This window comes from Myotis lucifugus, unplaced genomic scaffold, assembly GCF_000147115.1.
Source record: "Myotis lucifugus unplaced genomic scaffold, Myoluc2.0 scaffold_292, whole genome shotgun sequence".
Classification (NCBI taxonomy): domain Eukaryota; kingdom Metazoa; phylum Chordata; class Mammalia; order Chiroptera; family Vespertilionidae; genus Myotis; species Myotis lucifugus.
This window is the reverse complement of record NW_005871340.1, coordinates 1334537-1404851: the sequence shown is the minus strand read 5'-3', so window position 1 is coordinate 1404851 and position 70315 is coordinate 1334537. Positions and strand designations below refer to the sequence as shown.

Genomic DNA, 70315 nt, shown 5'->3' with positions numbered 1-70315 from the left:
ATTTATACCATATGTGTAAAGGAGTATGAATTTTATTTATTTTTAAATGTTTTTATTGATTTGAGAGAGAGAGAGGAAGGGAGAAGGATAGAGAAATAGAAACATAGAAGAGAGAGAAACATTGATCAGCTGCCTCCTGGGTATGTGCCCTGACCGAGAATTGAACTGGGGACCTCTTGGTTCATGGGTTGATGCTCAACCACTGAGCAACACTAGCCAGGCAAGGAGTATGAGTTTTAAATATGGTCCTTGGTGAGTCCTTTCAATTTGGAAATAAATTTTCTTCATGGGGAACTTTTCTTTCATAATTTCTTCTCATGTCTCTTAGGAATGTTTTCAGGTGCAAGTAGCAGAAACTGATAAAGAATGACTTGAATAAGTGGCTGCTTATTTTTCTCATTTAACAAGAAGGCTCTGGGTAGGCAGAGTTGCTGGCTTTGGTCCAGTTGTTCAACGCTAGAGGCTGCATTGACATCTTCTTCAATTTTCTTGGCCTCTGCCTTGTGGTCATAGGATGGCTACTGTAGCCCCTGGTGCTATGCGCATACTCAAGGTACAGAGGATGAAGAAAAAAAGCATTGTACTAATTGCATATGCATCTATATTAGAAAAAATGATCTTTCTGGATACTGATGTCATGGGCTGGAACCATGTCACACAGCACAGGAAACTGGTAAGACGTGTATTTCACGTGCCAAGCCTCCATAGTGGAGTCTGGGAAGGGAGGAGGAGGTTGGGAATGGGGTTGAGTTAGTCAGCCCACGGCATTTGCCACATTTCTTCATCTCAGATCTGGCCTCCACATGTCTTATCTTTCTCTTCTGGTTTCCACCTCTTTGTGTTTCTGCTCTCTACTGTGAGATATTTCTCTCACTTTATCTTCCGGACTCAATCCTCAGCACTGACCTCTATTGCATTGTTATATTTGAAACTCATACTTTCTAGTTTGCAAGAATCTTTTGCATTTCTCCAATTACATCTTCTTCAGCGTTCCCATAACCTTTTCCACAAAATTTGTGCACTGGTAGGGTCCCTAGTGGCTGCCGGCCACCAGCTGGGGCCTCCCTCCCTTCCCCCGCAGGCCCCACCCCCTGGTTGAACTCCTGGAAGACCTCCTGGTAGAGGGGACAATTTACATACTATGCTTTTATTATATAGGATCCCCTTCTGTCTTTCCTGCTAGTTCTACTTCGTGTGTTCAACAAGCAATTACCTTCTACCTGATCCCCAAAGAAAGACGTGCCTTCTCTCCCACCACTGTCCTCCTGCTCTAGCTCAGGAGAGTGGACCCCACACCTGCCCTTGCCCTGGGAGATGCAGGGCTCTCTGTGGCCTCTGATGCCCCCCGCCCCGGGCCCCCAAGACTTCCTGGTTATGTGACACAGACAGTGAGTGAACTGGCAGGGGGAGGGGTAAGGGATGTGTAATGCTCAGTCAAAAAAACTTTAGGATTTACCTGAGTCAATTTTATAAAAGTCCTGCTATAGTTGAATATCTGGGCATTGTGCAAACAAGCGTTGGGAATCCAGGTGTGACTTATCTGTTTGATAAAACAGGTCTAGAATTCTATTAGTGATTTCAAACAGTGGGTTATGACTAGTGTTAAAACAAAGGGGATAGTATAGAAAATGTGAGAGTGTATCACATGGTAAAGCGAGTTTATTTCATGCACTTTTGCTCAGTGTGTGTTTTGTGTGCTTATCAGGCTAGACTGTGAACTACATTTCTGGGTAATATTAAAAAAATGTCTGAGCAATGCTGCATAAGAAGATGTTCGGGGGCAGCTGATTGGCTTCAGAAGAGAGTAAAACTAGAGGAGGATTCGATTTTACTAAAAAAAAAAATACCTACCATGGCTCCCTCCATCCCCAGCTGACTTTAATGACCAGGTACCCCTAGAATGAATCACCAAAAGGTAGCCTACCCTCACAGGGGTCTTCCCCTAGCCCCCCTACTCGACCCTCAGAAGCCCAGGCCGGCCTGGTTTCTCGGCAGCCAGGTGGAACCCTCGGGGCTGTTTCCCTGACGGTGAGAAGCATTGCTCTGTGTGGGGAGTGCGTGGAGAGGGAAGGAGGGAAGCCTGAGGAGGCAGAGTAGGAAGTGGAAGGAGACCCTGGCTCTGGCCCCTGCTCAGACCCTAAAGGGCTGCCTGACGGGACACAGGCTCGGGGACCAAGCCTCTCCCTGGCTTGATTCCCACGAAGCTGTGCTGATGGCCCAGGGGAGAGAAAGAGCAGTGCAGCCGGCACATGCTGGGAACAGAAAGTGATATTTTGCTAAGGGAAGGCCTTTTGTTCTTTCTGAGCAGGGCGGGGAGGGACTGGGTATGTCAGACAGAAAGTAGGTGCTGAAGCTGGGCCGGGCTGCTCAGCAAACAGGAAAGAGGAAGTTGAAATGCCTGAGGGAAAATACGGGAAGTGGGAGAAAGGAGTCAGAAAGTCTCAGAGAAGAGAACTGACCGTCCCGGTGACCCTACAGTTTCCTCCCAGGGCCTGGGTCGCTGGACTTCTGGAGGAGAAGGGCAGAACTCTGCAGCCTGAGACGGGCTACAAGCAGTCAGCCCTCGTGGCCAAAGGCAGCTGACTTGTGTTTAATGAGCAGCTACATGTGCCCAGCACCCGCCCAGACACCATGCTGGTGAGACGGTCTTTGCCTCATGCGCTGACAACCTAGTGGAGAAGGGCCCACATTGAAGTAAATGTAGGAGTGGGAAGGGCTTTAACGTGTGGGTGGAAGTGCTTTGTGAACTGTAAACGGTGACGTCCACCCCTAAGGGCTGCTGGGGGTCCCACAGCAACCAGCACATGGCAGGACTCGGCCTGCAAACTTCCTGGCGTAGACCAGCGGGTGGATGGGGGTTTCTGAGTGCTCCAAGTCCTCCCTCCCTTCCTCATAGCTATAGGACCAAGTCCAGACCCACCTCTGTGCTCCCCACCCCCATTCCGGGCACCCTGGGATGGCCTGGACCCTGAGGGAGCCTGAGGCGCCCCTCCTCCCCCAGCAGCACAGCCCCTGAAGCAGCTGCACTCCCTCCTGAGGGAAGCCGGGTGCCCGCCACTGCCCAGCACCCCGTCAGCCCATGTTCCAGCTGCTTTCCCGGAGTTCCCGGCTGGGCCCCAACAAGGCCGGCCCCGCTGGCACCCGCTCCATGACCCTTCCTTGGTCACGGGTCTGTGAGGCCAGCCTGGGGTCCCCCTGGGGAGAGGAGGTGGGATGGCACTTTCTCAGCCTGTCGGCCTCGGCATTGCCCACTTAATCCGAGAGCGGCTGCAGGGTGTGCAAAGATGAGCACAGGAATTTGTAGAACTATAAATGGCTAGTCGATATGTAAAAGTACACTCCACCTCACTAATAATCCTCAGGGAAAGGCAAAGTAAAATAAGAGAACAATTTTCCTTTATCAAACTTTTTATTGCACAATACGGTACACATGTAGAAAAGGGCATGGAATCTATAATAATGAAAGAGTAATATGCTAATTAGACCAGACGTCCTTCCGGACGACCTTCCGGATGAAGCCGGGGCTGTGAGGACCCAGGCAGCTGCCAAGGCTTGTCTCAGGCCAAGGCAAGCTGCCCGCCGTGGCTGCGAGGGCCAAGCCCCTTGCATGAATTTCGTGCATCGGGCCTCTAGTATAAGCATAAACCATGAGCAATGTGTCCATTCACCAGGCCTGGTCATATGCTACCTAAAAGTCCTCCCAGCACTGGCACTCCGTGAACCACCACTGTCAGTGCTGGTTTCCTGCTGCTGCCTCAGTGGCCCGGGGAAAACACCCTAACCCAGCGGTCGCCAACCTTTCGGACCTCAGGGACCCCCAGTTGGCGACCGCTGCCCTAACCTTTCTTTTCTCATTCATGATGGGGGACATAAACACCTCCCCAACCGCATGGGTAGGTGGCTGCAAAAAGTTTTGATGGAGAAAGTCAGCAGAGGACAAATGTCTTAGGAGGTGGGTGGAGGCACAGGGCCAGCGCCTGGGCCGAGAGGAGAGGGAAGCAGTTCTGTGGTCTCCGCGGTGTTGCCCACGCCCTGTCCAGTGGTTCTGGTCCATCCCCTGTTGGACTGGACAGAGGTGTGTCAGCTGTTGGCCGATGGGACTCACAGTTATTTAGTTTCTGCTTTGTTCTAGGGACAGTGCTTGATCATTTCATTCGGTTACCTTGAAGGTCCCATGTCACAGATGCACAGGTGTCCTGAGAGGGTCACTAGTGTTCCCAGGGTCCTCATGCAGGGCTGGCCTCATGTGGTAGGGCTGGCACGTGGCCTGTGCCCCCTGCACCCCTATCCTGACGGAATCAAATGTTTCACAACCCAGTGCTGCTTCAGGGAGCCCGGCTCTCCTGCACCATGTCCCACCGGTCCCACTTCTGTCCCACGGCACCCCCTGCTCCCCATGCCCGCCTTCAGACCGCTGAGGATACTGGTCCCATCCCGAGTCCTCCCCCCACTGCTCTCACCTCCCTCAGAGGGCACCGCCTGAGGCTCTCTCACCACTGGCTGCTGCCCTGCACATCTGGGAGATGGCGGGAAGGCTGGAAATAAGTAGGGTGACCGGCTTGTCCTGGTTTTGTAGGGGACTTTGCTAGTTTCAGCAGCAAATGTCCTGCATCTCAGCAAACCCCCAGCTCCAGGCAAACTGTTATGGTTTCTAGGAACTGTTCCAGTTTTAAAACTGGACGTACCATGTGCCACAAACCACAAACCACCGTCAGCTCTGGGCAAACAGGACGGCTGACCATCCCAGGAGAAGGGACAGAGAAAGGAAGCGTCTTGCCAGGGCATCTGCTTCTCTCCTGGGGATGCAGAAGGCGAGAGAGGGAGGAAGAGGCCCACGCACCGCGGGGTCCCAGGGTGGGACCGTGGTGAGGAGTCCCTCCCAGTCGCCCCGGGAGCCACGTGTGCGGCCAGGGCGTGGCTGGTGCCCGTGGGTCTGGAGCCGAGACTCCCATCTGCAGTCACTCAGGGTTCCTGGGAGAGCTGAAGGTCATGTGCTGAGCGGGCCAGGCCTCATGCCATCCTCAGGGACATGTGGCCACAGGACCTGCCACTTGATGAGGAAGGAAAAGCTCCCAAAGGCGGTGGAGACATCAAGGCTGGGAAACCAGGTTGCACAGAAGACGACTAGCCACCTGCTGGTGTCTCACTAAGAAGAAGCTCTCCCCCCTTCTTCTCTGAACAGAGCCCGTCTTCATACATATCCGACCTCACCCCCCACGTGGAGGGGCGGTACACTTGGGGGGAAATCTATGATCGTATTGAACTTGCCCCATTCCTCCTCCCCTCCCCAATCATATCAGGAAGTAGGCCTTCTGGTTCCCACAGTCCCTCCTCACCTGGATCCCAGCGCCCCAATACTGAATGACCCCTCGGCTGCCCCTAACGCATGCATCCATCTATCCCCCGAAGGCAATGTGCTTTCAGAGCCTGTCCCCTTCCAAAAAGGCTCACGGGCTCAGCAGACAGAAGCCTCTTGGGCTCTGACCTCACTCCCAGCCCTGGGACCAGCCTGGACAGATTATTCCCTGTAGGACTCCCCCCACTCGCCAGATTCGGGACCTCCCAGCTTGGTGCTCTGGGCTCTGACGGGGGGTGGGGGGTGGGGGGGGCACTTTCCCCAGGACTCTGCAGGTGTCTCCTTCTGAAGATCAGCAGCAGCTTCTCCTGTGACACTGCTCCTGCTCCTGTGCCCCAGCCCATCCCTGGGGATGGAGGCCGAGAAAGCCTTGCTGGTCTCAGAACTAGAAGAACCTGATTTAGGCCCCACCCGGTCCCCAAACAGGCAGAGTCTCAGTGTATGAAGATCAGTTCCCTCAATACTCAATGCCTCCCCACATAACTTTTTTTTAAGTTATCTTTATTGTTGAAAGTAGTATAGGTGTCTCCCCTTCCCCCCATTAACCCCCCCACCCCACCCCAGTGACCCCCCACCTCACTTTCAGTGGCTGCACAGGGCTCCATGGCCCGGCTGTGCTATTGGTGATAGTTCCTGTGACCTCTCAGTTAGGTTATTCACATTTGTCTTCCCCAACCCCCTACCACACACCCACAGCTGCCCCTAAGGACGTCTGCTCTAGACAGCTGGTCAGGGGCAGCCTGGCACACGGGCAGCAGGAAGGCGGGCCTGGCTGACCTCTGTGGGAGGAAACATTTACACAGCTGGTCCAGGATCAGGTCTCAAGAAGAACAGGGTGGGGAGGGGCAGAGCACAGTGGGCGTCTAGGTGACTTGGTCCTGTTTGTCTGGAAGGAGGCAGGAAGTCCCCGGGGGGTTTGAAGGCCCCAGAAACAGTCCTGGGGATTGGGGGCTGCAAGGAGGGGGTGTCCGGCAGCCAAGGGTAAGAGAAAGATTACGGGATGCAAAGAGAGGGGTCTAGGGCAGTCGGCCTTCGTGGGGGCAGTGATGGGGAGCAGGGGAGAGAGGGCCGGAAAGAGCAGCCTTGCAGAGGCAGCTCTTCAGCATGAAAAACCTCTGGAGTGACCCAGGCTGCTCTGAGTCATGAGCGTTTGGCTTTCCTTGGGGGCTCTTTCCCAGAATCCCTTGGACCCCCTCCCCCCACGCGTTCACCCCCTGCAGAGCCCTAGGCGGTATGATCACAGACCGATCTGGTTATCTGACAATCACAGCAGAGAAAGTTCGGTAATTTTGCAAAGTCAGACACAAAACAGAAAAAAATCTCTGTTGCTTTTTATTCTCCTCTTAAGTACACGGCATGTAACTTTAGGTCACTTTCCTGTCCAAAAAATTAGAAGCCAGTCCCATGGGCAGCATTTCCAAAGGGACATCCGAGGGATGCTGCGCTGTGAGATGACAGCCGCCGTGCCTGGGAAACAGAGCGTACGGTTAAATATAGTTTCTAAGGGCTGAGTGTCCTTTCCTTCTGGAGACACCCCCCTCCATTCCCATGTGAAGGGCTCCGAGGAAGTCCCACAGCATTCCCAGACTCCATAGATCCCTTTTCTACAAAACACTTAAAATCTCAGGGAGCTACTACCACGCAGTACCCCACAGCAACCCCAGCTGTCGCTGAAGCCACAGCTGCAGGAAAGTAGAAGGCACATGGTTTGCTGGGTCACAAAGCACTTGAAGTTCCTGACTGAGAAAAGTCAGTCACTTCTCTGAACTGCAGTTTCCTCATCTGTAAAGTGGGATTCGCCACATCAAACTCCACGGTTGTGAGGAATTAAGAGGTGATTATGTGAAAGCCCACAGCTCGGTGCCTGATGCCAACTGAATAACCAGTAGAGAATAAACGGACATCGCTGAGCGTTAGAATGGGATGGGAAGGAGACGTGGTCTGAAATCAGCCAGGGGGTGGCACTGAAGGAGTCCAGGAAAACCCGAAGGACAGCTAAAGTCTCTTCTTAAGATAAATTATAGTGCAGTACTGCCCTGGCCGAGTAGCTCAGCTGGTTAGAGCATTTGTCCCAACACACCAGGGTTGTGGGTTCAATCCCTGGTCAGGGCACACACAATTATCAATCAATGAAGGCATAAATAAGTGGAACAACAAATCACTCATTCATTCATTCATTCATTCTCTCTCTCTCTCTCTCTCTCTCTCTCTCTCAAAATCAATTAGAAAAATAAAAGTACAGTACTTTGGGCGAAGAATCGGAGGAAGATGAAAAAGAAGGGAGTAAGTATTTGAGTTGGTGGGTTTTATTTGTTTTCTGACTCTAAGACTGACCGGTTAGCTTTCGCTATATAACAAACCACTCCAGAATTTCGTGCCTTAAAACAACAATGACATATTAGTTCATGATTCTAGGTGGGTGCTTGTGGGCTGGGCTCAGCCAGTCATGCCTGGACTCATTCGAGTAGACAGAGTCAGCTGTGGGGGTGAGGGCTGGATGGTCTAAGGTGGTTTCACTCACAGGTCTGCTAGTTGGTGGCTGTCAGCCAGGAACCTCGGTCCCACCACTGGAGGTCTCTCCAGCAGACTGGCTCACATTTGTTCTCAGGGCAGCAGCATTTCAAGAGGGCGCACAGCGGGAGCCGGAAGGCCTCTTGATTCTTAGGCCTGGGACTCAGACTCGCTGCCCTCACATTGCAGTGGTGAAAGCAAGCCCAACAGCCAGCCTGGTTTCAAGAGGTGGGGAGGCAGAGTCCGCCTCTTGTTATTAGGAAAAGAAACAATGGGCCAAAGTGCAGTCACGTTGGCTGAACCACATCACCAGCTAAAACGTGGGAACTAACCCAGTGGTTCTCAGCCTTCTGGCCCTTTAAATACAGGTCCTCATGTTGTGACCCAACCATAAAATTATTTTCGTTGCTACTTCATCACTGTAATGTTGCTACTGTTATGAATCGTAATGTAAATATCTGATATGCAGGATGGTCTTAGGCGACCCCTGTGAAAGGGTCGTTCGACCGCCAAAGGGGTCGCGACCCACAGGTTGAGAACCGCTGGTAACCTAACTGGAGAGTCGACCGCTCCCAGGAGTGGAATTTTAAACCAATCGGCCTGGAATTCCCTGATGCTCACCAGTGAGGTAATCTGATGGGAAGCTGTCCTTGCCCGAAGTCATCTACTCTTTTAACGTAGTCCCAGCCTCTTTTTGCACAACTTTCATTTTGTACAATTCCTCGATTCCTCATGAATCGCTTAATAAAGCCAATTCATGAATCACTTAATAAAGCCAATTAGATCTTCAAATTTACTCCATTGAATTTTGTTCTTTAACAATGGAGATGCGGCAATGAATTCCTGGCCATTTAAAATCTCCAACATAGAGGCTACCTCTTGCATATTTGGCCAGAGAGGCCGTTTGGTGGGTGGGGAAGAATTCCACCTACGCACTCCCTCCCATGGAATGGTTGCCTACACCTGCCTGCGAGTGCTCACTCCTGGGGTATCTGTACTTTCCTCCTCTGTTTCTTCCCCTTCCTTTCTCTCCTCCATCCACTTCAATCAGATTTTGTTTCCACTGCATCATTGAAAGTCTCCAATGACCAGCATCTTGCAAAGCTGACGGTCAATTCTCTGTTCTGCTCCCACTTGACCTCCCAGGACATAACTGCAGCCTCGGTGTATTGAGGCGAGTTCCCAGGACACTAAGTCCTATGACGCATCTCTTTTAGCTTCTTGAAGCCGTTTCTTCTCCAGACATTCCTGTCACCTCTCCGGCCTCATCCTCCTTCTACCTCAGCAGCTGGACCTTGTCGGTTTCTGTTGCCAGCCCCCCATTCTCTCGTGTTGGAGCACCCCAGGGTCTGTTCGTATTGTCTTCTCTTCTCTTGCTACATTTTCTCCCTCGATGATCGAACATCGTAGGCCCATGGTTTAAACTGATCTGATGACTCTCGAATTTATGTTGTCTAACCTAACCCTCACCTCTGAGTTCCCTGGTCAACTCGAGTTGGACTTTGAAAAGATATCTCAAAAAATGAAATGGCCAAAGTAATTGTTGACCCAGTCTCCTTCCATGCCCTCTCTTTCTGATCTTCCTCGCCGTTGGAAAGGAAGCAACATCTAGCGAGTTCTGCAAGGCAAGAACACTTGGATCATCCTGGATTTCTCTCCCCCTCACATTCCATACCCACTCTGCAGTAAGCCCTGCTGGCTCTATCTCCAAGCTACAGCCCCAGTGCACCTCTTGTCACCATTTCCAGTGCTGTGTCCCTAGTCCAAGCCACAGCCTTCAGCTCTGGGATGCTGCAATGGCTTCCCCACCAGCTTTCCTCCCCTCAGCCCCAGCCCCAGCCCCAGCCCCCTCTTGTCCATCCTCCATGCAGCAGCCTCCTGAAGCATAAATCAGATTCTGTATCAGGTCCTGGCTTAAAACCTCCCAGTGACTCTCACTGAAACTGGAAATACATACATCTATACCGTTTATCAAAGCTACGAGGCTTCTGCCCCTGTCTCTGACCTCGCCCCCTTCTACTCTCCCTTGATCCCTTGCATGAGCCCCAGGGACCTTGCCAAGTTTTTTTTCCTCTCTCATGGCCTTTCCACTGCTGTTTCTTTCACTTGGAAGCTCTTCTCCCAGATCTTTAGCACATGTCACTACATGCAATTACCCTTTTCATGTATGTTTTTTTAAAAATTGATTTTGGAGAGGGAGGGAGAAAGAGAGGGAGGGAGAGAGATAGATAGAGAGACATGGATGTGAAAGAGATACATCGATCAGTTGCCTCCCATATGTGCCCCCACTGGGAATTGAACCCGAAACCCAGATATGTGCCCTGACTGGAAATCGAACCCAGGACCTTCCGGTGCACAGGATGACGGTCCAACCACCTGAGCCACACTGGCCAGGGCATGTGTTTGTTTGACACATGTTGCATGTTCCCACAACCCCGCACTCCCGAACAGAAGAGAACAGAAGCTCTTGTCTATCTTGTTTATAGCTGTGCCCAGAGCCTGGAGCAGGGCCTGACATAGGCTAAGCTCAGTATCATTTGTTGACTGACTTGACTGTGAGGACCATAGCCAAGACTGTTAGAGCTAGAAGAGAAACAGTCCAACCTCATGGCTTCACACATGGGGAAACAGAGGCACAGATAGAGTCACTTGTCCAGCGGCACGAATGCAAACGTGCAAGCCAAGAAGCCAAGTTGGTCATACCCAACCCTGAGGTTCTTTTCCATACACAGTCGTAGCTACTAAAAGGGAGGGCTATTTCACCCTGCAAGCTGCCTGCCAAGTTATCATGGAAGCAGATCTCAGAACAAATTCTGTTGCCCATACAAATATTGATGAAACAAACATTTATTAGCAAGTAGCCACAAAACCAGTTCATATAATCTGTTCTGTAAGGTCAGTGAGGGCCCAGCTCTGGGTCCTTTTAGGTGCTCGACCACCTTGTAATAAAGGGCCACTCAAGGAAAATACAGCAGTGTAGAGGCAGGATTCAGTTAGACCAGTGGTCAGCAAACTGCAGCTCTCGAGCCACATGCAGCTCTTTGGCCCCTTGAGTGTGGCTCTTCCACAAAATACCACGTGCGGGCGCGCATGTACAGTGCGATTGAAACTTCGTGGCCCATGCGCAGAAGTCGGTATTTTGTGGAAGAGCCACACTTAAGGGGCCAAAGAGCCACATGTGGCTCGTGAGCCACAGTTTGCCGACCACTGAGTTAGACTGATGGTTACATCAGGCAGCCAGAATACCGTGGGACATGGGATCCCCAAGGGTTCAACTCGGTGCATCATCCCTAAGTGATTTTTTTCTTTTCAAAATGTTTTTATTGATTTTTTAGAGAGAGAGAGAGAGAAACATTAATCGGCTACCTCCTGCAGGCCCCCTATTGGAGAGGAGCCCACAACCAGGGCATGTGCCCTAACCCGGAATCAAATGGGTGACCTTTTGGTGTATGGAATGCAGCTCAACCAACGGAGCCACACCCGTTAGGGCTGAGATTCGTTTACTCTGAACAAGGACTTAGTGGTGACCCCAAACCATTTTAGCCAATCTACACAGCTCGAATACTACTAATTTCCCCAAAGGGGAGCTCATTTCTAATACCTGCTATGCCAGTTCATAATCCATGAATATCACGGATACACTCATTGTGGCATTCTCTATGCTAATCAGGAAAGGTTGGGGGTGGGGTGAGGGTGGATGTAGACACGGAGAACTGTAGAGGCGGCTGAACTGATTGTGTGTGACCTGTATGTTTCTTTAACTCCCAGGTTAATTTACTTTGAGTTGGAAATGTGAAATCAGATGTGGTGGAAGTATTTACACTATGGAAATTGGCAACAGGGTCCTCCCCCATGGAGTGACAGTTATGACACATTTATCAGCATACTGCTGGATAGGCTGTGACCTCTGGTGTGTGACCTTCTGATACATTGCTGGCTGACCACCTCCCCCTCATGACTACCTCTACACCAGGGATGCTCAGTCCTGGCTGCACTTTAGAAAGTGCCGGGACTTTAAAAGAACAGCGATTTCCAGGCACCGCTAGGTGGAGATTCTGGTTTGACTGGGATGGGGTTCGGAGATCAAGACGCATTTAGAGCTCACCAGGTGATTCTAATCTGCAGCCAGGGTCCCACTCACACCTGCATGTCACACTCTCTATGCCATGTATTCTAAGTGTCACAGAAAGTTAATGGCAAAACCAGGATCGGCAGCAGACCTGCTGACCCCCAGCCCAGAGCTCCTAGCAAAAGGAGGAAAAAGTTGAACATAGGTTGTCACTTCTGAGGTTTCAGTGTCTGCAAAATGGCTGAGGGGCAGCTCTCAGCACTTGGGGTTCAGGTTGGGGGTGGGGAGGGACGATGAAGGAGCTCAGGAGCCCAGGGAAGGCTGTGTCAGCCCCAAAGAGCTCCAGGCTCCCTCTGCAGGGGTGTCTCAGCTTCGTTTTCCAGGGCATCTTACAGGGCTCAGATGTGTGCGCATGTGTGTGTGTGTGTGTGTGTGTGTGTGTGTAGGCTAGGAGGCTAATCCCCAGGGAGAGGGAGACAGATTAATCCCTCAGGGGACAAGGTCTGAACTAGCACTCCAGGGGGTAGAGACCAAAGCCTCAAAGAGTGGGTGAAGGAAGCTACTAGCATAGAGAATACCATAATAAGTGTATCAGTAATATTCATGGCTTATTAATTAGCAAAGAAGGACAAGGAGTTAACTTTTTTCCTCCTCAAAGAACAGAAAGTGTGGTGGGCAGTTAGACAGACATGAGCAGAGCAAGGACCAGGTACAGAAGGTCGCCAGGGTGGAAAGCCCTGGGTGCCTAGCAAAGGACAAAGGTAGGGTGGGGCCTTGTCCCCAGGGTGACATTTCCTCTCTAGCATATCACTGGTCATGCCATTTGGACCTCCTGACTTTTCCTTCCTAGAGATGACATCTAGGTCTCAGTTGTACTTCAGCTCCAAACCCAGAAAAGCTGCAAAACCAGACAAGCGAGGCCAAAGCTGACCTCAGGACCAGCTGCATTGGATAATGACCTCGTGCCCTGGCTCCGACCAATCAATCAGTGGAGATCTAGATTCTAGACCAGTGATGGCGAACCTATGACACGCATGTCAGAGGTGACACGCGAACTCATTTTTTTGGTTGATTTTTCTTTGCTAAATGGCATTTAAATATATAAAACAAATATCAAAAATATAAGTCTTTGTTTTACTATGGTTGCAAATATAAAAAATTTCTATATGTGACACGGCACCAGAGTTAAGTTAGGGTTTTTCAAAATGCTGACACTCCGAGCTCAAAAGGTTCACCATCACTGTGCTAGACCTTGAAGAGACACACCTGAAAAGCTGCTGAATATTCTGTTCAGATATTCCCCCTGGGACTACCCCTAACATCTCCACCCTCAAAACCCTTAGGAGGAGGACCAGTGCGTCTCCCTCCTGGAGCACACCCTGCCGTTCCCTTTCCCTTTCCCCGAGGTGCATCACGTTTATCGTCCTCATGTCTAAGCTCCCAGGGCCCTCCCTTTGCCTCTATAACAGTGGTTCTCAACCTTGGCTGCACATTAGAATCACCTGGGAATCTTTTTAAAATCCTGATTTCTGGGCCTCATCCTCCGGAAATTCTATTTCTTTGTTACTAATGTTGTGGCCCCACCCCATAACAAAGAAACAATTTCTGGAGGATGAGGCCCAGAAATCAGGATTTTAAAAAGATTCCCAGGTGATTCTCATGTGCAGCCAAGGTTGAGAACCACTGCTCTATAACGTTTCCTCAGCTCATTTCTTCTACGAATTACTTCCACCTGAGTGATTTTTCTAAATGGAATGTTCTCTTATAGTTTGAGTCTTGGCTCTGAATTCTTTCCCAGCCAGAACTCAAGTACTGAGGTTACTGAACCCAGGTCTGGTCTGACCCCACGGGTCTAACACCTGGTACCGTTACGACCGCCGCCAGCAAAAGGACCACTCTGAACACCGTGGTCAGATGCGTTCTTGGACCTTGGTTATCCATCTGAAGGTGACCTGCAGCAGCCCCTGGTTCCACGTCTCTACCCAAGGGGCCCTTACAGAGCCGGCTCCTTTGCACCAAGAAACTTGAGTTCCCTTTCACCCTTCGGGGCAGGGGAGGGCTCCCTTCCCACCCCCAGCCTTACGTTCGTTCTTCCTTCAGGGCAGAGCCCTGGGCGTTGGGCTGGCCAAGTGTCAGTCTCCCTCTGGGAGTCTGTGTGTGCAGGAGGCTCGGAGTCCACAACAAGGGACCAGGACAAGGGTGCCATTCCTGCAGTCGCCACCAGGGACCCGCCCAGCACTGCCTTGCATGTGACCTCTGGGCCACACATTTAATGACAAAAGCAACAAACACAGATGGACTCCCAGGCTGACCGGGCCTGGGAAGCAAGGAAACAGCAGTGAGCCAAGCTGGGGCCATCTAGCTGTGGGAGAGTCCCACCGTCAGGTCTGGCTCCAGGCAGAGGAAGGCCGGGTGGGAGGAGGCTGGGTCAGACCTGGGCTGAGTGTGCAGGGAAGGGGGCCGCTAAGCTGGCCTGAGGATGGGCATGGAGGAGGGCTTCCGGGGGAGCAGGGTTGGGATCTCACCTGACCACAGAGAAGGGGATTCCCAGAGACTGGTTGGGGAGAAGGGGTCCGTTAGAAAAGGAAACTCAGGGTCCCGGCTCCATGGGGGGCCCTTTAGCCCCACCCTGGTCTGCTGCACCTTCCTAAACCCGGCTCTCCGCCCTCCTCAGGCTGAGCAACTCCACTTCCTTATTACACTTCACGTCTTGCCCGTTTTAGCACTTGAGCGGTTAGGTTCTGCCCTATTCCCATAGTCTTCCCTCTTGACAATGGTGGAAAGTGTGCATTTTCCTATGTACCCGGATTGGGCACGCTCTCTCTCTCCCTACAGCTTCTCTGTACACATCCTCTCACGCCCCACGAGTACAGCCGTTTCCAGAGTTGCACGCGACCTCCTTGGCAAAAACCTCGCCCCCTCCCCTCCCTTCCCTTAGTCTGGGTCTCCGGCTGCAGCCCCGCCCTCATCCCGCCCCCTCCCAGAGGCCGGGCCGGTGCCTCGAGCCCATTGGCCGCTGGGGCTGGCTGGTCCCGGGCCGGGCTGTGATTGCGGCTCGCTGGTGTCAGTCCCCGAGCGGAGCGAGCGCCGGGGGCGGGGAGGGGCGGGGCGGGCCGCCCGGCTGGCAGCCGCAGGTGGGGCTGCTCGCTGCCAGGGACCGAGCCGGGAGCCCCGCGCCCCGCGCCCCGCGCCCCGCGCGCCCAGGATGCCCCGCGGGGACTCGGAGCAGGTGCGCTACTGCGCGCGCCTCTCCTACCTCTGGCTCAAGTTTTCGCTCGTCATTTACTCCACAGTGTTCTGGGTGAGTGACCCCAGTAGGGCCCGGGGATGGAGGTGGGGGCACCCTCCCTCGACCGCCCCCACGCCGAGCCCGGGGTTGCGTCCAGACGTGGCTGCTCCTCGCCCCCCTCTCCCTGGAAACGGGGAGATTCTGGCTCAGCCTGCATTTCAGCCCCCTGGTCGGGATCCTTAGAGTCGCTTGGCTACGACGAAGGAGCACCTCCTAGCTCACCTGTGCGCACTTGACCAGCCGTTTGGTCCTCCGCGTCCCTGCGGGTAGGCCTGGCTCCCGCGTGCGCCTCGACCACCCCCACCCCGCCTGCGGGGCGTTACTGAGTTTCCCTCCCCATCAGCCTGTGCAGGAGGCTTTGTGGCCCTGGACTCCCGGCCAGGTCCCCACTATTTACTTGCTGATGCCCCTGAGCAAGATGCTTCCCCGCTGCTCTTGGTTCCCTCCGAGTGGAAGGAGGATGTGCCAGGAGGATGTGCGTGCCTTGCCCGCCGCCGCCGGTTGGGAGGGTTCCACCAGACGACATCTGGGAGGTCTCCGGCCACTCTTAGGAGCTTAGTAACAATTTCCACGCCCACTGAGCTTCCCTCCCCTTCTGCTGTCTTGATGGGGGCAGGATGGTAGTCCTTGGACATGAACCAGGCTTCGAATCCTGTTGATACCACTTTCGAGCTGAGTGATTTTGGGGAAGTTCCTTCAACTCGTTACCGCACTTGTAAATGGAGACTAATTATATTCAACGTTTAGGATGGTTGTGGAGCTTCAATGAAGTAGGCCGAGCACAGTGCTTACTTAGCACAGGGACCAGGGAAGAGCTCAAGGAGTGCAAGTCCTTTTTTTAATTGTGGGCAAGGAAACTGGGCCCTCCTGGTAAACTGTCCCCAAGAGACTGGGTTTCTTTATGGAGAGTTCGGACGAGGCTGGCCCCCACGTGGAAATGAAGACATCTGTCCACAGTCCGATTCCAGGCCTGCAAGTGTAGACGAGGCCCTTGCCTCCCGTGTGCCCCAGGGCAGACTTTCCCAGAAAGGGGAGAGGAAGTCACTGACACCCATCGCCCCCAAACTCATGCGCACGCCTGTCTCCCCCTCGGCCTCTCCCTGGCTCTATTCTACCGGCAGGAACTGTCAGATCTGCCACCAGGCCTGGCTTTCCCTGTGGCCCCTCTGCAGATGTGACCTGGCCTAGTGGTCAAGAGACCCATATTCCACTCTTGTTCTGCCCCTGACTCACTGGGAGGTCTTAGCCAGTCACGTTCTGTTGGGAGCCTCAGAGCTGTTAAGCGACTTGCCCATCTAGAAAACTAGGTGAGCCCAGCTCCCAATCCAAGTCTCAAACACTACGTAATGTGGGAGAGGGAGGAGCAGTATGTTTGGGGGCCAGAGGATGAGCACAGACATGTGGGTGGGAACCCCAGGGAGGCAGCAGGGTGAACGTGGGATTGAGACGGGGGTGATTTGGCTTCTCATTCAATGTTGCATCAGAGTCAAGTAGAGAGCTTTAAAAACACTACCGATGCCTGGGCATGGGTATTTATTTTAACTTACCGTATTTAAGCTCTCCAGGTAATGTTAGTGTGGACTCAGGGTTGAAAACTGCTGGGCTAGATGGTCTCACAGGCCCCTCGATTCTGATTCTGGGATGCTTTGCCTGCCCCTTGCTTGTCTGGCCTCAGGAGCTCTTCTCTCAGAAGGTCCGAGTTGAAAGAGGGAAGGCTAAAATTGGTGGGAAATAGGGAAGGCCAGGAGTCAGAAGGTGGGGGTTCCGTTTCTGGCCTCACCCCTTCTCTCCATATGTAATCACCAACCAGCCTCTTAACCTCCTTCTGCCTCCATTTTCCCATCTGTAAACTGGATGACTGATATTGTGCTCCACACCGCCTTGGGCTGTTTTTAGGATCAGTGATGTGAGGACAGAGTGACATGTGGGCAAGCCAAGTGCTGTACAAAAGAAAGTTATACCATTAAACTAAGCTTGCCCAGGCTGGTGGAGCATCATCTCATGGGTTGATTCCTGGTGAGGGCACATACCTAGGTTGCAGGTTCAAATCCTGGTCTGGGCGTATTTAGAAGGCAACCGATCAATGTCTCTCTCTCACATTGATGTTTCTCTCTCTCCCCTTTCTAAAATCAATAATAAAAACAAACTAATCTTGAATTGTAAGGCCTTGTTCTGCCATTGTCTCCTGTAGCCCAGAGAGAAGACCACCTTATGGCCCTGGCTTTGCTTCTTCTCTGGGGTCAGGGTGGGTCTCAGAACTCGGAATCCTTCCTCGCCAGCCAACTGAGCTCACCTTACCAAGTCCTTGACTTCCCATCCCTGGAATTATTTCTGCTTAAAAATCTCCCCACCCATGCCAAGGACTCAGCCACCTGCCAACTCTGCCCGGGCAGCTCCAGGGGCCGGAGTTTGACTGCAGGGCGGGAGCCCAGTGTGAGTAAGTAATTTGTTCGAGACTGGGTTTGCTGTTAATTGCACATCATTACAGGAAAGCCCATTATGCCTGGTTCCATCCCTCGGGAGGAGGAGTGGTGCCAAGGGTTATTTGCTTTATAAGCCCAAAGTGCTAACACTTTCATCTCAGCCTTTAGGTCTGGAAGGAGCCATAATGTTTACCATAACCATGCACCTTCTATAAGACTTGGCTTTAAAACTTATTATCAAGTAAAGGCATTGTACAACATTTATAAGTACAAAAGAGTAGTTATCAGTGACAAATCTCCCTCCTACCCCTATCCCCTGACCTGCACTGTCCAGAGGGGACAGCTATTATCAGCTTCTTGTGATTCTTTCCTTAGCTAATATTCTACCATAGGATGCCCTAGACCAGCCGTGGGCAAACTATGGCCCACGGGCCGGATCCGGCCCGTTTGAAATGAATAAAACTAAAAAAAAAAAGACCGTACCCTTTTATGTAATGATGTTTACTTTGAATTTATATTAGTTCACACAAACACTCCATCCATGCTTTTGTTCCGGCCCTCCGGTCCAGTTTAAGAACCCATTGTGGCCCTTGAGTCAAAAAGTTTGCCCACCCCTGCCCTAGACACATACATGCGCATATACTATATTCTCGGTTTTCCACAAGCACACAGTTCTGCCCCTTACCTCTTTATTTACATTTAAATCCATGTAAAATCTGAAGCTCGGCTAAGGGTTGCCTCATTCTGTTTGAGGGCCACATAGAATTCACTGTAGGCGATGCCAAAACTTATTCATTCGGTCTCCAGCTGGGGAACTCCGGTTGTTTCCGATTCCTAGTTTCTGTAAACTGAGCTGCAGTGAGCATCTTCAAATGTCGGTGGGTTAATTTCCAGACATTTGCTTTGCACATATCTGTGCATGTCTGTGGGTTAATTTCCAGAAGTGGAATTGCTGGGTTAAAGGTTATGTGAATGTATAATATACGTACAGAAAAGCACCAATCATAAGTGTATGCAGCCCTACCTGCTTTGGCTCAGTGGATAGAGCGTCGGCCTGTGGACTGAAGAGTCCCAGGTTTGATTCCGGTCAAGGGCACCTGCCCGGGTTGCGGGCTGGATCCCCAGTGTGGGGTGTGCAGGAGGCAGCTCATCAATGATTCTCATCATTGATGTTTCTATCTCTCTCTTCCTCTCTGAAATCAATAAAAATATATTTAAAAAAATAAGTATATGCAGCTTGATGGATTTTTACAAAGTGAACACACCTGTATAATGAGCTCCCAGGACAACCAGCAGAATGGAGAGCAGAAGCCAGAGCACACCTTGTTCCCACTTCTGATCCCTACCCTCCCTTCCAGTGGTAATCACCACTGGAATGTCCAATAGCATTGGACAGCTTGGCCTGGTTTTGTATGTGCTTACAAGGTTGACAAGTGTTAGCTTGCTCCACATAGAGGTTTTACCAGCTGTAACGTTCTTTGCTGTAAACGGACTCACTTTTTAAACTTAAGTTTGTTTTTAAATGAAGGGTTTATACACTACTACCAATGGAAAAATAATATTCCCTCATCAAATATAGTAGGTAACGGTTACAGTAAGTACAGTGCAAGGAAACCAACGTTATTAAATCCTAGCTAGATATTATGGGTGCGGTAGGCTGTGAACCTGAGGCCTGCCCTCTTTGTTCAAAAAGCAGTTTGGCAAGACAAGCTGGCACCAAAGCTGAGATTTGCTCCTTTATGCTATGGGGAGGATCGGAAGGGAAGTGAGCAATGAGAACTTTTCTGTCCATGAGTCAATATGAGTCCAACCTTGAACCACTTACAGTGATCTCCTGCCACTCTTGGAGGGCCCTCTCGCTTTCATAGGGGGACCTTAGGGCCCAGGGAGGACATATTTCATAGTCGCTCAGCGAAGTTGGCATGAACCCCCGGGTGTCCACCCCCCCAGTTCATTGCTCCTTCTGGTAGGTTGCTGAGGGTTCTCCATGAGCAATGACCTCACCCAGAGGCGCTTGGAACCAACTCTTCCCATCATGCAGGGTGAATCATTCTGACACATGTGCCCTCAGCCCATTGGGGACACACCTCTATTTTTAGCACTCACCGCAGGGTAGTCCAGAGATCCGTTTACATGACTGTTTCTCCTTGCTGGACTGTGGGCTCCTGGAGGTCAGGGTGTGGCTCATTCATATCTTCTTCCAAATGCTGGTCTCGGGGCTGGGCACCCAGTAGGTGCTCAGAGAAGGCCTGTTGCATGGAGGTGGTCGAGTCCAAATCTGTGTCTTTTAAGTAAGGATTTGAATGGCGGTGCCTGGATTTAGAGGCCGAGCAGGGTGTGTAGCCAGCAGTGGTTAGATGTTGCTGAGGTCTTGAATTTGCGAAGTGGGCAGGGCTGATCATGGAGGAACTGTCACTCTGGGAACATTAGTAGTAATATTAGTAGTAATATTAGGAAGAAAAGAACTTAGGGGGGTGAGTGGGAAGGAAGTGGATGTGGGTAAGTAGTGAAGGTAATGTGTCAGAGGCGATATTAACTTTGCTTTGCTTTGTCTAAGTATGGACCCTGTTATCATAGCTTGGCCTGTGTTTTCTTATATATTCCTATAGTTTAACAAATGGGGAAGAGTGCGGACTCTGGACCAGGCTGCCTGGGTTCAAATCCCAATTCTGGTCCTTACAGGTTGAGTGACTTAGGCAGTAGCTTCCATGTGCCTCACTTGCCCTATTTGTAAAATTGAGTGATATTAAAATTACCTGAGAGTTGCTGCGATCATTACATGGATTAATAAGTAAGAAATGCTAAGAACCATGCCTGGCACATGAGAAACACTGTATCAGCTCCTTGAGGGCTAGCCTTTCTTCTCCTACTTTCCTCTTCATTTCAGGTGCTCAGGAGCCATAGACTGAGAATGAGAAGGGCCCTTAAAGGCACCTCTAGTGTGACCTTTAAAATTTTTTAAAAAATATATTGATTTCAGAGAGAAAGGGAGAGGGCGAGATAGAAACATCAATGATGACAGAGAATCATTGACTGGCTGCTTCCTGCATGCCCCACATGGGGATCAAGCCCACAACCTGGGCATGTGCCCCAATGGGGAATCGAACTGTGACCTCCTAGTTCAGTGGTCGGCAAACTGCGGCTCGAGAGCCACATGTGGCTCTTGGGCCCCTTGAGTGTGGCCACGAAGTTTCAATCGCACTGTACGTGCGCGCCCGCACGTGGTATTTTGTGGAAGAGCCACACTCAAGGGGCTGCAGTTTGCTGACCACTGTCCTAGTTCATAGGTTGACACTCAGCCACGCCAGCCAGGTGTGACCTTTTTCTTTTATTGAGGAGAAAACAGAGGCCTGGAAAGAGGAAGTGAGTTGCTTGAGACCCTACAGCAAGTTAGTGACAGACCAAGACCAGGGGCCAGGTTGTCTGACTCCAGTTTCTTCTCTGGGTCCCCATGGCCTTTCCCAGCCACCTGCTTCTGCTGAAAGAAGTGGTCCTCTCTGGGCTCAGGGCTCAGGGGGTAAGAGGACAGCACTCTGGGAGGAGCCAGGGACTTGGACGCCACTTAAGTCCTAAATGAAGCCAAGCGGAAAAGAAAGTAGATTCAGTTTCCAGCAGGTATTTCTAACTTTTGAAAAGAGCTTTATTGTTTTTGTGAAAATACGTGCACATAGTTCTAAGAAATTTCAAGCAATTCACGTAAGTACATTGGGAGGGAACCACTGCTACATGTTGGCAAACACCCATGGGGACATCTCCTTGTACGTATATGTGCGTATTTTATTTCCTTAAATTAAAAAAAAAAAGTGTACTTGATTCGTTAGGCAGGTCTATTTTCCTCTTGTTCTAGGCAAGCATTTCAAAGAGAAACGAGTAAAACCCAAGCAGAAAGGAGGCAGCCTTTGTACTGGAGGAGTGGTCCCCATGCCTGATGGGCTGTCAGAGAAGATCTGGAAGCAAAGGGCCTGGGCTTGGGCCTCCGGCAGAGAGGCCACCCCCACCCTCAGCCCGGCTACGAGGCCTTTACAATCCAGAGGACCAGAAGCAGGCCTGGGAGGGGTTTGGAGAATGTTCCAAGGAACTCATCTCCCAGATGAGCAAAGCGAGCCCGAGAAAGTCCCTTTGCTCCCAGCCTAGGCTTCGTTGCGTGACCCCTCACAGAAGGAAGGGATTGTTAAGTTGTGGGGCTGGCTTGGGACCTTGCTGCCTTTGTTTGTTTGTTCCTGAGAAGCTGGAGTTACGACCTGCCTCCTTCCTCCCCCTGCTGCCCTGTGCCTCTTCTCTCTGTGACTCACAGTGCCAACCTGGGGTGGGGCTCAGTAAACAGATAAGGAGCTGATAATGAAATTTCTGTACCAGCTGGCTCCACGTGCAGGGAGCGGTGTCTTCTGGGTAAGCCCAGGACACGGGATTGAAAAGAGAAACCTTTCCCAGAATGAACCTTTGGATCTGAGTGGGTTTGAATCAACATCTTAGTGGAAGGGAGGAGAGTCCAGTCTTGACCTGCCGTTCTTTTCAGGGTGGGGACGATTTGTTTGCATATTCAGTTAAGTTCTTTCTTCCTTTCTTTCTCTTTAAAAAATTTTATTTTTATTTTTTGATTGGGCGGGCGTCAACTTGTTCCACTCATTCATGCACTCATTGGTTGATTCTTCTTTTTTTTTTTTTCAGAGAGTAAGGGAGAGGGAGAGAGAGATAGAAACATCAATGATGAGAATCATTGATTGGCTGCCTCCTGCACACCCGCCACTGGGGAATCAAGCCCGCAAACCTGGGCATGTGCCCTGACCGGGAATCCAACTGTGACGTCCTGGTTCATCGGTCAAAGCTCAACCACTGAGCCATACCGGCCGGGTGTTTGGTTGATTCTTGTATATGCCCTGACCAGGGATTAAACCCATAACCTTCTTCTTCTTCTTTTTTTTTTGTTGTTGTTAATCCTCACCGAGGATATTTTTTGCATTGATTTTTAGAGAGAGAGGAAGGGAGGGGGAGAGACAGAGAGAGAGAAGCATCAATGTGAGAGAGACATATCAATTGGTTGCCTCCTGCATGTGCCCCGACCAAGGCCAGGGATCCAGCCTGCAACCGAGGTGTGTGCCCTTGATCAGAATTGAACCCGGGACCCTTCAGTCTGTAAACCCACAGCCTTGGTGTATCAGGATGACACTAACCAACTGAGCTACCCAGCCAGGGCCACACATGCTTTCTTGACGTCTACGTGTGTGCCAGGCACTGTGATAATTATTGGGAAACAAACAAGAAAGGCTCAGTTCAGACCTTGGAAGGCACACAAACCAGTAAAGAAACAAGCTCGGGATAGGTGCTAGAGAGGAAGTTAGGGAGAAGCGGGAAGAGGTGGGAGCTCCTGCTTTAGGTGGGTGGTCAAGGGAAGCCTTCAGGAGGAGCTGAGGCTCAAGGGGTGAGAAGGAGCCAGCCATAAAAAGGCCTGTGCAGAGCATCTCAGAGGGAGTGGTGGGGTGTGGACCAGGTCTGACTGGCTGTGGGACCATGGACAAGTCACAGACAACGCCCTGTGCCTCAGTTTCCTTGTCTGTCCCTCCCACAGGGGCCAGGCTTGGATGGGGAGATGCCTCCAGGGCCCTCTTAGCAGAGTCTTGTGTGGTCAGCATCAGCGCAGATGCTGGGAGGCTCTGCGTCCCTGAGCAGGAGCCCGGAGCTCACTGGCTGTGGTGAGGGGGTTGGGGGGGGTGGCGTGGCATGGGGGGCATGGAATGGGAAGAGCCACCATCTTGTACTAGTCCTGCCACTTTGCTTCATCTCATTGGATCCTCAGAACAGCCCTGTGAGCTGGGTAGACAGGGGCTGAGGAGACGAAGGCCTTGAGGGGCTGTGACTGGCACAACCAACCATTTGCATCCATTCCTGTGCCTGTTGTGTTTAATTTTTTGAAAGGGGGCTTTCCCACCAATGAGGGTGCTTGCATCTTGGCCTGCAGGGAAGTAAATATTTGCCCAGAGGGTGGAAGGAAAACAGCCTTGGCCTGGTCAGGGCTCAGAGCCCGCCCCCTTCCTGCAGGAGACCCCTCCCAGGATGCAGCGTGTGGCCTTGGACCAGTCACACAGCCTCCCAGGCTGTTTCCGGTCCTAGGGACGGGCTGTGCTGGGTGCAGTGTCGGGGGACTGCGGAGGTGCTTGGGGTCTGGCGGTTGGTCCTGTACACCCATTGTGTGCCGGGTGCTGTGGGCCCTGAGGGGGCTTGGCAGTGGGTGGAGGCTAGCCCCTGTCCCGCCCTGTCACAGGTTGGGGTGAAGTCTCCTGGCCTGAGTGGAGTGGGTGGGGCTTCCAGGGCTGGCATCAAATTCTGAGACCTTAGGGAGTGACCCACTGCTAGCCCAGTGGGCCTTGCCTGTGACTCGGAGCCTCCCTCCCTGGGGGATTTGATGAATACAGACGTCGGGGCCCCATTCTCAGACTCCATGGGGCTAGAGCCATGGTTGGCAAACTGCGGCTCACAAGCCACATGCGGTTCTTTGGCCCCTTGGCACCTCTAGTATTTTGGTACCCAAAATACCACATGCAAGCGTGCACATACAGTGCGATTGAAACTTCGTGGCCCATGCGCAGAAGTCGGTATTTTGTGGAAGAGCCACACTCAAGGGGCCAAAGAGCCGCATGTGGCTCTCGAGCTGTGCTTTGCCGAGCCACAGTTTGCCGACCACTGGGCTAGAGTGAGGCCTGGGCACCCATCATGTTTAAACTTCCCCTGGTGATTCTAATGTGCAGCTGGAGTGGAAACCACACCTCACAGCTGTGTCTGTGAGGGAATTCTGAGGGGATTGGCCTGGCTCCCAAGACGACGTTCTCTCCAGTTGAGTCCTGTACCCAGCCTTGCCGACGACGTGGACAGTCTCTGTGGGCTGGGAATGTGGTGTACACGTTGGGAAGGCGCACCACCGAGGGAGTGGCCCAGAAAGTGAGAGAGCATGCTGGCCAGGGCAGGAGGAGGTGTGTGGGGGGTGGGGGTGGAGGTGGAGGGGAGGAGTTGGTGGAGCCCAGTCTGGGTGAGGAAGGGCTGGTGGAGGTGTGTGGAGACCACCAGCCTGGGGATGTGGGAGGCTGGGCTCCTTCAGGGGACCAGGATGTATTTCGGGGGGTCTGTGGCTCTAGAATTGTGTTTTCCTTTCGGTTATGTTTACAGCATCCTTTTACCTGGTCTGAGGTTAACTTTGAAACCTGGAGAAGTCTCCATAGAACAGGTTGGAGTTCCTGAGCCAGGGAGTCACACACTGGGAGGTGAGCTGAGAGGAGTTTCCTCCCTTTGACTGTCTCCAGCTGGAGGACGGCTGAGGCACAGGCACCATGTTGGGAAGCTGGGTGTGATCTGGAGGAGCGGGGCCCGCAGTTCTGGCCGCCCTGGGAGAGGATGCAGGTGCGGGGAAGCAGTGCCAGGGAGGTGGCCTGAACTTGCTTGGGGTCATGTGGTGAGCTGGTGACCATCAGTGGAAGAATGGAGGCTTCTGACTCTGACCAGTGAGCTCTGTAGTGGGTTGAGTAGGCTCCGCTCCATCCCCCGCCCCCCCCCCCAAAAGCGCCAGATATGTTTATGTCCCTGAATCTGAATGTGACCTTATTTGGAAAAAGGGTCTTATAATTAGGTTCAGGATCCTGAGCTGAAACCATCCTGGATGGCCTAAATATGCCTTAAATCCAATGACAAGTGTCCTTATAAGAGAAAGGCAGGGGGAGCTTTGAGACAGGTAGGAGGCACAGACACTGGACGGCTATGTGAGCCGGAGGCAGGTAAAGGACCGCTTTCGAGCCTCCAGCAGCTGGGAGAGGCACGGCTCTTCCCTCAGAGCCTCTGGAGGCAGAGCAGCCCTGTGACGACACCTGGGCCTCCAGAACTGTGAGAGAATACCTCTCTGTTGTCTTACGGCACCCAGTTTGTGGTCATTGGTTACGACAGTCCCAGGAAACGAATGCAAGCCCTTTTTGCGTCATTTGGAAGGGGTCCAATTCAGGGCCCTGCAAATCCCTTTCCCTTCTGTGGGCTGCGCTGAAGACTCAGGTGGAGACCGGTTGTGGCTGGGGGAGTGGGGAGGTTGGCAGGAAGGGGGAGACTTATAGCCCTGCCCCACCAGAGGCCCCGCCCCCTCCTAACTCTGCAGGCCCTGGCAGGCCAAAGGCTGTGTGTGCTCTGCAACCTGTTTCTTATGGGCTCCCCCTCCAAAAGGAAAGCCCGATAGAAAGAGGCTAAAACTCAGGAAGGGGATGCAAGTTAGCTCTCAGGAAGGACTTCCTGGTCTGAAAGTAGTTAAATCAAAACGGCCTGCCCAGTGGGCTGTAGAACACCTGGGGTTCCCTTGCAGCCTTTCAGAGCAGGAGTGTCACCCATCACTCGGGCAGTTAGGATGCGGCTTGGGATTCCAGTTGGGTAGAACTTCGAAGGGCCTTGGAGGCCATCTGGTGCAGCCCCTTCCTTTCCTAGGGGAGGGAGCTGAGACCAGATCACGTGCAGCAAGTGCCTGTGGCCAGTGGGACAACCTCAGAGGGGACCGTGGGCCCTGTGCAGTGATTGTACTCCAGGATCCTTCTCTACAGCTGGAGGCGGGTGCCCCCATTCTAACAGGCCTGCTGCTGGGCCTGGGGACAAGGGCCTGACATGAGGTTTATCACAGACCGGCCTTCTCTGCAGGGCCAGAAAGATCCCAGGCAGCGGGAGCCCGGTTCATGCCCCTGGTTTGGTTCTGCTCAGCCTCTGATCTGGGACATCTGTTTTTCTGGCCCTGTGAGCCAAGGGGACGGGTGAGCCAGCCCGGTCGCTGTCCTTTGAGAAGCTGGCACCCCGAGTCCTAGCAGCAGGCTCAGGACAGCTGCAGACGTCCTGTGACCGGGGCGGGCCAGCCCGCAGCTCCCAGGGGGCTCTGGCGGGGACTTAGTCAGCACTGGACAGTTGGGCGCGGTGCTCATGCTCTGAGCAGAAATGAGATGGGACGGGAGTTGTTCAGGAGCCACAGCCCCTGAGACGGGAGAGGGGCCTGTTGGTTTCTGTCTTCCTTCTCCACTGCGGTCTCCTCTGGAGCGGCCTCCCTTAGAATTAAAGTTGCCCCTTTGCAGTTAGAAAGCGCCCCCCGCCCCGTCCTCTGTCTAGCCTGATGGTACCTTCCACTTCTGTTGATTAGATTAGGTCAGGACCATATTTATTTTGGTTAAAAAAAAAAAAAGTCGTCTGATTTAAAGAAAAATAGTGGCACCTCTTGGTCAGGTGTAGGCACTTTGTGTCTGCTGATTTTAAAGAAAGAATGGGATTCTCGTGTGTTACAGCACCTTTCCGTTTACAAAGAGGTTTCCCCATCTCTTGCAGGAGCTATCATTCCTGTTCAACAGCAGAGGCCCTGACACTCAGGAGGGAGTGGTCTGTCCCTCCGAGTCACAGCTCCTCAGGGAGGGAGCGCCTCACAGCCCAGCCTCAGGGAGAGGTGATGGCAGCCTCACCTCCTTGGACGGACGGATGGACGTTCAGCACCAGGGCTTCCTCATGATGCTGATCTGTGGTGTTTGTCTTCTCTTGTCCTAATTTTCTTAAAGGGGAGGAGGGGATTGAAGATGACCAGCACTCTCTCTCTCCTTCCTCCAAGCCTCCCCACATCAGGGAGGATCGAGTCCTAAAGCCGTTGGGTCCTGTATTCTGTAGGCTCAGCTGGATGTATAACAGGTAGGATCCTGCCAGGGGCTGTATTTAGCCCCAGCTCGCAGGGAAACATCTGGTTGGGGCATTAGTTTCAGGCCTGAGGAGGCTTCCTGTCCTGGGCCACTGGTGAGCCTGCCCCTGCTGTGGCCACTGAGACGTCCCTGGCCAAAGGGAGACACAGACCTGTAAACAGACACCTCGTGGAAGAGATGGAATTTGGACCTTGTTTGTTTTCGCAATGTTTCTACTGTAAAAAACATTAAAACAGGAACGGTGACAGAATGACACAGCGAACACCCATATGCCCAGCAGCCTGAACCGGTAATTTTGACATCTGGCCATGTCAGAGGAAGCTGCAGAGATTGTGACAAGTCACCCAAATATCCCAGCATGCACCTCCAAAAGAAGCGCTTGGATACAACCACAGCACCATTATCACGCCTAAAAAAATACCAAGACCACATTAAAACTTCTCCAGTTGTCCCTACAATGTTTCCCATAATGCACTGAAAAAAATCAGGACCCGGGGCCACGGCTCATGTATTGCAATGGATCTCATTTTAACAAAAAACGGGAGAGGTGATTCTGGAATCCTGGGGAAGACGGTGTGTTACTTGTCTGCATTTGCCTGACCCACCAAGACCTACTGGGGTTTTGCTCTCTCCTGACTTAGGGAAATTCAGAAAGTGAGCAGGGAAAGGCTTGCTGGGCTGGGAAGGCAGTGTGGAGCGGTGGGGCCCCCTGCCAGAGCCCTCCTCCTGTTGGAAGGAGAGCTGCTTGGTGGCTGGATGCCAGACCGGGACTCCCTGAGTGCCCACCCTTATTCATCAGCTGCACAGGGGCCCTGTGCCAGGTGCTGGGAGTGAGGCTCTAAAGAGCTGGAAGACCCAGGGCCGGTACCCACCGCCTGCTTGGGAGACCCACCGGGCCCTGGTGGAGCCTCTTGGTCCCTTGGTTCCCATGCTTGGGACATAGTTGGGATGGGGCCTGGAGAGGCCTCTTCTCTTTTGCAAGATGGAGAGTACGAAGTCAGTGGTTCCTCTTCAAGCTGGGATAGTGGAAATGAAACTTCTTTTTAAAAAAATTTTAAACCCACAGAGAAGTCGAAAGAAGAGTTCAAAGAACACCTGTGTGCCCTTGAGTTACCAACTGTTAACATCTTGTCTTAATCTTTCAATACATATACTTCTTTTTTGCCAACCAGCTGAAAGGAAGCTGCAGCCACTGCGATCTCACCCTCAGATACCTCAGCATTCAGGGCTTTCTCCCACACGCCACCTTGTCCTGAAAAATAACCACCGTGAAATAAAGCATCATCTATGCCAGCGGCTCTCAACCTGGGGGTCGCGACCCCTTTGGGGGTCGAACGACCCTTTCACAGGGGTCGCCTAAGACCATCGGAAAACACATATATAATTACATATTGTTTTTGTGATTAATCACTATGCTTTAATTATGTTCCATTTGTAACAATGAAATTGGGGGTCACCACAACATGAGGAACTGTATTAAAGGGTCGTGGCATTAGGAAGGTTGAGAACCGCTGATCTATGCAGATCATATCCAAAGTTCCTCAGTTGTTTTCCAAATGTCCTTTGTGGGCTATGTTACCCAATTCAGGGCGCATTCAAGGTTCGCACGTTGCTGTGGTTGTGCCGAGTCTCCTTAACCTCCCCCAGTGTAGAAGATCTTTGCTGTTTGGTTCCCTTGCAGCCTCCGGGTCTGTTGATCTGCAGAACATTAGCATTGTGGGTTTGCGTCCCAGTTTCCTTTGGGTTCAGGCCACACATTTCCTGCAGGAGCGCTGCACATGGGACGCGGCAGGAGGTGCAGAATGCCACCTTAGGAGACACGTGATGTCTGGCCACCCCGCCGCTGGCCATGCCAAGCTGGACTGCCAGCCCTCTGCATTGTAAATGTGCATTTCCCCACGATAACACACGAGTAAGCCGTGGGGTGACATCGGGGCTGTGTGAATACTCAGTTGGGTGAAAGAACGTTTGAAAGCCAATCTGAGCATGTGACTCCCCTGCTTACATTATTTCAGTGATTTCCCTGTTTCAAGTTTAACATATATTGAGTCTGCCCAATTCTCACCACCTCCATGCGCCTGCCCTCGTCCAGGCCTGCATCACCTGGAATCTGGTTACTGCAGTAGATTCCTGATTGCTCTCCCTCTGGCCTTCATGCCCCCTCTGTTGGCAGCATAGCAGCCAGAGTAACTCATTTAAAAGTCGAAGTCAGACCAGATCAATGCTCCGCAAACTTGTAGTGCCTCCCACCCACTCAGAGCAAAAGTCAGAGTCCTCACAGTGGCTTCAAGGGCGCCATCTGACCTGGCGTGCCCCGCCCCTGCCCTCTCGCCTTATCTGCACTCACCCCTGTCATGCTGCAGCAGCTACTCCTTGAACTCACGGACATGTTCCAAAGTCTTGGTAGTTGCTTGGACGTTCGTCCACATGTCCATGTAGATGACAGAGACCCCTTCCCTACTTCAGGTCTTTGCGATTTAAAATGGCAGCCCCCTCCCCCAGCCTCCCTGGCTTCCTTTCCTGTTCTGCTGTTTTGTTTTTCTTTAGAGCACGTGTAACCAGGACATACTACGTGTTTTTCTTATTTGTCTCTCCCCAATTAGAATGTGAGTTCCACCAGAGCTGGGGCTCTGTGTTTGCTGCTCTATCTGTGCTCCGCTCCCCATTCCTAAAGCAGCTGCTCTCAAAGTATCTTCCAGGGATCCTCGGTGGGTGGGTGATCCGGGAAGGCCAAACCATTTTCTTTCTTAATCATTTTCAATTACAGTCGACATACATCATTATATTAGTTTCAGGTGTACACCCCAGTGACCAGACATTACATAAATTAATACGTGATCACACCAATAAATAAAACCATATTCGTAGTAATAACATGTTTTCCCCCTCTCACTTGCTGTATAAATGGTTTGTTTTAGCCTGAGAGATCAGGCCTTGGGGGTCTGCCTTCTGTGAGCTTCCCCGGCCTCCACCTACCTACCTGCCCTTGGCGCCAGCGATGCTGAGCTGCTGTCTCTGAAGCACTTTCGTGGGCACCTGAAACTCTTGTCCACATCAGAAATTCTTACCTGTCAAATGCATGCATTACATGGGCTCAGTTCAAACACTGCCTCCTCCAGGAAGCCTCCGTGATCTCACTGGTCTTGCCCAGGATTTAGCATTTCCTCCTCTGCACGTTCAGTCCCCTCAACCCCCGTGTTTCCCCATTTCTGCTGCATTTGTTGGCGAGTAGGTGTTCTTAGTAGAATGAGCTCCTCGAGGGCAGGAACTTGGTATCTTTTTACTCCCAGATGTCGTGTATATTTCCTTCCACGTCCTGCGTGGATCAGGGTTTGGGATCTGAAAAGAGGAGCCGCACACAAATTAGAGAAAAATGACACGAGATAATTTTGAAATATTGGGGGACCAGGCGGGCAAGTCCAGAAGGACTTCCACTGATGCTCAGGCCGCTCCAATCTTTTATTTGATCTGGGGTAGCCCTAGGTTAAGGAGGTTTCAATGACACACGGATTAGCTCATCAGTAGACCATTTCCAGAAATAGGCAGAATATCTAATCAACAATAATCAACAAGGATTTACATAAGTATCTAAGGAATTAAGTGAACTAAGGTGGGGATGATGCTTCAGCTACCATTACCTAAATTAACTGGGTGATTTCTAGATTAACTGGGTGGTTCACAGCCCTGACCTTTGTTAGGGCTTCAAAGGTTACTAACTTTTGGGTGTCTCTGTCTATACTCAGCTAGTGAAGACAATAAATGGACTCTGGCACCAGTGACTGTCTGGTACCTGACAGGCATTTAATAGATGTATGTTGGATCAGTGAGTGCTGCCTTGGAATTCAGAATAGGGACTCCCCCTCCCCTGAATTATCCTTGGACCAAAGTGCCTCTAAAGGGGAAATGGCTTGTGGCGTCTGATTTGAGTCTTGAAATGTTAGTGTTACATCCGTCCTACCTCTTTCCTGGGGAAGGGGAAGTCACGTTTACTGAGCAACTGCTTGGTGCCAGGAACTTCCGTATGGCATCTTGCTTTAGGGGCATTGTGGTTCATTAGGCCACTGTGAACTGGCATAGGCCCTAACCACTTCCCATATGGCTTTGTCAGGAGAGTGTGGTCTGGGAGCGGAGCCATCAAAATTCCTATGAACTTCTGGGACTAGTGTATGTACATAATGTGAAGTCCTGTAGGTCAAAGATGGTATGTGTGTTGCTGGGTTCTGCCACCATGCCCTGCATGCAGTAGGTAATACACACCCGGAATTACCTGTCAGTGGGCATAGTTAATACTATAAATATCAGTACCAGTGAGGGCTTCCCATTGTTGATTTCATAGGCGATCAGGAGTGAAGAGAGATCCCTGTAGCTGGGGTGACCCAGGAAGGCTGCCAGGGGGAGGAGGGCTTAGAGCTGAGCTTTGGAGGATGGTCATTAGTCCCTTTTGGCTTTATTCCCAAAAAACTGTTGTTCTCCTTTCCACTGCTGCTGTGGCCGGCAGTGTTGAGGGCGTGTACCTCCTCTGAGGTTGGGCTGGGAAGGGCATCTCGGTCCCCTGTAGGGCCTTTCTCATGCAGAAGTGTGACCTTCCTGGACTTGGTGGGAAAGCTTGGAGAACTCAGGAGAGGAGAAGACATCAGGCCCAAGTCGAACGGGAGCTAGTGACGGAGCTGGGATTACAGTCCCAGGCTCCCATGCCCCAGGTCAGTGCTCCTTCCAATGTATGATGCTGCGGCCTTTCTTCTTTGCCCTTTGACCTCTGTGGAGTCATGAGCGTTTGTAGTGGGTCAGTTTACATTCTTTAAGGCTCTGCAATGCCAGGCACTGACATGTGTGATCTGATCACCTCCTCTGCCTTCCAATCCTAGTTTAGGGGCAGAGGAAGGGTTTAGTTCAGATGTGGGATTTTGGGCAAAGGGGAAAAAAATGAATCAAGGGAATTTGGTTCATTTTCCTTAGATATAAGAGTAGACCTAACATTAAAAAGAAGCAGCATGAGACAGTAAGCCCTGTTATTGCCAACATTATATAGAGACCGGCCTTCATTCATATGCGCCCAACTCAGGCAGGTGTGCCCTGACTGTGAGGCCTCACTGCCTTCTGCACTCATGGCTGGAATTTCCCTTATCTCTTCCTCCCCTTCCCCCATGCCTGGTCCTCCACCGCCTGCTCCCTTCTGGTGGCTCCCTCCTTTGTTGTGGCTTCTCCTCTCAGCAGCCCAGATGGTGAGGGAGAAGTAAGATCATGGGGAATCCCCTCTTCATCCCCCTTCTCTGAAGTTGCTCTTGTCCTCACTTGGGGTCTCATTGGGCAACTCCTATGCTATCTCTGGGAAAGACCCCAGGCCAGGGGAAGACGGGGGGATGTGCCTGGCTCACTTCCTGGTGGGTACTAACCGGCTGCTGGGACCTGAACCGAAAGCCGTTGTCTAGGACAAAGCTCCTTGTCACCTCTGTGAGCCTGTGTCTCTTTAAAGGGTCTGAAAAAGGGGTCATCTTACCCACTCTGGCCAATGGCTTGCAGCCCTGAGCAGTGGAGCCTCAGCCAACTGGGCCAGGAAGACAAAGAGGGGTGACCAGCAGTGGTTCGGCACAGGATGTACCCCTGAGTGAACCCCAGCAGGAAGCAGCTCCACCCCAACCCCGCATAGCTCTTCATCTCTAGTCTCCTGCCCATATCCCAGAACCCCAGTCTGCATTCATCATTCCTAGCCTCTCCGCTCCAACCCTAGGCCTCGGGTGCTGCTCTCAGTGGCCTGAGCAGGAAGTCCCCACTCCCAGAGCCTGGGTCCTGGCTGCATTCCGGGGAGCACTGGCTTCGGCTCTGATTGGCCTCTGGCTAATGAGTCAGCCTGGCCTGGGGCTGAGATCTGGGAAGATAATCACCCTGGTGCCAGGAGAGCACAGCCCTGGGAGGCAGGTCTGACTCTTGGTTCAGACCCATGGAAGGTGGGGAGAGAGAAGGGTCCAGGGAGGGAGAGGAAAGGGAACCAGAGGGAGGAGTGTTGGGTCGAGGTGATCTGCTCTTGACTCCCCTTTTCCCATGGCTGCTTCCAGGGTTTCTAGATGAACCACGTGTCACTCTTATCCTTAAACCTTGGGAGGCTCCACTGTGGAATGGGGTCACCAGAGTTTCCTCTTCGGGCTCATAGGCGTGTGGAGCAAATACTTGCTCAGATTCATTTCTCCAACAGATACCAGACCGGTCCCCACGCTGAGGGCGGGTCCAGTGTATAAAGTCTGACTCCGGGCACCCTTCAGGCCCAGCTCCAATGGGCCTTCCCTGATTTCCCAGGAGAAAGGGACTGCTCTGTTTCAGAGTCCTTATGAGGCATGTGTTACACTACCTCCCATCTGCCTGCCCCAAACTCCCCAGGGAGTATCTGGGCCTGGGCAGCTCTGCCCCTCGGCTTCCGTGTTTGTGGTGGTTCTCAGTTAGAGCCCGCTTGGTCCTGGCCCGGGAGATTAGCTGGGCTCGCAAAGCTCCGGCTTACGGTAGGCCTTTCTCAGCCTGGAATGTGCTGTGTGTGGGGGGAGTCTTTTTAGTTTTTATTTTGCCATAGGAATGTGAAACATCATAGGGTGAGAACGTGACAAGAGAGGCCTCTAAGAAACTTCACCACATAGAGAACAGACAACACGTGGGAGTCTTTTAAATCAAGTTGCTGTCACCGTTGGTGACAGGAGGGTAGCCACCAGACTGGTGTGCCCGCTCTGCTTCTGAGAGAGATTTGTTTTCAGAGCCGTGTTTTCCACCCTGGGCCTCGCTGGAGGGCCTGGCCTGGAAATACTTCCCAAAGTCTCTCCCCAGCGCTGCCTGTCAGCCATGCAGAAGCCTGGAGGAAGTGGAGACAGCACTTTCATTAGAGAAAGCATAACAAAGAAGACATAAGTGAAGAAGGAATACACTATGCTCATGGGTAGGAAGCCCTGACTCAGTTCTACCCAAAGGGATCTGTGGATTTGGGCGGCTCTAGTCACACCTCAGCAGGGTTTTTTTTTTCATGGAACTTGATAAGTTGATTCTAAAATGTATAAGGAAGAGTCAAGGTCCACGAATATCCAGTCACTTCTGAAGAAGACAGGAAGGAGGGACTTGACCTGCTAGGTGCTAAGATGTGTTCTAAAGCTATAGTCACTACAATGGGGAGGTTTGTTGAGGGGTAGATTGACTGATGGAAGAGGCAGGGAGCTAGAAGCTGACCTAGGCATATATGGAACCCTAGTGTATGACAGTGGGTCATGGCAGGTCTGTGGGGGCTGGAGGACTGGTTAATAAATGGTACTCATTACATAACAAACCAGAGCAGGCTGTGTGGGAGAACGCCGTGGATCAAGGATGGCAATTAACCGAGTCCTCTGCACTTGATCTCCAGTTTTTAAAAAGAAGTCCAGGGTCAAGGCCGAGCTGACAGCAAAGCCCAGTGACGAAGACCAGGGACCGGCTTCTTTGTTGGCAGGAGGAGGCAGCTTCTGTTGCTTCCTCAAGGCCTGGCTTTATTTGGGGCTGAAAGAAGGCCTGTTCCTCAAGCACAGGCTGCCTGGAGGTCGGAAGGGGCCCGGTCAGTGGCACCCGGGCTCAGGGGCCCCAAAGCTTAGAATACTGCCCTGCAGTCCTGGAGGTGGGTCTGGCCCCTGTATCAGTTTGGGTTGGGGGCACTGCCAGGGCCTCTGGATCTGGTCTGTCCTGCTTTCCTTAGTGGGCGGGGGGTGGGACAACAGGAACTGCACCTTCTTGGAGAAAGTGGGAGGAGAGATGGTTTTCTCCTGAATGAAGCCAGTGAATACTATTGAACCTCCTCTAGCTAGTGGCAGGGTGATTAGGACACAGGATTTTTTACTAAGAGTGGTCTCTCTACTTTCAGAAAGCAACAGTGTAAGAGTGGTAAGAGACAGCGTCAATGAGAAACACTTTAGATCTGTGCTGTCCAATACGATGGCCATTAGCTGCATGTGGTCAAATTAAAATAAAATAGAATTTAAACATTTAGTTCCTTAGACACACAAGCCACATTTCAAGAGCTTGTTAGTCACCTGTGGCTAGTGGCTACCGCACTGAATGTTACCAACATCATAGAATATTCCGTTGGCACCTTTATGTTTTGCAAAGACCTTTCAGATCACTTCTCTCCCAGTTCTTTGCAAAAGGTTGGTCTGGAAGTCCTAGTGGCAGGACAGACAGATAGGTTTTTGTCATGAATCCTGATGACTCGACTCCTCCTATGATCCACAGAGCCTGGTCTATAAAATGAGACTCATCGTTTCTAGGATGTGCGGGAGTGTGAAGGTTAAGGGAGCTGATACAGGTCTAGCACTTTGGGGGATGCTGTACAGCACTTTATAGATGGCAGCAGGTCTTACTGTCCCACAGGTGAAAAATGATGTTCAAAGAGGGGGGGTGACATGGCCCAGGACACTGCACTAATAAACAGAGTCCAGGATTGCCAACTCCCATCTTTAATCTCGCCTCTCCTGCTCCTTCCAGCCCTGATCTGGACGGAGGAGAAGCTGGTACAGAGTGTGCTGAGTAGGAGGGTGGGCCTGGGACAGAAGGGCTGAAGGATGCAAAGTCTAGGGTTTGTCAGCTGGGTGCAGGGACAAATAAGCTTCATCTTATTTAAAATCTTTCTCAGGCCTTGGAGTTTAGCTTTCCCCCACATCTTCAAGCTAGAAACTCAGAAAAGTGCTTGGTTTGGGCCCAACACGGAACCCTGGAGGCTCGAGTGCCCCCTGAGATAGTTTTAGAATGAACCCCTGCTTGGGGCCTTCCAGGAATCACTGGCTCCTCCAGGAAGCCCACCCTGATTTTCTGACAATTCCTTTCTTCCTCTCATTTTGTTCAAATTCCCAGAGTCCCCTGTCTCTCCATAGTAGGAACTGCAGCTTGCTTCCCACAGACCAAGAGGTCTTCACCTTCTTTGTGCCAGGAACATTTCCCTTAGAGCAGCGGTTCTCAACCTGTGGGTCTCGACCCCTTTGGTAGTCGAATGACCCTTTCACAGGGGTCGCCTAAGACCATCCTGCATATCAGATATTTACATTACGATTCATAACAGTAGCAACATTACAGTTATGAAGTAGCAACAAAAATAATTTTATGGTTGGGTCACTTGAGGAACTGTATTTAAAGGGCCAGAAGGTTGAGAACCACTGCCTTAGAGGTTAACAGAAGTAAAGGTGTGACCTTTTCTCCAACCCCAGTTGAAAGACCTCCTGGATCCCATCCACAGGACCATCGAGGTCATTTCTAGCATCTCTCAATCTCCCCTCCTCCAGTCTTACCCCATGTCTAGTCTTGTGGCCCCTGGTGACCTCAGGGCCTGGAGCACAATAGGTGCCTGGTTTATGCCTTTTGGAGTGAAAATGGGCCTTTCATGTCCCCTCCAAGTGCAGACTTGCCCCAGCTGGAGGCGGGGGGTGGGGGGTGGGGGCAGTCTGTGGAGGGGACCAGATGCCTTCCTGGAGGAGGAAACACAGGTGCTGGAGTTCCTCACGGTGGCTCCTGCTTCCCAGGCTGTGGGGCTTAGGGGGCTCTCCCTGCAGAGAGGAAGGTGGGTCCCAGGCTGTGGGGTGAGCAGCCTGTTGATGGCACCATGTGGCTTTGGGCCTGGCCTGTAGGCTGCCTGCAGCATGTGCTTTCCTTCTTTGGCCCCACCTGGGCGTGGCTGTGTGCCCCTGCCCCAGCCTGTTTAGCTGAAGCTGTCCTGCTTGACAAATAGGCCATTTGCTTCCTGCGCTGGAGCTGGAGTGGCCGGCCGCCTGGGGAAGGGCTATAATTAGCAGAGAAGAGTGGATGTGATCGCACACTGGCATTGACAGTTAATTTTATAGTCGAATGGAAACATAAACTGATGTCATCGGAGATGTAAATATCATTTGGAAATCTTGAAGTTTCTGGGAACCGAGGAGCCCAGATCAGCCTGTGCTGTGTGGAGAGCCGCCTTGGGGTTGCCTGCCAGGCCTCTGGGAGAGCTGGGGTGGCAGCACCTCGGGGTGGACCAGGAGGAACAGGCCGTGGGTACCCAGCGGTGGGGGACTCGGGAGGCTTGGGTTGGCATTTGCCATGATAGCTCTCCCTATGGCTTCAGTTTTCTGGAAATGTTGCGAGGCTGACCGGTAAGGAAAATGTGGTGCTTTGCAACAGGAGGGCGATGGGAGGAAGTTTTGTTTCCTGCTGACATGCTGTTCTGGAGTGGGCCCTGGGGCTCGGGGGAGCTTGTCAAAACAGAAGCTGAGTTCTGCCTCTATGGAGAGGGCTGGGGTCAGTTCTGCTCAGAACGGGGGCAGCGACAGCGCTGGTGTTTTGGAGATGGTTTCCAAAGCAGGACACCTTACCTCGGAAGCACAGCCTCGGGGGGGAGTGAGGGAGGGGGGCCGGCTAGGCCTTCGCCATCCTGCCCGAGAAGAACTGTTTTCTTTGTTTACAACAGGAAACATAGGACTCTCAAAAGTATATGGGTCAATTGTGAAAATATTAAGATGTTCTCCTGTTGGTTCAGTGACAGCATGAGGATTACACTTTTCATCAAGATGGAAAATGAGCCCTAGCTGGTTTGGCTCAGTGGATAGAGCAGCCGTGGGCAAACTACGGCCCGCGGGCCGGATCCGGCCCGTTTGAAATGAATAAAACTAAAAAAAAAAAAGACTGTACTCTTTTATGTAATGATGTTTACTTTGAATTTATATTAGTTCACACAAACACTCCATCCATGCTTTTGTTCCGGCCCTCCGGTCCAGTTTAAGAACCCATTGTGGCCCTCGAGTCAAAAAGTTTGCCCACCCCTGGGATAGAGCGTCGGCCTGCGGACTGAGGGTCCCTGGTGTGATTCCAGTCAAGGGCACATGCCCGGGGTTGTGGGCTCGATCCCCAGTAAGGGGCGTGCAGGAGGCAGCCAATCAATGATCCTCTCTCATCATTGATGTTTCTCTCTCTCTCTCTCCCTCTCCCTTCCTCTCTGAAATCAATTATATGTATAAAAGATGGAAAATGAGCCCCGACTCTGTAGCCCTCAAGTTCACCTCGTCCTCACAGTCACTCTCTGCCTGGGCTCTGAGGACTGTGCTTCCCTGTGGGGTTCTTCCTTAACCACAATCCTCAGCCTTGGGGTGTAGGGGTGGCCGCCTCTGTGTCTGGCTCAGGGTCAGGGCTGAGTGAGTGATTCTTTGCAAGTGCAGTGACCGGAAGTGGGGACCTGGCTTTCTAAAGCTGCCTGCCCTTGTTCTCAAAGGCCCCACAGGGCTTAGGCTGATCTTGAACAACGATTTCACCGTGTTCTGGGTTTTGGAGCATGAAGTGACCAGATAGTCTGTTTAACCTTTCTCTTACAAAGGTAGGTTTCATTTCCTGGGATCACCATTTTCCTGGGTAGGGCCGTGTGTGCATTTGTGTCCTGCCTTATAAAGCTTAACATTTACCCAAGTGGGTGAATTTGATGACATCATTTTACAGTTTCCTGATATGGCCATATGTGAATAACTGGCTTACCACTGAGTTTGTCAATGCCTTCAGCACCTCCTGGCCCGTGTGTACTGGAAAGACATTCCTACTAGACTTGGGGAGAGTGGATCTCTGTAACCCAATTACCTTTTCTTTTTTTTTTTAATATATTTTATTGATTTTTTACAGAGAGGAAGGGAGAGGGATAGAGAGTTAGAAACATCGATGAGAGAGAAACATGGACCAGCTGCCTCCTGCACACCTCCTACTGGGGATGTGCCCGCAACCAAGGTACATGCTTGTCAATGCCTTCAGCACCTCCTGGCCCGTGTGTACTGGAAAGACATTCCTGCTAGACTTGGGGAGAAACCGGTTTGGCACCCAATTACCTTTTCAAACCAAAGGAGTGGCACTTAGCTGTGAAATACAGCAGACTGCGGACCCGAGGGTGAGGATCCTGGCTCCCTGGTCATCCTGTTACCTGGTGTTTCTAAGTAAGGTTGGTCTGTGTGACATTTGGCATCCTTGGCCTTAGCCAGGACAGTCTTTAGAAAGAAGTCAAAGGGATCTATTTGGAGGGCACGCTTAGCCAATTGAAGGCTGGGTAGGCCAGTAGCTGCAGGGACAGCCTCCTCAGTGTTCCAGATGTTGGCTTATCTGTGCTCATGGCACATCTTGCCAACGTGAATTATCCCCTCACTTCCTTTCCTCAGGCTTAGCCGGCAGCACCATGTCTTCTGGTTATGCTCCCACATTGCCTTCCGCTCAGTGGAGGAGTCCAGGGTCTCCAATGATCTGCCTCTGCCCTCGGGAGTGTGTGGCCTGGAAAGTCAGAGTCCTTGGACAGGCAAGAGATGTGGTAGGAAGCATTGACCTCACACCCAAGGGGGTCTGTTGGGAAGCCCAGCTGGCATCCATTCAGCAGACATTGGTTGTAAATGCTGATTGTACTTCCTAAATGTCAGGGCTGTACTGGCTGTTGGGGATGCCCGTAATAGTCGAAAAAACCCCTCCTGGCACGGAGCTTATATTCTTGTGGAGAAGACAATTACAAAATCAAAGGGAAAAAGTCATATTCTGGCAAGTGCAAAGGAGAAAAATCAAACAGGGAAATGGGATCAGGAGTGTCAGGAGGCGGGATTCTTTTTTAAATAAGATGGCCCCCCGAAAGGCCTCACCATGCACAGGTGACAACTGAGCAAGGGCAGGAAGGAGGTGAGGGAGTGAGCCATGTGGATTTCAGGAGGAAGCGCGTTCCAGGCAATGGAGCAGCCTGTGCAAGGCCCAGGTTCTCTGACCCTCCACCGGGCATTCCCCCTGACTCACCAAGACTTTTCCCGAGATTTCCAAATAGGGTCCGTATTAGTTTGCTAGGGCTCCTATAACAAAGTACCACAGACTAGGGGGCTTACACAACAGAAAATTTTTATTTATTTTTTAAATTTTATTTATTTATTTTTTAATTGATTAAGTTCTTACATATGTGTCCTTATCCCCACGTTACTCCCCATCCCCCCTCTCATGCCCTCACCCCCCTGTTGTCTGTGTCCATTGGTTAGGCCTATATGCTTGCATATAAGTCCTTTGGTTGATCTCTCCCCCTTACCCCCACCCTCCCCTACCTTCCCTCTGAGGTTTGATGGTCTGATGGATGCTTCTCTGTCTCTGGATCTGTTTTTGTTCATCAGTTTATGTTGTTCATTATATTCCATAAATGAGTGAGGTCATGTGGTATTTATTTTTCTCTGACTGGCTTATTTCACTTAGCATAACGCTCTCCAGTTCCATCCATGCTGTTGCAAGTGGTAAGAACTCCTTCTTTTTTACTGCAGCATAGTATTCCATTGTGTAGATGCACCACTGTTTTTTAATCCACTCATCCATTGATGGGCACTTAGGCTGTTTCCAAATCTTAGCTATGGTGAATTGTGCTGCTATGAACATAGGGGTGCATATGTCCTTCAACAACAGAAATTTACTGTCACAGTTCTGGAGGCTGGAAGTCTAAGACTAAGGTGTTGGCAGAGTCAGTTTTTCTGAGGCCTCTGTCTTGGGTGGTTGTCTTCTCCCTGTGTCTCCCATTGGTCTTCCCTTTGTGTATGTCTGTGCCCTAATGCCCTCTTATAAGGACAACAGTCATATAGGATTAAGGCCCACCCACCTGACCTTATTTTAATCTAATTATCTCTTTATAGGCTCTGTCTCCTAATACAGTCACACTGAGGTCCTGGGGGTTAGGACCTCAGCATAGGAATTTTAGGGGAATACAATTCAGCCTCTAACAGGCTCCCTCCCTGGACAGTCATTGGGGTGAGCCCCCCCCAATGGCCGGTACCACAGCCCTCACTAAGCTCTTTGGAGGAAAATCTAATGCCTTCCAGTCCTTCTCACCTCTCCCTCCCGGCTTTCTCGCTGCAGCTGATCGGAACCCTGGTTCTGTCAGTGGGGATCTATGCAGAGGTCGAGCGGCAGAAATACAAAACCCTCGAAAGTGCCTTTCTGGCCCCGGCCATTATCCTCATCCTCCTGGGAGTCATCATGTTCATCGTCTCCTTCGTCGGCGTGCTGGCCTCCCTTCGAGACAACCTGTGCCTTCTTCAAGCGGTGAGTTGGCCCCGCGCACCCCTCAGCTGGTGGGTGGCAGGTCCTTGGAGCTCCCGGGAGAGGCAGGGAGACTGGCCCAGGCCTCCAGGCAGCTCTCCTGGAGGGTTTCCCGGACCAGCCTCTCTGCCCACGGTGGCCACCTCCACTTCTGCATATAAAGGCTGATTTGAATACTAGCCGTCTCACTCACTTACACCCTCGGTTGGTCCAGACTCCAGTTGGAAGGGGTTGAAACCACATTCAAATGAGAGCAAGTGAAACAACAACCAGTTGGTAGTGAGTTCTTAGCGCACATAACCAGCAAACCCACCCTGGGTCCAGGGGTGCAGGCTGCGCCCGGGTGCTCTCCCCCGCACCTCCCAGCTGGACACCTGGCATTGCCCTTCTTTTCCCTGGGCGGTGGTCGCCAGCAGCCCCAGGCCAACAGAGTCCTTGTGGCTCTTGACCCCAGGGAGTCTTTCTTGATAACTCTGGCCCCAATCCCAGGACTCAGAAGGCCTGCCCTGGGGCCAGGGGGTGGGGCCAGCCCTCCTGCCCCCCTTACTATGGGGTGAAGGATGGGTTTTCAAAGCTGGGGGTACCAGATAGGCAGATGCATTTGCTCTGCACCCACATTGTCTTCTCACATGGGAGGCCCCTGAAAGTCCTATAAGCAGGGCCTCGGTGCTGCCTGAGGCTGGGATTTGCTGGCCTCAGTTTGGACAATGCTGGTACAGTGATGAAGCGCAGGGGGGCGGTGCATGTTCTCTGTTTCAGGCATCCCCTCACCACCCTGGGAGTCTGGGAAGCCACTTGCGAGGGGCTCTGCCCGCACAGCTGGAAATGCTGCCCTGCCCGTTAAGCCAGGCCTGTCCCCTCTGGAACAGCCTGAGCGAGGCCCAGCTCTCCTGTGGGGTTGAGGGAGGCGGAGGGGGGTGGGATGCTCTTCCATCTCGGTCCCTGGGACAAACCTCGGTAACAGTCTGGCTCGGACAGCTGAGTCGCTTTTCCTGACCACGGGCTCCAAAGACGGGCTTTCCCTCAGAACATCCACATCCTGTGTCCTCCCAGGAGGAAGGGCGAGCGGCCCGGGGGGCTCTGTCATCCGACAGCGATGACTCCTGATGTGCTTGTCCTCGGAGCTGACGGCGCTTCCTCTGCCCCTCTAGGCGAATCTCTGAATTTTGTTTTTCAGTTTATGTACATCCTTGGGATCTGCCTCATAATCGAGCTCGTCGGTGGCGTGGTGGCCTTGCTCTTCCGGAACCAGGTGGGCCTGGGGCGCATTTATCAGCCACAAGCATGCCGGGCCCTACTGTGTGTGCCCCGGGCTGTAAAACTGGGCGTGCGCAGAGAAGAGAGCAGGGCATACAATGCCTCGTTTATTTTGCTGGGGAGACGGGCACTGAAAGGGGAAACCAGAGAGCAAGAAATCAACACAGGGAGAGTGCCTGGGTGCAGAATGGGAGGACAATGACGGAATAACGAGAGGGAGCCTACCAGGTGAGGCTCAGGGGAGCAGATACCCAGGCAGAGGGAGCCACTGAGGCAGAAAGGAGCTTGTCCAGTGTGTGGACCCGTGTGGATGCACTTGGCTGATGGGCGTGAGAGATGGGGAGGGTTGGAAGGCGGAGCTGCAGTGCTGGCCAGTGAAGGTCACGTGGGTTCTCAGGGGCCAAGGTGTAGGAGGTGGGAATTTTCTCCAAAGGCAGTAGGAAGCCTCTGCAGAGTTGTGTGGGGGAGTGACGTGATCTGGCTTACATTTCACTCACTGCGGGGAGACAGGGGTTTGGCGTACATTTTGGAGGCACTGTCTATAGGACTTCGTTGTGCGGGGATATAAGAGTGAGGGTGAGAAAGGCTGAAAGGACCATGTGGCAGCAAACCTGCTGGAAGGGTGTGCAGAATCAGGAGCCCTTTGAGTGGGCTCTCAGGACTCCTGGTCTCCCACTCTTTCCATCACAGATGCCATGTAGCCTCATACGAGCTGTGTGACCTTGGGCAAGTACTTCACCTCTTGGGAGCCCCTGGGCTCCTTAGGGGTCATGGTTCCCAGCTCATGGAGTTCGGGCTGAGGATTTGATGAGAGAATGCGTGTGAAGAACTTGGCCCCTAGTGCACCCTCATTACATATGAGCTCCTTTGCCCTGAAGCCTGAAGAAGAGAAGGGACTTGCCCAAGGTCCCACAGGAAGCCAGTGGCTGCGCGGGGCTGACAGCCAGCTCGGAGATCCGGAGATCCGTCATTTCTCCCATCATCTGGTTCCTTTGTCTTCCTCCGGGCTTGGCGTTGGGGGCAGGGCTTGAGGAGTAGGGCCTGTTCTCGGAAACTCAGTTTTCTCTGTCCGCTCCCCTGCCCCCACCCTCACCACCCAGACTGTTTTGTTCCTGGCACTCCGGGGCATCACTGTTGGACGGTGCATCAGGGATGCAGCCAAATTGTCCATCTTGTCAGAAGTTGAGCCCAAGGCAGCAGTCACTGTCCCAGACACAAAGTTCCCGGACACCAGGTTGCGCGGATCCCTCAAATGACCCAGAGTCTGACTCCTGCCAAAGTCTTCACTGGCTCAGGTGGGAGCAGGAAGCAGCCTGTTCTGCCTGGGTCTCTTATGGATGGACCCTAACCACAGGCCTGTCTATACCCCTGGAACCCAGGGGTCTTCGTGCTTTATGAGCCCCAGGAGAGGGGAGGGGAGATTCCCATCATATTGATGAAGTCAGTAAGGCACAGAGAGGTTAGGAAGCCCTCCCAAGAGCACACAGCAAGACAGAGGCAGCTCAGTCCTTTTTTCAATTCTATTTTTCTATCCCCCTACCCCCCAGGTTTATTGAGATATAATTGACAAATAAAACTGTAATATATTTAAACTCTACAATGTGATGATTCGCTATACATAAACATTGTGAAATGATCACCACAATCAAGTTAAATAACACGTCCATCACCTCACACGGTTAAGTTTTGTGTGTGTGAGAATGTTTAAGATCTACTCTCTTAGCAAACTTTAAGTATATAATACAGTATTGTTAGCTCTAGTGACCATGATGTAAATTAGATCCTCAGAACTTACTCATCTTAACACGGAAGGTTTATACCCTCTGACCAACACCTCCCCATTTACACCCAGCCCCAGTCCCTGGCAACAGCTTTTTTATTCTCTGGTTCTATGGATTCAACTTTCTTCTTCTTCTTTTTAGATTCCACATATAAGTGATACCAAAGAGTCCATACAGTATTTGTCTTTCTCAGTCTGGCTTATTTCACTTAGCATAATGTCCTCCAGGTTCATCCATGTTGAAACATATGGCAGGGTTGCCTTCTTTTTCATGGCTGAATAATATTCCATTGTATATGTGTGTGTGCTGTATATGCACAATCCAATATACATGCTGTGTTTTTCTTTGCCACATTCATCTGTTGACAGACATGTAGGTTTTTTGAATAATGCTGCAGTGAACATGGGAGTTCTCTTCATGGCAGGTAGCTCTTTTAGATAGTGATTTTATTTCCTTCGGATGTCTATCCAGAAGTGGGATTGCGGGATCATATGGTAGTTTAGTTTTAATTTTGTGAGGAAACTTCATACTGTTTTCCATAATGCTTGCCCCAGTTGACATTCCCCCTAACAGTGTACAAAGGTTCCCTTTTCTCCTCAGCAACATTTGTCATTTCTTGTCTTTTTCTTAATAGACATTCATGTGAGATGATAGCTCATTGTAGTTTTGCTTTGCATTTCCCTGATGATTAGTGATGCTGAGCATCTTTTCATTTACCTGTTGGCCATTTGTCTGTCTTTTTTTGGAAAAATATCTGTTCAAATCTTCTGCCCATTATTTAATTAGATTGTTTGTTTTTTGCTATGGGGTTGCAAGGGCTCTTTATATATTTTAGATATTAACCCCTTATCAGATATATTATTTGCAAATATTTTCTCCCATTCTGTAGGTTGTTTTTTCATTTTTCTGATCATTTCCTTTGCTGTGCTTAAACCTTTTAATTTGATGTAGTCCCACTTGTTTATTTTTGCTTTGGTTGCCTATGCTTTTGGTGTCAGATAAAAAAATTATTACCAAGACCAATGTCAAGGAACTTACTCCCTATGTTTTCTTGTACAAGTGTTATGATTTTAGGTCTTACTTTTAAGTCTTTTATCCATTTTGAGTTGATTTTTGTGTATGGTGTAAGATAAGGGTCCAGTTTCTTTCTTTCTTTGCATGTGGATACAGTTTTCTCAGTCCCATTTACTTTTCCCCTTTGTGTACTCTTGGCACCTTCTTGGCACCCTTGTTGAAAATTAGTTGACTATATATTACTAGGCTCTCCATTCTGTTCCATTGATCTATGTTCTGTTTTTTAGATAATACCATACTGTTTTGATAACTATAGCTTTGTAATATAGTTTGAATTCAGGAAATGTGATGCCTTTAGCTTCACTTTTCTTGCTCAACATTACTGTAGCTATTTGGGGTCTATTGTGGTTCTATACAAATTTTAGGATTTTTTTTTCTATTTCTGTGGAAAATGCCATTAAATTTTATAGGTATTGCACTGAACCTGTAGATCGCTCTGGGTAGTATGGACATTTTAACAATGTTATTTCTTTCAATCCATGAACAAGGGATATCTTTCCAATTATTTGTGCTGTCTTCAATGTCTTCCAATGTTTTATAGTTTTCAGCGTACAAGTCTTACACATCCTTGTTTAAATTTATTCCTAAGTATTTTATTATTTTTTATGCTATTGTTAGATGTTATTGTTTTCTTAATTTCTGTTTTTTGGATAGCCCATAGTTAGTGTGTAGAAATGCAACTGATTTTTGTATGTTGTTTTTGTATCCTGCAACTTTACTGAATTTGTTTATCAGTTCTCAGTTTTTTGCTAGAGTCTTGAGGATTTTCTATATATAACCTCATGTCACCTGCAAACAGACAATTTTACTTCTTTTTCTCTAATTTGGATGCCTTTTATTTCTCTTTCTTGCCTAATTTTCTTGCTTTGGCTAGGACTCCCAGTACTATGTTAAATAGAAGGGGTGAGAGTGGGCATGGTGTCTCTTCCTGATCTTAGAGGAAACGTTTTTAGCTTTTCACTTTTGAGTATGATGTTAGCTGTGGACTTGTCATGTATGGCTTTTATTATGTTGAGATACATTCTTACTATACCTAATTTGTTGAGAGTTTTTATCAGCAAGGATATTGAATTTAGTCAAATGCTTTTCTGCATCTATTGAGATAATCCTATGATTTTTATCTTTCATTCTGTTAATGTGGTATATCGCATTGATTAGTTGGCAGATGTTGAATCATCATTGTGTCTCAGGGATAAACCCCACTTGATCATGATTTTGTAATTCTATTGATTTTGGTTCGCTAATATTTTGTTGATGATTTTTGCAACTATGTTCATCAGGGATGTTAGCTGGTATTTTTTTGTGTGTGGTTTCCTTGTTGGCTTTGGTGTCAGTGTACTGCTGGCCTCGTAAATGAGTTTGGAAGTGTTCCCTTGTCTTCAGTGCTTGGGAATAATTTGAGAAGGGTCGGTATTAATTCTTCTTTAAACACTTGGTAGAATTTACCAGTGAAGCCATCTTGTCCTGGACTTTTCTTTATTGGGAGACTTCTCATTACTGATTCAAGTTCTTTACTCATTATTGGTCTGTTCGGATATCCTATTTCTTCCGGATTCAGTCTTGGTTGGTTGTATGTTTCTAGGAATTTATCTATTTCTTCTAAGTTATCTAGTTTGTTGGTGTATAAGTGTTTACAACAGTCCCTTATGATCTTTTGTAGCATCAGTTGTAACGTCTCCTCTTTATTTTTATAACATCTCTTTCATTTCTGATTTTATTTATTAAAATATTCTCTTTTTTTCATAGTCTAGCTTTGTCAATTTTGTTTATGTTTTTCAAAAACCCAACTCTTAGCTTTATTGATCTCTTTAAATTGTCTTTTTTAGTCTCTATTTCATTTGTTTTCACTCTGATCTTTGCTATTTTCTTCATTCTAACTTCAGGCTTAGTTTGTTTTTCTAGTCCTTTGAGGTATAAAGTTAGATTGTTTATTTGAGATCTTTCTCCCCCTTAATGTAGAAAGAATCACTATAAACATTATCACTATAAACTTCCCTCTTAGAACTACTTAAGTGTTGGTATGTTGTGCTTAGATTTTAATTTGTCTTGTGATTTTTTTAAATTTCCCTTTTGATTTCTTATTTGCCTCGTTGGTTGGTTTCCCAACCTAGTCTTGCTACCTGCTCCTCCTTTTCCTCTTTTCTACTTTTCAGACGGTCTGTTCTACACTGGCAGAGCCAGGGCATGGGTTATTTTGTCAGCAGGGCTGAGGGGAGAGTTGTTTATTCCATTTGCCCACGCGGATGCTTTTCTGTGCAGCCAGCAGGGCTGCCGGCCGGCCTGCGGCTTCCCAGAGATGATGGGTTAGTGCTTTGCTGGCCACGGCCCAGGTCCAGGTCATGGTCAGCAGCAGCAGTGGTTTTAATAAACAATCTCCTTTGTGAGCAGCAGTCTGGGTTCCAGCATGCTTTCCCAAAGGCAGTCCGATTTGTCGTTTTCCAGCGCCTGGCAGTCACAGGGCTCCGACCCCACTCCTCTTTAGTGCGGGAGCCGCGCCCAGATGAAACCTCCAGAGGCCGTTTAGCCCTCACAGCTGGGGATGCTGTGGGCCTGAGGTCGGGGTGGGCGTTACCAGTATCCCCAGACCCCGAGGGAACCGTGGGGTGAAGTGTGTGCCTTCCCCTGGGATGGGGTGTCCCCTCACCGAGCCCTGCCAGTGGATGTCTCGGTATGCAGCCCAGGATGGACCCTCACCATTGGGGTCTCAGTTGTTTGGGGTTCATGGTGGGCTGTGCTGTGCTATGCCTATAATACATATTTCAAAATAATTAAAAAATGAGATGCAAAACTATAAGCGCAGTAAGATTTCCACATGAAAAAAAAAAAAAAGGCCTGGAAACCTCTGGAAGGAAATAGAAAGTCTGCAGGCCGACGCTCTATCCACTGAGCCAAACCAGTCAGGGCGATTTTTATTTTCTTATTTTTATTTTTTTCCTAGCTTTCAAAGTTCCTTTTTCCTTTGTCATGATCCAGGAGAAAATACCATATAAAGAAAAATAATGTCCCTTCCAACTCTAGTGCAGTGTGATTTCGTCAAACAAGAGATGAGCCAATGGTGAGGCTAGGGAAGGAGCAGCCTGGCTTGTTGATGGTGCGGGGAGGGGCAGTGTACGGTGGAGAAAAAGGCAGGGAGCAATCACGGTCAGCTGCTGGGAGGAGGCGAGCTCCCAATTCCATGTTCTCCTCGCCAAGAGGAGAAGACAGCTTTCTCTGAGCCACACTGTAACAAGTCCAGCCCCCACAGGTGGCCTGCTCTAAGAATCCACTTGTGGTGACAAATCATCCAGCGAATGACTTCACACTAAGTTCTCAGGAAATGCATGGACCGTGGCCACAGCCAGGCTGCAGAGATACAGACTCCCTGGAGTAAGGCAGAGACTCTCTACCAGCGCCTGGCCCTGGACCAGGGTTCTGCTGTCAGGCCCCTCCTGACAGAGAAGAGACCTCTCTGCCTGCACAATCCGGTGGCCATGCTCTGAGGAGCCGGGCACAGAGCAGGTGGCCCTGAGGCCTGGGCAGTAGGAGCAGGGGTGCAGTATCTTGACCCCCACCAGTGGAGGAAACCTGAATGACCTCCATGACTTGTCTGTCTCACCCCTCTTGACCTACCATCACCCCAGCCTGTTCCCGGGACTCTCTTGAGGATGTCAGGAATGTTGGAGGCGGGCAACCCCTACCTGTGTGTTCCCAGGCAGGCAGAGCTGAGCAGGGTCACCCAGAGGGTGCTGGGCTCTACCTGCTGTATCTGTGTCCCCATCCCAGGCCTCCTTCCCTCTGCCACCCGGGCCTTGACACCCAACTCCAGGCCAGGGATGGTGGGCAGCACGCAGCCTGTTTATTTTATCATGGCACTGGCACTAGCTAGCTCTGGGCCTGACCTTGGGGTCAGGGAGAAAGGAGGTGGCACCACACACGCATGCACACACACACACACACACACACGCATGCACGCATCATGGCCGGCTTGGCTGAGCACCTGAACATGTATATCCTTCTACCCAGAGCAAAGGAGAGAAAGTTCTGCACTGATCTGGCCAGACTCCACTGCTGGTGCACCCCACCGTGGATAGCCATCGGGGAGTGAGAGCTGGAGCCCCGAATACCTGGGAAACGGAAGCAGAGCCTCCCCCGCACAGGGACTAAACTCGGCCAGGCCTGCGGGTGGGAATGGCAGGCATTCCCACAGCCTTGCAGCTCTCCTCTCCTTTTGTTCTTGCTTCTTGGGTTCTCTTTGGCCCTCAGTTGTCAGCTTGGGCCAGTCCAGGGCTGGAGCAGAGCCTGGGGTCCAGAGGGGACGAGTCCCCACCTTCGAGGGGACTGAGGGAAGCCCATAGAGGCTGGCTCAGGCCTATGAAGTGCTGGTTTCATGTTCTGAGAACCAGGTTGGCATTGGTTCCAACGGGGCTGCCAGCAGCCGGCCTCCCCGGCCTTGAGTTTTAGAAGCTGATATGGAGCCCGGCAGCCTCCAGGAAGCCAGGAGACCAGGACAGCGCCTTCCTGCTGGGCGGCTCCAGCCCCTTCCCTCCCTCCCTCCTCTCCCTGCTCCTCCAGCCTCCCAGCCGGGGGAGCTGCTGCCACTGCCCCCCACCCCTTCCAATTCCTCATTGATTTAGAAACACCCTAAGCGTCTCTGCTGAGAGGGGTGATGTGGAGGCTTCGGATGCCTTTAAAACGAGATTTGAAAGAAAGAACTAGATAGCTTGAACCTGGTGGCTTACACAACGGGCCATGTGTGCCGGGCCCTTTGATGTTTGCTTACTGTTTGCTTAATTTAGCCTGGGCCACGCGGCCTTGAGGCCATGCCAGCGGTTTGTGAAAGGTGGTTTTCTAGTCCTTGTTGGAGCTGCCCCTGCTGGTGTGTGTGTGTGTGTGTGTGTGTGTGTGTGTGTGTGTGAGAGAGAGAGAGAGAGAGAGAGAGACACTGCGTGTGTTTGCCTCTGGAAGCAGCAGAGGAAGCCAGCATTGCCTCTTCCCTGCCGGGCTCCACAGGGCGTATCCTCTGGGTGGCACCCCCAATCTCTCCGAACACAGCAGAGCTCCCTACAGTCATAATGAACAGGGCAACTCACCTGCCTCGCTGGAACTTCCCACCCACCCCCCAAACCCATCACAGCATAGGGACCACCTGACTGTCCTACACATCTCCTTGTACACACACACACACAGACATGTACATAGACACAGACACACAAGTGCACATACAGACACACACACATAGACACACACACAGAGACACACACAGAGACACACACAGACACAGACACGGACATACACACATGCACACACAGGCACACACAGTGCCAAAGGCAGTGCACACACATGCAGAGAGGTCCCTGCTGGGAACTGGGGCAGCTGCTGCCCACGGAGCCTGGGACCATCTGTTTCCCCTGCCCGTGTCCGGAGGCCTCCAGGGGGGCCTGTCTTCCACACAGGGCCCCGCTCGGTTCCCCAGACGGAAAGACTAATTCCCACACAGGCCTCTTTTGGAGTCGGCAGCTTGGGAAGGTGCTCAGACTGAGATGGTTTGGGGAGCGAGGTCAGGGCTGCTCACCAAACAGCGAGGGAGAGCTTTCCCCTTCGGGCCTCTGGCATCCCCTCTGCAGACCTGCCCGGTCCTCCTGCCCTCCTCCCCTCCCCTCCATCTCTAGCACGTTGACCCGGAGGAGGGCTGGGAGGTGGCCAGTGGGCTGGGACAGGTGCAGAAGGACGTGGTGGACCGGGGCTGTGTCTGCAGTGCCTCGAGAGTGGCAGGAGGCCGGTTGACACGCCCTCATGCAGGTAGCCTTAGACATGTCCCTGACACTGACACTGCCCCTTGTGGCCCAGCTCAGCCAAGGGCCCCTGCGGCATGCCACTCAATCCATGAGCTCCTTCCCTGTCCTACCAGGGGTGGCAGACTGGCTCCGCCCTGATGTCCTGTTTCGTAGACACTCCAACCATGGCCCAGGATCACCCAGGGGAGCAGGCACCTAAGGCTGGAAAAGCCAGGTGGTCCCTGCTCTGCCCAGGCTGTGTGGCCACCCAGCCCTGGCCCCAGGATCCAGCGCCAGACACGTGCAGGCCGTGGGCTGCTGAGTGCAGAGGTTTCAGTGGGAGAGGCCTGGCCCGGGCCGCGGAGGCTGCGTCCAGTCTTCCCCAGCTCCCAGGTCTGCTCCGGGGCGGCCGCTCATCAGCAGCAGAGGGCTCTCCTGCTGCCACAGAGCTCCCCTGCGCCGGTCTCCTTCGTCTCCTTGGCTTTGGGCTGTGTGTCGGGAGGGACCTGGCAGATGTACCCTTTGTGTCTCTTTCTGACACTGCAGATGGGCTGGGGAGATGGTCCCAAACTGAACCGTGGCTTCTTAACTGGGCTTCTTAAAGTGCATCAGGCGGAGAGTTTGACACCTTGAGTCAGCGTCAACCTGCCAGCGACACAGGGTGACCCTGGACAAGCCACATGGCTTCTCCAGGCTGCAGGGTGCTTGTGAGGGGTCCTCGGCCAGGACTGGCTCTTGCCCCAAGGCTGCCGCCATTGAAGTATGTTTTTTGGACAAGACGTGGGGCCTTGGTTCCCCCTGGGCTTAGCCGTTTTCCACGGATGATGTGATGGGAATGAAGTGGTGCCATGGGTATGTGTCTCTGGAAGAAGAAAGATCTATACCAGTGGTCGACAAACTGCAGCTCGCGAGCCACATGCGGCTCTTTGTCCCCTTGAGAGTGGCTCTTCCTCAAAATACCACGTGTGGGCGCGCATGTACAGTGCGATTGAAACTTTGTGGCCCATGCGCAGAAGTTGGTATTTTGTGGAAGAGCCACACTCAAGGGGCCAAAGAGCCGCATGTGGCTCGCGAGGCGCAATTTGCCGACCACTGACTAATAAGACCAGGACCTGCTATGTCCCCACATCTTCATAAGGACTTTTGTAGTTTTAGTTTATTTAGATCTCAAAGCCCTATGAGGCAGAGGATGCCTCTCCATTTTGCAGGGGAAGAAATGGAGGCTCAAATGTTAAATGAAGTGCCTGAGGCCTGGGTGGCTGCAGGACTGTTCTTGATCCTAAGGCCTGACAGCCCCTCTCAGCCTCGTCTTTGATCTGGAAGATGTCATACACAGGCCTGGGAAACGGAGGCCCCGAGAGGGGAAGAGCTATGACGGGTCCCCCAGTGGCAGGCCTGGGCCTGGACCCCAGGGCCCCGCTGCCCCAGTGTCCCCGCAGGCACCTCCCCCGGCCGTCGTCTGGCTCCAGGGCCGAGAATGCCCGCTTTGTGCCGCACAATCTCTGATGATACGAGGGCCTCCCTGCTCTGAAGGCCCCGATTGTCCCTGTGAGCATGGAGCTGGGCTGCCCACATCCCCGTCCCCACCCCTGCCCGCTATGGGGCCTTTTGTGCTCCGGGATCTCAGCACAACAGCCAGGCTGTTGATCCAGAAGGCCCGGGGTGACTGGGGGAGGGCGGCGTGCCAGCGCTCTTGCTCTTCCCGGCGGGGCTTGCCCCAGTTCCAGCCAGGAGGTGGGCCCTTTCCTCCGGCCAGAGCCCTGCCGCGATGAGGAGGGGCCACGCGGAACTCGGGAGACCTCATGCCCTGTCCTGGCTGGGCCCCTAACCAGCCTGCTCTGCAAACTGGGGAGAGTCAGGGCCCCTCTCTGGCCTCAGCTTCCTTATCTGTAACACAAGAGGTTGGATAGTAGAGAAGAGTGGAGAGGTCTGCGGGGCAAAGGGAAGATTCAGCTCAGGCCTGTCTCTGGACAGTAGAAGGAACACCAGGCTGGGAACCGGGACAGCTGAGCGCCGGCCCCATGGCTGCTTTGGGTTGTGCACCCCCAGTTGGGCCCCCTCTCAGGGCCTGGGCTGTTTGATCTGCAAGGGAAAAGGGGGTGAGTCCCTCCTGCTCAGACATGGCAGAGGGACTCAGGCGTCAGATGGGCATTAGAGGCGCAGAGAGGGCGTGTGGGCAGGGAGGTCGAGAGTGTTCAGGGTGGGAGTGAGGGGGTGCTCCGTGCGGGCAGGGGGGGGGTGCTTCCCAGGCACTTGGGCACCCTGTTCCAGTGGGAACTTCCGGGGAGTCTGGGGTTGGTCTCTGGGGTATGTGTGGTCCTCTTTTGTCATTTTTCTCTTTAAATAGACCATCGACTTTCTGAACGACAACATTCGAAGAGGAATCAAGAACTACTATGATGACCTGGACTTCAAAAACATCATGGACTTTGTTCAGAAGAAGGTGAGCCAGGCTCTTTGAGTCAGAGATGTGCCTCCCATGCGCTTTGCCCCCCGCTTGGGACCCTGCTCAAGAGGGTGAGGGTGAGGGGTGATGTGGCTTATCCATTCCCAAGCAGGTGGCTGACCAGCCAGGACGGGGCTGACCTTCTCAACCAGTCCTCTGCCCACGTGCCTTGCCCTACCTGTTCCATGGGCCCTCCCTAAAAAAGGGAATAAGGTCAGGAGTAGCTACAAACCACCCTGCAGGGTCCCAGGGTGCCCCTCTCCAATGGGCAAGGACCCTCCTTCCTTGAGAGGGGAGTGAGCTGAGCTCTCAGCCACCCAGTTCAGAAGTCCCTTCTGCCGGCTCCTTCGGTGGCGGGAGCTCACGCCCTGCCAAGTCCAGGTCAGCCCCGGTGGGAACAGAGCCCTTCCCTGATTCCAGCCCCGGCATCGGGAACAGAACAGGGCTTCTCCTGTTCCTCCATGACCCTTCTTGGACGGCGATGATGTCATTTTGAGATGCTGTCCCTCTCCCCCAAGGGCGGCCCAAGCCTGTGAGCGCAATAGCAGCTGCAGGGCCAGCCCCTGTCCTGCTTGGCTTAGACACACCCATCTCACTTAGTCCTGACCCTCAGGCTCCTCATCTGCCTCGGGGGATCCTGATGGTCCCCTCCTCTTGGCGGGGTTGCCTGGACTTGATTCAGAAGTGCTTAGAGCAGTGCCAGGCATGGGGCAAGACCTCAGTCAGCAGGTGTCAGCGTCCTCATGTTCTCCCAGGTGAGGGCAGGCAGGGCTGGAGGACTGTGAGCCTGCTCAGCCCTGACAGCACTTCCTGGACATGGCCTTGGGGGCTTCCGCTGGCCTGACCTCATGATAGCCCTCAGTGGGGACGGACCAGCATCTCACTGCACCCAGGGTCCCCGCAGTGGCCACTCCCTTGGCTCAGGGCTTTCCTGTGGTCACAACAGGTGCAGCCTCTGGGAGGCCCTTCTCGGCCAGGGATGTGCCTGCCAGCTCTGGCTGGTGGGTGGAGCGTGATGCTTTTATTGGACCCAGCCTTGAGCTGGTTGGGGATTTTATTTCTCCCAGGGTGGGTGGGGGTGTGACTCATGCTCATTGGGCACCACTTGGTGTCAGGCCCTATGCTGGGTGCATTGTGCACGGCCTCTCTTTATAATCCTCAGCTCAGCTGTGCACAGCTGGGATTTCTCATCCTGCTTTGCAGATGAGGATCTGAGGCTCAGAGAGGCTGATTAGCTTGCCTGAAGTCACACAGCTGGGAGTGGTGGTGTGAAGATGTGAACTCGGGTCTGTCTGATTGCAAAGCAAATGCCCTTTGTGCTGTACCCCAGAGAGGCACCTCCAGGTCCTAAAACCTAATAGCCTAACCGGCCCTGTGCAGACCGTGAAAGGTTGTGGGCTGACCAGGCCCTCTCACCATATCACTCCCCTGGTTAAGCCCTCCAGTGACTTCCCGTCACTCAGAAAGAATACGATCCCAGCTCCTACTGTTCTGCCTCACAAGGCTTTGTAAGTCTGGCCTGTGCTGCCCCCTCACCCTCACCCCTCCCACTCTCCTCGCTGTGCCCTGCACGCTGGCCTCCGCCTGCTGCTGAAATACAGCCGGCTCATTGCTGTGCAGGGTCTTTGCACGTGTTGACTTCTTCCTGTTGTTCATGGTTCAGATTAAATGTCATCTCAGAGGCCTTCCCTGACCTCCTAACCTGACGCTGCCCCTCCCCCTCCTTCCCTGTGTGTCCACATTCCTGGTGCACAGCGCTGTGGCGCTGACCTTTCCATGCCGTGCTTGCACTCGGACTCCCTCCACTGGAATGCGTCCCACGTGGTGGGCAGGGCCGCGTGCTTTGCTCACCCTGTCCCTGCGGTGCCCAGAACGGTGCCTGGACACACTGCACCCGGAAGAGTAACTACTCCCCCAGGCATTGGCACCGCTCCAGGGGGAGATGCAGGGAGGAGCTCATCTCGGGGGAGAATGGCACCAGCCTTCTCATGGCTCAGTGCTGAGCCCAGGGCAGGACGGAGGCGGGTGCCTCTCTGCTAAGGGCAGAGGCAGGCAGCGCTGGGGCCACGGGTTGTGGTGGCTTCCACAGAATCCTAGTCTCTGGGACCCTGAAGGCCAACTTCCCTGGTCTGACACCGGCACTGGGACATGAAGATGGAGTCCACTTGTCGAGGAAGGACTTGGCCTTCCCGTGCTTAGCCACCACCCTGGAATCCCACCAAGAAGCGTCTCAGCCTCGGCTCGCATGCCTCTCCAGTGACGGGGTGCTCACCACCTCCGGGGCGGCCATGCTGCCTGGCGGGGCTTCGCCCTGACAGCACCCGGCTCAGGTGCTCCCTGTCGCTCCTGGGACCAGGGCGAGCCACCTCATAAATTGCACCGTCCCCTGCCAGGACCCCCTCCTGCTGTCTGCCCACGGCCTCAGTGGTCACAGCAGCTCCCTTCCCTGCTTGCTTCCTCCCTCAGTTCAAGTGCTGTGGCGGCGAAGACTACCGAGATTGGAGCAAAAACCAGTACCACGACTGCAACGCCCCCGGACCCCTGGCCTGCGGGGTGCCCTATACCTGCTGCTTCAGAAACACGGTACTCCCTGCTCCCCGGCCACCCCGCTGGTCGGGCACCTTCATCGTCTTTAGGACAGGGGTGGGTGGGTGGGATAGGCCGCAGGTGGCGGTCATTGTTCGGGCTTCCAGGGCCTCAAGGGCTCCTGCAGGGGTGAAGCTGGCGGGGGGGGGGGGGGCTTCCCTCTCTAGGAGTGGTGAGTCCGCATCATTGCGCCTCACCTGTGCAGGCCTGTTCTAGGTGCTTTAGTTGTATTGACCCACTTAGTCCTGTCAGCTACCCTGTGAGGTCAGCGCTATTGTTTTACCCACTGAACAGGAGAGGAAACTGAGGCAGCAGGAGGTTGGTGGGGCTGGGATGGCAGGTAGGCAGCCATCGCCGGAGCTGTGCTCTGGACTCCTGGACAAGCCAGGCGGGAGCAGGAGAGGACTCGGCCAGGGCAGCTTAGCGGGGGCGGCCGGTTCTGCCTCCGCAGCTGGAGGGCCAGAGCAGGGCCGGCCTTGGGCGTCTCCAGGGCTTGAGGGCCTGGTGATCATCAGTAACAAGGCGCCTGGAAGGGGGGCTGGTGATGTAAATGCCAGCAGGGGCCTGCCAACCCCCTCACCCACTTAGCGACGTGGGAGGCGGCCCTGTGTAGTCACCGCTTACGAAGGACAGAGGCTTCGTCAATCTTCTGTGTTTGACTAATGTGTCCAAAAACTGCCTGGTTTCTGGGCTGGAACGAGGCAGAGAGCTTCGCGATTACTCATGCTCCGATAGTCATGGAAAATTTCTCTTCGGACGTCGCCATCATTCCGTGCCCACTGGCGGGTTCAGTAAACTGAGCGGCTGGTGGCGTGGGTGTGGCCTCGCCCAGGAGTCGGGGAGCCAGTGACAAGTGCATGAGCCCTGAGAAAGGCTGGGCCGGGAGGGAGGTGTGTTGGAAATGTTAGCTGCCATTTTAGGGGAGCTCTCTGGGCAGGGGGGTAATGGGAAGGAGCCCAGTGTTTTTCGGGGGCCTGTGGGAAATGATCCTGAACTTCGTCACCCAGGGCAGTGGCACCTGAATGTCCAAGTTGGAATGAGGAAGCCCAATTTTAGTTCATTCATTCAACAAGTATTTAGTGAGGACCAACTATTTGCCAGACGTGGTTCTGGGTTCTGGGGGTTAGTGCTCCGTGTGTTCTTAGGCAAACACACGGAGAACTCTCTGCCTGCATGTGGACAAAACAAATAATAAAGGAGGATGTTAGAAGGTGATAAATGCTAAGGATAAAAAGTAACGCGGGGGCGTGGAGGGCTGCCATTTTAGATACTGAGAAGGTGGGTTCTCCGTAAAACCCTGAAGGAAGTGAGGGCGTAAGCCATGCATCTCTGGGGGACGGGCATTCCTGGCAGAGAGACCAGCAAGTGCAAAGGCCCTGGGGTGGGAATGACCCGAGTGCGTTTGAGAAACAGCCCAGAGATAGTTTGGCTGCAGCAGAGTGAGGACTGGGGGCGGTGAGGATAGTAGCAGATGAAGCCAGAGAAGTTATGGGTGCCCTGAAGGCTACCGTCAGAACTTTGATGTTCCCCGGAGTGACAGGCTTCAGTGGCTGAGTGGCAGCTCTGACTTGGGCTTTCCCAGGATCACCCTGGCTGCTGTGGGGACAGAGGTGGATGCAGAGAGCTGGGTGAGGGGCTAGTGCAGCCGTCTAGGCGTCACAGGTCAGGCTGTCTGGGCGGCAGGCTCTGAGGTTTGGGATAGTGAGCAGGAGGCTCAGTAGAAGTGCTCTCAGGGTCAACACCTGTAAGGGAGCTGACAGAGCAGAGCTGGGCGGAGGGGGAAGCTGAGCGACAATGCAGACCCAGTAGGAACCTCAGCTGAATCCATGGGGATCCCCCGAGTTGTCTGCACTGGGACACGGAGGCCGAGGCTTCATACCCACCGTGACCAGGCATTGCAGTGGTCCCGTGTCCCACCCGGGAGGGACTGCTGGCTCTGCTCAGCAGAGAAACAGAACTAATAGGACGTGTGCCTGTGTGTGTGTGTGTGTGTGTGTGTGTGTAGTTGGCTCACGGAATCATGGAGGCAAGGGAGTCCTGAGAACTGCAGGTGATCAGCAAGCTGGAGACTCAGGAGAACCAGTGCTTCCTTCCAGTCTGAGTCCCAAGGCCTGAGAGCCAGGAGGGCTGCTGGCGTGGGCCCTCGCTGAAGGCTGGCAGGTGGAGACCCAGGATGAGCTGGTGTTTCAGTTCAGATCTGAAGACAGTCTGGCTGGAAGCAAGCTCTATAAATTGGGTGGGGGCGGGGGGTAGGGGGAGGCAGCCTTTTTTTTTTTTAATGATTTTTAAATTGGTTTTTAGAGAGAGAGGAAGGGAGAGGGAGAGAGCGAGCGAAACATCGATTGGCTGCCTCCTGCACTTCCCCTATCAGGAACTGAGCCTGAAACCCGGGCATGTGCCCTGACTGAGAATTGAACTGGCAACCTTCTGGTTCACTGGACAATGCTCAACCAACTGAGTCATGGCCGCCAGGGCAAGGCAGCCTTTTTGTTCACATCAGGCCTTTAACTGATTGGACGGGGCTTGCCCATATTAGGGAGGGCGATCCACTGTCCTTGGTCTACTGATTTAACTGTTGTTCTCATTGGAAAGATACCCTTACAGAAACAGCCAGACAATGTTTGGCTAAATATCTGGGCACCGCCAAGCTCGGTCAAGTCAACACATAAAATTAACCACACGTGACAGTCTCCGCGGGGGGCTGCCAGCTAAGGGCTGATGCCAGCAGTGCTCCCCTCCCAGCAGGTGCTGGGCAGCTCCTCACAGCAGCCACCACACCAGGCAGGAGGAGGCAAAGGCTCAGGGCAGGTGGCAGTTGTGGAGGAGGCAAACCGTGTTTTGCAAGTAAGCCAACAGGATTTGCTGGCAGATGGGGTGTGGGGGGTTGGTGAGAGGAAACCGAAGAGAACTCCCAGAGTTTGGTCTGAGCTGCAAGAAAGGTGGGGCTACCACTGCTTGAGGGGGAGGACTATAGGGACAAATTTGGGGACGTCAGGAGCTCAGCATGGCCATGTGGGGTTTGAGAGCCAGTGTGACGTGCCAGCAGGACTGTCAAAGTGGTAGAGGTGAGCCTGGAGTCCGGGGGAAGAGGTCAGGCTGGGAGTATAGTCACAGATGCTGGCCTCCGAATGGGGACACCGGGTGGGGAGGTGCCCGCCACCCGGCTGCGTGATCTCCGGTCCCGCCGTGTGCTCCCCGTGTCCCCCGCACAGCGATGATTTTCTCTAAATGTGAAAGAGGGTATTTCCTTCCTCGATGGAATCGGTTCCATTTGTGTGTGAAGCTACTTGTCTTATACGATCGCATTCAGCCAAGGTTCTGAAACACATAGAACAAAAAACTGAACTTAAAAAAATGGAATCGTGGGAAATATATTCTGAAGTAGGAGGGCTGGATGACAGAGATGTGAAATACTGACCTATCAGCTGCAGTGGTTCTCAACCTTCTGGCCCTTTAAACGGTTCCTCATGTTGTGACCCAACCATAAAATTATTTTTGTTGCTACTTCATAACTGTAATGTTGCTACTATTATGAATTGTAATGTAAATATCTGATATGCAGGATGGTCTTGGGCCACCCCTGTGAAAGGGTCGTTTGACCGCCAAAGGGGTCGCAACCCACAGGTTGAGAACCGCTGAGCTAAGGGCTACGGAGTCCCTGAAAAGGGACTTGGTGGCTTGGTGCTCCCTGGCAGCCGAAGGAAAGGCGGTGTGGCCTGCTGCCCTGGCAATGCTTAGCAGAAGCAAGCAGGCCCATCCTCCAGGGAAAGCCACGGTTCCCCTCGCTCTCAGCTCGAAAAGAAACGTCCTAACAAGGCTTCCTAGAGGATCTGGGCAGGACTGGTCCCTCCCCCGGGGAGAGAATTCTTCCTGCCTGAGCCTTCTCTGCCTGGGCCTCAGCAGCTAACCTGGGGCAGGAACTCCGCCTCAGCTCCCCGGCTCTCTAAGGTAGTGATGGCGAACCTATGACATGCGTGTCAGAGGTGACACGCGAACTCATTTTTTTGGTTGATTTTTCTTTGTTAAATGGCATTTAAATATATAAAATAAATATCAAAAACATAAGTCTGTGTTTTCCTATGGTTGCAAATATAAAAAAATTTCTATATGTGACACGGCACCAGAGTTAAGTTAGGGTTTTTCAAAATGCTGACACGCCGAGCTCAAAAGGTTCGCCCTCACTGTTCTAGGGGATTGGGAGCAACAGAGCTTCACGTTGGCTTGTAAATACCGATTCTGTGGTCCAACCCAGGCAGGCTTGACTCTGGGAAAGCCCCTGGATGCCTCTTACCCCCTCCTTGGAGGGGAGCTCTCCTGGAAGGGAAGGCGAGTCCCCCTCACCCCAAGGGGGAGGGAGGGCTCTGGGCTCCTGTGTTAGGGATGCCTCTGCCCGCTGCCTGTCTGCTCCCCACGGCAGGGGCTGTGGTCCCACCTCCGGGGCTGGAACCACAGCAAAGCGTGAAGTCACTCTTGTCACCTTGATACACACCATAGAGTTTGCCTATTTATTATGTTCATGTCTCCCTCTTTAGAATAGAAGTTCCATGAAGGGAGGACTTGGTTTAGTTCTTCTTTATTTCAAATACCTAGGACAGTTATGGGCACATGGTAGGTGTTCAGTCCGTATTTGCCTGAATGAACGGGCTAACAGGGTGGGAAGTGCCCACTCTCATTGTGCCCTCACGTCCCTGCTCCTGGCCTGACCCTCTCCATGGGGGTCATGTTCATGGCCTGGAGGGACCAGAATGCTCCGTGGATGCTGGCGATGCTGGGTCCCAGGCGCCAGGCGGACGGTTGAGGCTGAGGCTATGCTGCTCACACACCAGGCCCTGACACTTAGACTGATCCGGGTGAGTCTGAGTTCCACCCACTCTATAGGAGGGAGAGCCACGCCCTTCCTGGCCTCTCCGGAAGCTGGGGTTATAAACAAAGTCCCTCCAGCTGGCATTCCTGGGCTCTCCCGTGTGCCCGGCCCTGGGACACGCACTTCAAGTGTGTATCTCACTGTATGTTCAAAACGGCCTCATGAGGTGGGTTCACCAATCACCATTGCTTATGGAAAGGACCGAGGAGCCTATCATTCATTCATTCATTCATTCATTCATTCATTCAGCAAACACGTACCGAGTGCCTCCATGTGCCAGCCCCTCTGCAGCACCCGGAGGCCGGTCACAGAGCTCATAGTGACAGCGGGGTCTGGACCAGGCACCGCGATGCCAGAGGCCACGCTGCTGCTCTCCTGCATCCTCCTGCACCCTGACCCACAGCAGCTGTCACTCAGATGTGGAGGGGCGGGACCAGGGCATCTAGCTTTCTCTCACCTCATAGAAGGAGGAGATGGCACAGGCCCACAGGCATGATGGGAAGGGCCGCACCAGCCCTGTGACTCTCGCCTGCTGGGAAGGGCTTTGATGGGGTCCAGGGCCGAACACAGCTTTCCCAGCACCTAGATTGTCAGCATCTGGGCGTTCTTGAGAAGGACTCTCTTCCCAATAAGGAACGTGGGGCACTTCCACTGTGGGGGTGGCAGTCTGCAGGGGTGGGGCAGGGGGTCAGAGGTCCCAGCCTTGCCCTCAGATAACCCGGCACTGGCCAGGGTCTTGGCTGTGGTCTGGGGTTTTCCTTCAGGAGCCGACCTCTGAGACAGGGCATCCGCATGCCAGCAGAGCTGTGCCCCGGCAAGGCCGCAGTGGGGGACCCTGAGTGGCACGCTTTTCTCTGGGTTCCTGGGCTGCCGCTGATGGAGGAGTGGCTCCCACCCAAGTGCCGCGGAACTAGCCTTCCCACCTCCCCTCCGTGGGCATTGCTTAGAGGTGGGATGTGGAGATGCAGACTCTAGCCAGACTGCCTGGGTGGGATCTCAGCTGCAACCAGACCAGGCAGTGCAGCTCCGCCTCGGCTCTTTCCTCCATAGAACGGGGGATAAGAGTGTCTTTGACAGCGCACACCACGTCAGTGTTAGCTGACCCACCTTTCTGTTTCAGACGGAAGTCGTCAACACCATGTGTGGCTACAGAACGATCGACAAGGAGGTAATGTCTTCCAAGTCTCCAGGAAGGTGGCTCTTCCTGTCCTCTCCCCAGGGTGACTGCAGGGGCCCCTGGGGGTGGGCTCCTGGCTGCTGAGATTTTCCAGCGTCTCTGGCTGTGACCAGGAGCCAGGGACTGGCACAGAGGGGCTCAGGGCGCCACGAGCCCCCTAGGCTGGGAGACGCCGCCTGCCAGGGTTGGCCTGGGCCTGCTGTGGACTTGTCGGCGAGGCACGCTCAGGTGCCCGGCGTGCCCAGCGCCAGCCTGCCTCTGCCCTCGGAGCACCCGTTTGCCGATGGCTCCCACTGGTTCTCTCAGCCTGGGACCCAGGAGGCCCTGGAGGACTGAGCCCTCAGGATCCCTCCTGGGTCAGCTTCCTGAGCGGCTCCCTGGGCTGGGAGAGAGGCCGGGGCAGTGCTGAGAGGGAGCTGAACCGGATGCCCGAGACGCCTCTGAGCAGCGGTCCTTGCAGCGCGGCCCCAGGCCAGCCGCACGGCCCTGGGAGCTCATTGGAAACACACATGCTTGGGGTGGGCCCGGAAGGTGATTTGATACACACGTGAGCTGTAGAGCCATAGACCCAATGGCCCTCAAGCCATCAGACCCAATGGCCGGTGTGTATACTAACCTCTTGGTAATGCCCTAGATATTATCCTGAAATGAAATCCACAGATAATATGACCTGTCACCTACCTGCACACCTGATTTCAAAACAAGTAACCTGATCTAACTGAGATGGAAGGAGAAATGAAATACAACAACTTATAACCATACAACACATTTCAACAAAGGGCTCAGGCACCAGGTCGATGCCCAGAAGACACAGTGCAGTCAGGTGTCTGCACACAGGGGCGGCGGCTGTCATGTTGGCAACTTGCATTATTTTTAAAAAACATGTTTTTTTTAAAATGGTAAACAATTCTCGATAAAGTTCCACACAAAATAAATTATAATCGTCCCTTAATTTACATAGTCGCACCTCTGCAGAATTCAGTGTATGTAGTAAGACCCCACTTTGGTTTTCATACGTGCCTGGAGTTAGGCTTTGGGCTCAGATAACTATGAGTGGGTTTGCACCCACGTGAGTGCCTGCGGGACATGGAGAGCAGGCAGGCAGGGAAGTGGGTAAAGTAGGATGGCTCTGAGCTCTGAAGTCCCTCGGTCCCCAACCCCATTCGCTGTGACCGCCAGCAGCGCCACCACAGCGCTCCCGTGCTCTCGCTCCCATGCTCTCGAGGGAACACAACTGCCCCCTGAGACTCAGTGATCTGGAGCCGCCTTCTTGCCTGCATATGTGCAACAGGTTCAGGGAGGCTGAGGGACTTGGCCAGACCTCGAATGGGTGGTCGTTGGGACCGGGGTGCTGCCCGGGGAGGGGCTCAGCCGGGCTCTTTCCCTGCAGCGCCTCAGCGTGCAGGACGTCATCTACGTGCGGGGCTGCACCAACGCCGTGCTCATCTGGTTCATGGACAACTACACCATCATGGCCGGCCTCCTGCTGGGCATCCTGCTCCCCCAGGTGGGCTGGGCCCCGCTCCACTCAGGGTGGGGAGCGGGAGGCAGGGCGGTGGGCGGGCTGTGGGCTCAATAAGGGTGGCAGGTGGTTGCAGGTGCAGAGGAGGTACAAAAGGGGCGGGTGAAGAAGGCTCTTGTACCGGCAAGCTGGGCTCACCTGGGAGGGCTGAGGGCTGGAAGGAGAGGGCGCATGGCAGTAGCATTGCTCATAAAGCTCTTCCGAGTGCTTCCCCGGCACTGCCTCCTCCTGTCCTGTGAGGTAGGTCCTGTTATACCCATTTTACAGAGGAGGGAACCGAGGCTCGGCAGGGTTAAGTGACTTGCCCAGGGTCCTCCAGGTTGTGAGTGGCATAGCTGGGGTGGGGACAGGAGTCCCAGGATGGAGGAACCTCTGCTGATGGGCACAGGGGAGGTCTCTGGGGTTTCCTGGGAGGGCCGAGGAGGGCCCAGGGTGGGGCTGCTGACAGTGGGGGTGCTGGGGAGAAGGCTGTGCCCTGGGGTTTCCAGGCCAACGGTGCCATGAGTGCTCCTGACTGGCTGCCTGGGCTTCTGGGAACGGGGCTGCCGGAGAGGGCTGGGCTGCCCGATCCCCAGCAGCCTCACCGCCTGCCCTTCTTCTCAGTTCCTGGGGGTGCTGCTGACGTTCCTGTACATCACGCGGGTGGAAGACATCATCACGGAGTACTCGGTCACCGACGGGCTGCTGGGGCCTGGCGCCAAGCCCCGCATGGACACGGCGGGCGCGGGATGCTGCATGTGCTACCCCAGTTAGGGCCGGCCTGGGCCAGGGCGTCAGCAGGACGGTGCCAGCACAGCCCCGCCTCGTGGGCGCTACATAGGACAGCGGTCCTCTCTCCGGGCGGCACTGAACCAAGCCTGGCTGTTTGCTCTGGTGGCCGGCTCGGGCCTCCCGTGGCCACTGCCTCCCTGGAGGACGGAACCTGAGGCCTCCCCAGCTGCCGTCCGTGTCTGCTCGCTGCGGGGCACAGGGACCAGGGTGGCCTGGGCTGCGGGGAGGGGATGCTCCACACTCAGCTCAGGGCCCAGTCGTTTCTGGCAGTGCCTTGGCCTTGGATGTTTATGCCCCTCTGGGGGCGGTTTTCCGTGGTTTGTAAACGGGAGAGAGGAGAGCAGGTGTGCCCCGCGGTGCAGGCGGGGAGGTGCACACCCCAGGCCCGACCCTCGGCCATGCCCCAGGGCAGGTGGGCCTGTTCCTCAGCCTCCAGGTGCCTTGAGCCCTCCCCAGGGCTGCTGCTTTGCTTGGTCCTGTTTTTTACGTGATTTTGTAACGCTCATTTTGTACACAGTTAACAGGAGTTTCCGACTAATCAAAGCTGGGTGTGTCCCACACACTCCACTCTTTCCCTCTAAGCCGGTTTATTAATCAAACAATAAAGACTTGATTTTTTGGTGTGTCTTTCATTTGTGCTGCTGGGTGGGTGGGGAGGGTGAGGAAGGCCTGAACGTGGACTCGGCAGCCCCGTGTTGGTGCAGGACCAAAGGGGTCCACCCTGGGGCCCAGATTTGGGACAGCGGGGACACGGAGGCCGGGAGACTCCGCAGCTGGCCCGAGGCTGCCCGCACGAGTCGGAAGGGCCTCTCCCGTTCTTCGTTCTTCTTCGGTGTTGCCACTTAAGGAAATGGCTTTTCCCAGCGGGGCCTGTGGGCTGAGCCTGCAGCCTGCCTTTCCTGCTAGGAATTCGCTGGTGGGAACCCTCCGGGGAGGAGGCAGAGATGACTGCCTCCTTTACAGACGGGGAAGCTGAGGCCAAGCCACCTATGGCATGAGGCTCCTCCTCTGGGAAGGGGCGGAAGGGGACTAGGAAAGCCTTGGGTCTGGGAGCAGCAGTGCCCGCAGCCCACGGTGGCTTCAGCACCAGGGTGACTGTCCCTCCTTCAGGAAGCCGTGCACTTGTTCCCAGGGGCGGGGGCGGGCGAAGGCCGCGGGATGCCAAGCACAGCCTGGTGCTGACTGCCCCCTGCTGGAGACAGCAGGCCCTACATGGATCCGTCCACCCCTGCCTTCCTGCAGCCCCACGACTTGGACTCTAGATTCTCTATGGCAGCGGTTCTCAACCTGTGGGTCGCGACCCCTTTGGGGGTCGAACGACCCTTTCACAGGGGTCGCCGAAGGCCATTGGAAAACACATATATAATTACATATTGTTTTTGTGATGAATCACTATGCTTTAATTATGTTCAATTTGTAACAATGAAAATACATCCTGCATATCAGATATTTACATTACGATTCATAACAGTAGCAAAATTACAGTTATGAAGTAGCAACGAAAATAATTTTATGGTTGGGGGTCACCACAACATGAACTGTATTAACGGGTCGCGGCATTAGGAAGGTTGAGAACCACTGCTCTATGGGGTTCTTAGGAGCCAGGGCAATAGAATCAAACAGCAAGAGCCCCAAACCTGATGTACTTAATCTAGGGGTGTTAAGGGGCATGTCCATCACACCCAGGATTAAGTGGTGGGATGCTTGGTCGGCTACGCGTACAAGCCTAACTTAGCATGTGTAGGTTCAAAAGGACAGAGTGCACCCATAGCAAACATCAGCGAGCGTACCTGTGTCTAGACTTGTACGTGTCTGAAAATCTTACAGATATTAATTCCTTTAATGCTCACAGCTGTCTGTGGTAATTCTTGTCATCTTCATTTTATTGATGGAGAAACTGAGGCACAGAGTAGCTGAGTAACTGGCCCGAGGTGCACGGCTGGTGACGGACAAAGCCATGACATGACCCAGGTAGAATCTCCCAGGGCACTCAGCCCCCTGCTGTGCTGCCTGTTGTCTCGTGTGGACGGAGGTGTGCAAACCAGGCACAGCGCAGCCACCGCCGCAGCCTCTGCTGGTCCCCATCTTGACCTCTGGACACGAGGCCAGCACCAACAGTGCCTGGCTGGGGGCCTCCTGGCCCCGGGCTCTGGCTGTTCTCCGAGGATGCGCGCCATGCTCGGAGCGGCCTTTGGGGCAGCAAGGGGCGGAGACACTGAGGTTGGGGACGGCACTGGGTGTACTTGTCCACAGCCACTTTACCCCAGAACCTGGGAGGCTGGTCGCCTTGTCCTCCTCTTTCCAGCGCCACCCGCAGGCGCCCCTCCTCTCGCTGCTGCTCACGGGGACCAGGGACCATGGGTGGTGCCCGCAGAGGACTGCGCTCAGTGGGCACTTTTATTTCCGTCCAGTGCTCAGCCCCTCCCCTCTCCAGAAAGCAACGCGGAGCACATGGCGAGGACGGCTTAGTCCTGTGGTTGGGATGCCTCTCCTTTTGTGCGGAAAAGCCAGTGACATCACCTGGGCCCGTTGCCTCGCAGGCATGGAGGAATGACCCTCAGAACGAGTCCTTTTCCCACACCAGGGCACACAGAAAGTGACGGTGTGTGTGCAGGCCTCGATGTATGTGAAACAGGATCTGTGGGCTTTGATTTTGGACATGCTTGCTATATAATTAAAAAAAACAGAACCATAAAATGCATTAAGGAAGACTGGCTTTGTATAAAAATCCCAAATACAATATTCCCCAAACTTGGTTTTTAACAGCTTATTGAGGTATGTTTAACATAAACTGCACATATTTAAAGTGACAAATATATTTAAAAAATAAAGTGACAAATATACCATCAATGAAACCACCACCACAATTAAGATAATGAACATAACCATCACCCTGAACGTTTCCCTCTTATCCTTTAGTAATCCCTTCTTTATAGCCCTCCCCTCAGTCCCAGTCTAAGGAAACCACGGGCCTGCTTCCCGTCCCTTTAAATTACTTTGTATTTTCTATAATTGTACATAAGTGGACGTATGCAGCAGGTACTCTCCACTTGTCTGTTCTTTCATGTAACAGAAGTATTCTGAGATTCATTTATTTTGTAGCATATATCAGTAGTCCATTCCTTTTTATTTCTCAGTTGTATTCTTTTTAAAAATATATATTTCTTTATTGATTTCAGAGAGGAAGGGAGGAGAAAGAGATAGAAACATCTATCTCTAATGATGAGAGAGAAACACTGATCGGCTGCCTCCTACACGCCCCAGCCTGGAACACAGGTATGTGCCCTTAACTGGAATCAAACCTGGGACCCTTCAGTCTGCAGGCTGATGCTCTATCCACTGAGCCAAGCCGGCCAGGGCTCTCAGTTGTATTCTATTTATGGATGTGCCATAGTTTATTTATCTATGCACCTACTGATGGACATTTGTCTTGTTTTTATTTGTTACTGCTATTTCAAATAAAACTGCTGTGAACATTCATGTACATGTCTTTATGTAGAAATATACTGTTAACCCTCAAACAACCCCTAGGGCACTCAAAAATCTGGGAATATCTTTTTTTGCCCCCAAAACTTAACTATAGTTGGCCCTTGACATCTGTAGATTCAACCAACTGAGGATCCAAAGCAGTATTTTTGACCCACAATTGGGAACCCGAGGTTGGGAATCTGCGGTTGGGAATGTGAAAATACTGTTTCTTCGATCCGCCGTTGGTTGAATCTGCGGTGAGAAGCCCACGGATACTAGGGCCGAGTGTATTTTCCGCGTGTAAGTGGACCCACACGGTTCAAAACTGTTATTCAAAGGCCAACTGCACTTCCATTTCTCTTCGGTAAATATCTCAGAGTGGACAACTGGATCGCATGGTAAGTGTATGTCTAACTTTTTTTTCTCTCTCTCGTTTGTTTTTAATCCTCACCCGAGGAAACTTTTCCATTGGTTTTTAGAGAGAGTGGAAGAGAGAGGGAAAGAGAGAGAAATATCAATGTGAGAGAAACACATCGGTTGGTTGCCTCCAAGCAGGGCCCTGGCCAGGGAAGAGCCTGCAACCAAAGTATGTGCCCTCGGCCGGAATCAAACCCGGGACCCTTCACTCTGCAGGCTGACGCTCTGTCCACTGAGCCACGCCAGCGAGGGCTGTATGTCTAACTTTTAAAGAAATTGCCAAAGCATATTCCAAAGTGGATGCATGATTTTTTCTCCTCTAGATCCTTGCCAATATTTGGTATGGTCGGTCTTCTTAACTTTGTGGTGATGTTTCGTTGCAGTTTTATTTTGCATTTCCTACATAATTAACCATGTTAAGCATTTTTTCATGGGCCTATTCACTGTCCACATAATTTCTTTGTTGAATCATCTTTTTAAATATTTAAAACAATTTATTATTTGTTTTCTTATTATTGAGTTTTGAAAATTCTTTATGTAATCTATATACAAGTCCTTTATCAGATATACAATTTGCAAATATTCTCTCCTAGTCTGTGGCTTGTCTTTTCATTCTCTTAACAATGGTTTTTAAAAAGCAGAGGTTTTCACTTGATGAAGCCCAATGTCTTTCTTTTGTGCATCGTGCCTTTGGTATCATATCTAAGAAACCTTTGCCACAAAGGTATTTTCTTTTAGAAGTTTTATAGTTAAGTAAAGCAATTACATTTAGGAGGGACAGTCACTCTGGTTCTAAAGCCACTGTGGGCTTGTGAGTTAATTTTGAGTTAATTTTTGTATGTGGCACAAGATATGAATTGAAATTCATTTATTTTGTCTATGAATATCCAATTGCTCCAGCACCATTTGTTGAAAGATGTTCCTTTCTTCACTGAATGGCCTTTGCAGATTTGTTGAAAATCATTTTCCATATACGTGTGGCTTTATTTCTGGGTTCTCTTATATGCGGAATGATTTCACTTACATGTGGAATCTATGAACAAAATAAACTAACAAACAAAATAGAAAGACTCATAGAGACAGAGAACAGACTGACAGCTCTCAGAGGGGAGGGGTGTGTGGTAGGGGCTGGGTGAAAAAGATGAAGGGATTAAGAAAACAACAACTCATAGATAGGCAACAGTATGGCGATCATCAGAGGAACAGGGCCGTGAGGGAGACAGGAGAGGGAAAAGGGGAGATACATGGTGATGGAAGGAGACTTGACTTTGGGTAGGGAACATACAATACAACATACAGATGAGTTGTACACTTGAAACCTATATAATTTTATTCACCAGTGTCACCCCAATAAATTCAATAAAAAATTAAAAATTATTCTGTTTTATTCAATGCTGAATAGAAAGTGTGACAGTAGGCATCCTTACTTATTCCTAATTTAGGGGGAAAGCATTCAGTCTTTAATTATTAAGTATGTTAGATGTAGGTTTTTCACTGATGTCCTTTATCAGGTTGAGGAAGGTCTCTTATATTTCTAGTTTACTGAGAATTTTTATCAAGAATGGATGCTGGGTTTTGTCAAATGCTTTTCCTGCATCTTTTAAAGTGTGTTAATATGGTGAATTACATTGATTTTCAAATGTTAAACCAACCTTCCTGGAATAAAGCCTCCTCAATCATGATGCATTACCTTTTGAATATATTGTTGGGTCTGGTTTGCTAAAATTTTGTTTAGAAGTTTTGCACCCGTGTTCGGAACAGACACTGGACTGTAGTTTCTTGTAATGTTTTAGTCTGGTCTTGGTAGCAGAGGAATGCTGGCTTCATGGAATTA

General features: G+C 52.2%; 1 protein-coding gene across 2 annotated transcripts; it reads left to right on the top strand.

The window, feature by feature from the left end:
- The first annotated feature begins 15007 nt into the window (after positions 1 to 15007).
- Positions 15008 to 65215, top strand: TSPAN15 (tetraspanin 15). Of its 2 annotated transcripts, XM_006099964.3 has the most exons (8): positions 15008 to 15237; positions 41183 to 41368; positions 42543 to 42617; positions 53578 to 53673; positions 56143 to 56259; positions 62247 to 62294; positions 63694 to 63810; positions 64429 to 65215. In XM_006099964.3, the coding sequence occupies exons 1-8, from the start codon at positions 15142 to 15144 to the stop codon at positions 64576 to 64578; spliced, it is 885 nt and encodes a 294-aa protein (XP_006100026.1). In that variant the 5' UTR covers positions 15008 to 15141; the 3' UTR covers positions 64579 to 65215. The 2 variants fall into 2 exon arrangements, with proteins under 2 accessions (XP_006100026.1, XP_014320895.1); XM_014465409.2 differs by lacking the exon at positions 42543 to 42617 and having other exon boundaries at positions 15060 to 15237.
- The last annotated feature ends 5100 nt before the right edge of the window (positions 65216 to 70315 follow it).

Bases quoted from the DNA above. Each gene is read 5' to 3' on its own strand.
- TSPAN15 (XM_006099964.3), top strand. From the start codon at position 15,142: ATGCCCCGCGGGGACTCGGAGCAGGTGCGCTACTGCGCGCGCCTCTCC. The intron at 41,369-42,542 runs GTGAGTTGGCCC...TTTGTTTTTCAG, and splicing joins ACCTGTGCCTTCTTCAAGCG to TTTATGTACATCCTTGGGAT. The intron at 42,618-53,577 runs GTGGGCCTGGGG...CTCTTTAAATAG, and splicing joins CCTTGCTCTTCCGGAACCAG to ACCATCGACTTTCTGAACGA.